General features: G+C 42.9%; 2 protein-coding genes across 5 annotated transcripts in view; both read right to left on the reverse strand.

Annotated features, from left to right (window-relative positions):
* LOC137369403 (amyloid-beta A4 precursor protein-binding family A member 1-like) overlaps positions 1–19125 on the reverse strand; it is a 208684-nt gene extending 189559 nt beyond the window's left edge. For 3 of the 4 annotated variants that reach the window (XM_068030578.1, XM_068030574.1, XM_068030575.1), the window contains exon 1: positions 18963–19125. The gene's annotated coding sequence lies outside the window, so the exon portion shown is untranslated. Of the gene's footprint in view, positions 1–18331; positions 18351–18962 lie in introns of those variants that run through there. The other variant, XM_068030577.1, reaches the window with a different exon arrangement.
* An 11384-nt stretch (positions 19126–30509) lies between these two features.
* Positions 30510–57580, reverse strand: ptar1 (protein prenyltransferase alpha subunit repeat containing 1). Its single transcript, XM_068030579.1, has 7 exons — positions 57461–57580; positions 56190–56359; positions 51839–51905; positions 49005–49109; positions 44263–44476; positions 41212–41531; positions 30510–37007 (listed from the first exon to the last, which is right to left on the reverse strand). The coding sequence occupies exons 1-7, from the start codon at positions 57553–57555 to the stop codon at positions 36668–36670; spliced, it is 1311 nt and encodes a 436-aa protein (XP_067886680.1). The 5' UTR covers positions 57556–57580; the 3' UTR covers positions 30510–36667.
* Between the last annotated feature and the right edge of the window lie 3368 nt (positions 57581–60948).

Genomic DNA, 60948 nt, shown 5'->3' on the forward strand with positions numbered 1-60948 from the left:
GTGAAGTACAGCATCGATGGGCTCTCATGTTCGATATGAATAGGCATCATCACCAAAGTATTACTCCTAAACCAAGTGAGAGAAATCCAATATTTGCAATCGTGTCTAATGAGAGACATATAGGACTTGGCTAGCAAACATTTCAGTTCAAAATAAAATATTAAGAGAGAGTTTCAAAACACTTGTAAATGTTTATCTAGCTTCCCCTAAAAAGCATCGATGCTATGGACCTCTATTACTCCATATGGTAGTAAATTCCACATTCTCCCCACTCTCTGGGTAAAGAAGTTTCTCCTGAATTCTCTATTTGAATTATTAGTGACTATCTTATAGTTATGGCCCCCTAGTTTTGGTCTCTCCTACAAGTGGAAACTTCTTCTCGATGATAAAAATAAAAACAGAAAATGCTGGAAATAGTCATCAGATCTGGCAGGATCTGTGAAGAGAGAAACAGCGTTAACATTTCAGGTCTGTGACCTTTCATCAAAACTGTTCTGATGAAAGGTCACTGACCTGAAACATTAACTCGGTTTCTCTCTCCACAGATGCTGCCAGACCTGCTGAGCATGTCCAGCATTTTTTGTTTTAGATTTCCAGCATCCGCAGTATTTTGTTTTCATGTTCTCTGCATCTACCCTATCAAAACCCTTCATAATCTTAGACCTCAGCAGGTCATCCCATAGCCTTCTGCTTCCTAGAGACAATTTTCCCTGACACAATCAGATAAACATACAGCAATTGATACCACAAATCTAAAAATGACTGCTGAGCTGACTTAAAATCACCCCCACCACCTCCACCAATTAGTTTGTGAGATAAAGTAAGGCAAACAAATCCATTGCTATTCATAGAAGTGACCAAGCAATTTCAGTTCTGTTTTGCTGTTTTTTGCACAGAAGCGTTTTTCAGCACAAGTGCTGAGCTAGTTAGTTTGTATTTTCAGGATCTGTGATACAATAAAACAGGGATTGAAATTCAAATCACACACAGCACACTCCTCAATGCATCCTTACTCTGCACAGCACACTGCTTCAGTGCTCCACAAGGTCATATCTAATCAACACTGCTCTGGCCCTTTCCAGTTTTGCACAAAAAGACTTGCATTTCTGTAGCGCCTTTCATAACCTTAGGATATCCCAAAGCGCTTCACAGCCAGTGAAGTACTTTTGAGGTGTAGTCACTATTGTAATGTAGGGAACGTGACAGTCAATTTGCACACAGCAAGATTCCACAAACAGCAACGTGACAATGACCAGACAACCTGTTTTAGTGATGTTGGTTGAGGGATAAATACTGACCAGGACACCGGACAGCCCTGCCCTGTTTTTCGTCAAAGTGGGCATGGCATCTTGTACATCCACCCGAGCAGATGGAGCTCAGTTTAACGTCTCATCTGAAAGACAGCACTTTTGGCAGTCTGGCACTCCCTCAGTACTGAGTGCCAGCCTGGATTTTGTGCTCAAGTCCCTGAAGTGGGGGTTGAACCCACAATCTTCTGACTCAGAGGTGAAGTAGGGTACAGAATGATGCAGCTGGTCAAAATAAAGTGAGAGGAATAACAGCAAGTATTGATGATCCAGCAGTGCAAAAGGTGCATCCCCAATAGTAGATCCAGCAACTTTCATTGTGTACTCTGTGGAAGGGAGAGGTGGAAGGTTCTAAATCAACATGTAAGCACTGGAGAAGGTGCAAAGAAGATTTACAAGGATGATCGATCTAACCTCCCAGGTCTGCTATCAGGACAGGTTGAACAGGCTGGGGCTATTTTTCTCTACAAAAGAGAACGTTGAGGAGTGTGACCTGATAGAAGTCTTTACAATTATGAAGGTTTTTGATAGGTTAGACGCAGAGAAGATGTTTCCACTTGTGGGGGAGACCAGAACTAGGGGTCCATAAATATAAGATAGTCACTAATCAATCCAATAGGGGTGGGGGAGGAAACTTCTTTACCCAGAGAATGGTGAGAATGTGGTACTCACTACCACATGTGGTGGTTAAGGTGAATGACATAGATGCATTTAAGGGGAAGCTAGATAGGAACATGAGGGAGAAAGGAATAAAAGAATATGCTGATGGGGTGAGATGAAGAGGGGTGGGAGGAGGCTTGTGTGAAGATTGTGGAATGGACCAGTTGGGCCAAATGGCCTGTGCTCGCCCTTTAAATCCTACTATGCAAGTCCTGTTGCTGTCCAGTGTTCCACAAGGCAATACATACATTAGACACACAGTCTCAGGACAGAGGCTCTCCACAGATGGCTAATAGGACAATACTCATTGTCTATGCTCATACTTGACAATCGCCAGAGCAACAATTTTCATTTGTATAGTGCCTTTAATGTAGCAAAACGTCCAAAGGTGCTTCACAGGAGTGTTATCAAGCATAATTTGACACCGAGCCACATAGGGAGATATTCCGACAACAGCCCGTACGTTGCTCAGTGTGATCGTACAACCTGCCCTCTGCTGCTCGGTGTAGTGTTCATAACTTTTGTTTTGTCATACAGCAAGTTAAAGGAGCATTTAACGGAGGTTTACAACAAAGAACAAAGAATAGTACAGCACAGGAACAGGCCATTCGGCCCTCCAAGCCTGCGCCGATCTTGATGCCTGCCTAAACTAAAACCTTCTGCACTTCCGGGGCCCGTATCCCTCTATTCCCATCCTATTCATGTATTTGTCAAGATGCCTCTTAAACGTCGCTATTGTACCTGCTTCCACCACCTCCCCCGGCAACAAGTTCCAGGCACTCACCACCCTGTGTAAAGAACTTGCCTCGCACATCCCCTCTAAACTTTGCCCCTCTCACCTTAAACCTATGTCCCCTAGTAACTGACTCTTCCACCCTGGGAAAAAGCTACTGACTATCCACTCTGTCCATGCTGCTTATAACTTTGTAAACCTCTATCATGTCGCCCCTCCACCTCCATCGTTCCAGTGAAAACAATCTGAGTTTATCCAACCTCTCCTCATAGCTAATGCCCTCCAGACCAGGCAACATCCTGGTAAACCTCTTCTGTACCCTCTCCAAAGCCTCCACGTCCTTCTGGTAGTGTGGCGACCAGAATTGCACGCAATATTCTAAGTGTGGCCTAACTAAAGTTCTGTACAGCTGCAGCATGACTTGCCAATTTTTATACTCTATGCCCCGACCGATGAAGGCAAGCATGCCGTATGCCTTCTTGTCTACCTTATCCACCTGCGTTGCCACTTTCAGTGACCTGTGGACCTGTACGCCCAGATCTCTCTGCCTGTCAATACTCCTAAGGGTTCTGCCATTTACTGTATACTTCCCACCTGCATTAGACCTTCCAAAATGCATTACCTCACATTTGTCCGGATTAAACTCCATCTGCCATTTCTCCGCCCAAGTCTCCAACCGATCTATATCCTGCTGTATCCTCTGACAATCCTCATCACTGTCCGCAACTCCACCAACCTTTGTGTCGTCCGCAAACTTACTAATCAGACCAGCTACATTTTCCTCCAAATCATTTATATATACTACAAATAGCACTGATCCCTGCGGAATACCACTAGTCACATCCCTCCATTCAGAAAAGCACCCTTCCACTGCTACCCTCTGTCTTCTATGACAGAGCCAGTTCTGTATCCATCTTGCCAGCTCCGCTCTGATCCCGTGTGACTTCACCTTTTGTATCAGTCTGCCATGAGGGACCTTGTCAAAGGCTGTTGTGATGAAAGTTTCTGAGTATGCAAGTTATGACATGTGGCTTTCATTGTTACCAATGCACCAACGACCCAGAGTTAGGGTTACAACTTGGAAAATTTCAGGGGGAGGTTGGAAAAAAATTGTTCAGATTTATTAGAACACGGAATGCTTCACCACAAGTGGCATTGAGAAACAGACGAAATCACTTCAAGAGAAACTGCATTACTAATTGGAAAGAAAAGTATAAAAGGACACAGGAAAGACTAAGAGAAGTTAAGGAGCTGGCATCAGCAAAAGTGCAATGAGCTAAATTGCCTCCCACTGTGTCATGGCTTGTGAACTGTGCCCAATTAAAACAAAGACCTAGAGTTTCTGCTAATTTTATCAGCTCAATACAACAGAATCATAGAATGGTTACAGCACAGAAGGAGGACATTCAGTCCAGCGTATCCATGCCAGCTCTCTGGAAGAGCTCGTCCCACCTCCCCACCCTTCCCCCGTAGCCCTGCAAACTCTCTCTCTTCAGGTGCTTACCCAGTTCCATTTTGAAAGCCATGATGAAACCTGCCTCCAACACACTCTCAGGCAGTGCATTCCAGATCCTAACAACTCACTGTGTGAAAACATTTTCCCTCATGTCGCTTTTCGCTCTTTTGCCAATCACATTAAATCAGTGTCCTCTGGTTCTCAACCCTTCCGCCATTGGAAACAGTTTCTCTCTATCTATAATAAAAGCAAAATACTGCGGATGCTGGAAATCTGAAATAAAAACAAGAAATGCTGGAACCACTCAGCAGGTCTGGCAGTATCTGTGGAAAGAGAAGCAGAGTTAACGTTTCGGGTCAGTGACCCTTCTTCGGAACTTCTCTCTATCTACTCTGTCCAGACCCCTCGTGATTTTGAACACCTTTGTCAAATCTCCTCTCAAATGTCTCTTCTCCAAGAAGAGATTCTCCAATTTATCCCTGTAACTGAAATCTGAAAAATGGGCCGAACCAGCGCTGACGATTGTGGAATTTTAAACTTTTTTATTATTTGTTCACAGGATGTAGGTCAGCATTAATTACCCATCCCTAATTGTCCTTGAGAAGGTGGTGGTGAACTGCCTTCTTGAATATAACTGAGCGGCTTGCCAGGCCATTTCAGAGGGCAGTTAAGAGTCAACCACATTGCTGTGAGTCTGGAGTCACATGTAGGCCAGACCAGGTAAGAACGGCAGATTTCCTTCCCTAAAGGACATTAGTGAACCAGATGGGTTTTTGCTGACAATTCAGTAGTTTCATGGTTGCCATGACTAAGGCTAGCTTTTTATTCCAGATTTATTTAACTAACTATGTTTAAATTCACCAGCTGCGGTGATGGGATTTCAACTCATGTCTCTCGATCATTAGTCCAGTAACATAACCACTATGTTACCATTTCCAATGATGGCGAGTTACGTCAGCCTAAATTGAGTTTCGGCGATCTTTTGTGCTTGTTTAAAATACATTGTTCTTGAAGCTGGCCCTGCCCACAAATTTGGCCGAGCCCCCAGATTGAAACAACATTTTTTGGAAGACATTTTCAGTGATTTTTAATCAGGTTATTCACAGGTGGGAGAACTGGACACAAAATTAAATGTTGCTTACATTTTGCTGATAAACCCATTTTCAGCTGCATTAATAAACCTGCACCAGGTTACCGTCCGAAAATACATCAAGGACTATCAAAATCATCAGGGGTCTGGAGAGAGTAGATAGGGAGAAACTGTTCCCATTGGCCAAAGGATCCAAAACCAGTGGACACCGATTTAAGGCGATTGGCAAAAGAACCAAGGAGGCATGAGAGAAAACCTATTTAATGCAGTGAGTAGTTAGGATCTGGAATGCATTGCCCGCGTGTATGGTGGAGTCAGATTCCATCAAGGCTTTCAAAAAGGAATTGGATAATTGTCTGAAGAGAAAAAATTTGCAGGATGGCAGGGAAGTGGGACCAGCTTAGAGAGAGCATGGCTACAACAGGCAAAATGGTCTCCTTCTGTGCTGTAACCATTCTATGGTTCTGTTTTTTAAATGCAAAGAAAAGAAACTATTTTGTTGTGTGACACTGCCAGACTATGCTGGTTCACGGAAGAACTTGCATTAGTGATTATACAAATGAGATTGAGCAGAATTTTGAAGTATAACTTTACTTCGGAGAAACAGCACAATTTGAAGTGCAGTTTGTGCTCAGTTTCCCCAATTGCACCCAAAGCAGAAACTCTAATCCCTGAATATATGGAATGACTGAGTCATCATCGCTAGGGTCAACAGACAAAATCTTGGACATAAAACTGCAACCTTTGTGAACGGAATGTAATGGCTAAAATCAAGAGGTTCAAACGAGAACCAGTTCCCATTCTGGCAGAATGCTACGGTTATAAACATAAATGTACAGGAAACTGTACGCTCAATATATATTTAGATACGCTGACATAAATGCAATGAATTACATTTGTCACCTGCCTACACAGTTCCTATGTTCTCCTGAAATCTTTACAGTCACCTGGGTATTTGCCAAACTCCGTCAGTAGATTTCAATATTCACCTTATTCCATAATTCACTTCTATATATCTATCGCTGCATCCCAATTTTAAATCGCTCCACCACTGGCAGCCGTGCTTTCAGCCGCCTAGGCCCTAAACTCTGGAATTCTCTCCTAAGCCGCCTCGCCTCTGTCTTTCACTCCTACTTTAAGATGCTCCTTAAAACCTACCTATTTGACCAAGCGTTTGGTCACCTGTTCTAATACCTCCTTATTTGGCTTGGTGTCAGATTTTGTTGGATAATCACTCCTGTGAAGCCCCTTCAGACATTGTACTACATCAAAGACGCCATACAAATGCAAATTGATCTTGCTGTTGTATGTGTGCAGGTTACACACACAGATGTGTGTGTGTGTGTGTGTGTGTATATATACACAGACCCAACACTTCTTCATGCCACGCCATTAATGTTAACATTATATTTTCTCACCATCAACCAATTTTCCGTCCATGTTGCTATGTTTTCTTAGACCATGCACCCGAGTTTTCTTAACAAGCCTCCTGTGATGAACCTCATTGAACGTCTTCTGAAAATCCATATACATGCATGTACTTTCCTTTTAGGTAGCCCAGCACTTCCCAAACTGTGGCACGCATGCCCCTGGGGGTTTGCAAGACATCTCTGGGGAGTACGCAGATGAAATGGTGTAGTGAATTCCCTCCTCTCTTCATTCTCAGTGGGCGATTTCTCAGTAAAATGAAGTGCCTCTGGTGATCTCGTGAGAGGGCTCTGAAGTCCCAGGATGTACCAAAAACATGGGTCAGATTGAAGTGACATCAGCATCATCATGCTCTCGTGCTGCTTTCTGAAGTAACCCAGTCACAGTGGGAGCTTCCAAGAGTCTACTTAAGTGTTGGCTATATGTACAATGCCAAACACTGAGCACAAGTGAGATACTACAGCCTGCATCCAAAAGCAGGTCCTAACAGGGACCGGGGGAGCAGTTGGTATTTGGTTGAACTGGGGACAGCTGATATTTGTTGTGGGCCTGCGGGTTTTTACTGCAATTATATACACCGCACTGTAACTATATCTAACATTGGAAAATGGACAGATGGCTAAAGACAGGTAGTGTTAAGAAGAACACACAAAGTATTAGTGATGAGAGGCAAAGTGCTGAAATCCATTTTGCTAGTACCAGTTCACTTGCTGAAATCGCTAGCGAGACAATGAATACTGATTCAGCATGCGAATCTCAGCATGTGAAGCAAAACCTTGACACGATGCACAAAACAGGGTCTATATCAGAGCGATATCAATGTGACAAAAACGACACTGAAATGGGAATTACTTGTTCTGGAGCCGCTGAATACCCTCAGCTGCAGTATGTGATATGTAGTGAAGTCCTGTTGAACAACAGCCTGAAACCACCTCTTCTATTTAGACACTTGGGAATAGAACACGAACAACACAAGGACAAACCGCAAGAATTTTTCAAGTGGACGTGGGCGCTGCCAGTGGTGAGCAAGACAGTTTTGCGCTTAAATGCTGCTGCTGACAATGTTAAGGCCCTTGAAGCCTCATACTTCATGAGATACAGAGTTGCAAAGGCAGGACAACCTGATACCACAGCACAGGAACGAACACTACCTGTGGTTGCAGACATGGTAAGCACTGTGCTTGGAGAAAAGGCGCAAAAATTAATTCAGTTAATGCAATTATCAAACAGCACAATGTCCCATCGAATTAATGACATGGCCAAGGATGTCCTAACTCAATGAACCGTGTCGTTAGCGGCCAATACTTTGTTCTGCAGATGGATGAATCCACAAAAGTGGCAGGACTAGCTCACCTTCTGCTGTACGTGAGGTATATTTACAAAGGTACAATACAGGAGCACATTTTGTTTTGCCAGACGCTGCCAACCAGAACAGGTGAGGAGATTTTCCAGTTGCTCGACGGCTTCTTAAATCATCATAATATTGTCTGGTCAGTGTATTGGCATCTGCACTAATGAAGCAAAGTCAAAGAGTGGTAGGAACAGTGGAGTACTGAGGATTAACAGAGCAGTCACTCCCAATGCAAAGTAGGTGCATTGCAGTATACATAGAGAAGCATTCGTTGCCAAAAGCATGTCTATCAAGTTTAAGGAGCTCCTGGACAATGCTATGAGATGGTAAGCTTTATAAAATCTCAACCTTTGAATTCCAGAATATTTTGAACTCTATGTAATGAGATGGGAAGTGAGAACATCAATCTATTATTTCACACAGAGGTTGAAGGCTGTCATGTGGCAAGGTCTTGGCATGTTTCTTTAAACTTCCCTCTGAGGTCAAGTTATTCTTTACAGATCACCCATTCCCAGTCTCTCTCTGCCTGCATGACACAGCCTGGCTCTCATGGCTGGGCTACTTGTCAGATATATTGTCTCTCCTGAATGAGCAACATCTAGGACTTCAAGGGCTGAGCGCAGCCATCTTCAAAGCTCAGGACAAAATTGAGTCAACGAGAAAAAAGCTGCCCACTTTGTGTAGGAAAGCAACAGTGAAATTTTCCCAAACGTGCATGAATTCCTGACAATGAATGAAATGCAGTTGCAGGACAGTGTTCAAGATGACATCAAGCAACATCTCACTAAATTGGCGAGGCAATGGCGTGATTAGTTTCCCTCAATGGGAACGGCAAACAGTTGGGTCTGAGACCCTTTGACAAATGCTTCTGCAGTAACTATGCTGCAAGTCTTGTCAATAAAAGGACAAGAGAACCTGCTGGACTTTTCAACTGATGGCGGACTCAAGACTGAGTTCCAACAGAAGCAGTTGGTTGAGTGTTGGGTTGAAATGTGAACAGATTTCCCTGCTGTCAAGGGTTTGTTACAAATTACCTGTGTGAAAGTGGATTTTCACCACTCATTGGAATGATATCAAAGTATCGTCAGCACCTATGTGTAGAAACAACTTACGACTCAAACTATCACTCTAAACATTACGTGCCTATGCTCGAACAGACAAGCCCTTCCATCACATTAATGGTGAGAAAGGGGTTAAAATACTAAGCCAGAATGCTGGTAGGGGTATGTGGGAAGCTGGTAGATCTGGAAAGGGGGTATGCAATGACTGGGAACCATTCACGATCTTTCCAGTCACTTCTTCAAAAATCCATGGTGACTGGCCTTGCTTAGCCAATTGATTTTAACTCAAATTTAAAAGACTTAAGAGTTTACAACTGACATTAGTCTAACTAATCTACAGTTACCCAGTTTATCCTTCTCTCCCGCCTTGGGTACAGCTGTTAAACTGACTACCATCTAGTTCCTTGGGTCAGTTTGCATATTTAAGGAGGGCTGTGAGATTGTGGTTACAGCCTCTTGTACCTCCTCCCCGAGAGTTCATGTCATCGAGGCCCAGTGAACGATCCAACTGAAGTTCTGATTATTCTTTCCAGGAATTACTTGTTTCTCCTCTCGCACATCTATGACCTCAATGCCACCATCATTTTTCGAACATCATTGTAAAATATTTAATATATCCTCCAAATAGTCATGCTCTTATTTTGCTGTTTATATGCTTCCAAAAGCTCTGTCTATTTCCTTTTGTAAGAACATAAGAAATAGGAGCTGGAGTAGGACATTCGGTCCTTCGACCCTGCTCTGCCATTCAATAAGCTCATGGCTGATCTTCTATCTCAACTCCACCTTCCCGCACAACCCCCATATCCCTTAATTCCCTTAGTACCCAAAAATCTGTCAATGTCTGTTTTGAATATACTCAATGAATGAGGTAGAGAGGTTGAGATCCCTAGGTCTAGACTCTCCAGCCAGGGTACACATCCTCCCAGCATCTCCCCTGTCAAGCCGCTTAAGAACTTTATATGTTTCAATGAGATCACCTCTCATTCTTCTAAACTCTAGGGAATGTAGGTATTATCTGCATGATGATCTTTGTTTTCTAAAATCTAGGCTGACGCTCCCAGTGCAATACTGAGGGAATGCCACACTGTGAGAGGTGCCGTCTTTTGGATGAGGCGATAAATGGAGGCCCTGTCTGCCCTCTCAGGTGGACGTCAAAGATCCCACGGCCACTATTTTAAAGAAGAACCGGGGAGTTCTCTTCAGTGTCCTAGCCAAAATGTATCCCTCAAACAACATTCGTTAAAAAATAAAATTATCTGGTCATTTATTGCAGTTTATGGGATCTTGCTGTGCACAAATTGGTTGTAAAGCATTTTGGGACACCTTGAAGTCATGAAAGGTGCTATATACAATCTTAGAATGATACAGCAAAGGACCAAGCCTTTCTGCCCATCATGCCTGTGCTGGGATATAAATGCAAGTTCTTTCTTGCTTTCCTTTCTAAACTCCTTCACACTCCTCACTACAGTTTCTTTATTCCTTAAATAAAAGAAATATATGATGAAAGGTCATAGACCTGAAACGTTAACTCTGCTTCTCTCTCCACAGATACTGCCAGACCTGCTGAGTCTTTCCAGCACTTTCTGTTTTCGTTTCTGAATTGCTTATGATTTTTTTTTGTAGCATTGTTAACTTTAGTGTCATTATGTAACATTTAGTCTAACTTGAGAAAACAGCTAGGCTTAATTTATCATTACACAGTGGCTAACAACTCATTTATTTTAAAACTGCAATTAGGATAAAGAATTGAAAATAGGTTGGGGTCCACTCTAATAGTTGTAAAGCTTCAGAAAAGGTCAATGGGACCTCCAACAGTTATCAGACAGTTTGTAAAGGTCACTGGTACCACCAATGCAGTTACTATTACAGAACAGGCAATGTAAATACAGTGTGAGCTTTCTGCTTCTTCCTTGAACAAAGACCACACCAGTCCACATCCACCACTCTCCTCCGCCTGGCTGAACTTGTTCTCACGTTGAACAACTTCTCCTTTCACTCCACTCACTTCCTCCAAATAAAATATGTTGCATGAGAACTATGAGTTCCAGCTATGTCTGCCTTTTTGTTGGATATGCGGGACATTTCTTGTTCCAGTCCTACTCAGGTTCCCTCCCTCACCTCTTTTTCCAGTACACGGATGGCTGTATCGATGTTGCTTCCTGCTCTCACCCCAAACTGGAAAATTTCATACACTTTGCTTCCCATTTCTACCCTTCTCTGGTCCATCTGTGACTCTTCCCTTACATTCCTCAATTTTTCAAACCCAATCTCTGGGAATAGGCTATCAACAAATATTCACTATAAGCCCACTGACTCCCACAGCTACCTTGACTACACTTCCTCACATCCCGTTTCCTGTAAGAACTCCATTCCATTCTCCATCCTTTTCCGTCTCCATCGCATCTGTTCTAATGACGCAACCTTCCATACCAGCACTTGATAACTCTTCCTTTTTCCTCAACCAAGGATTCCCTCCACTCTGACGGGGCCCTCGACTGTGTTCATCCCATTTCCTTCTCTTCTGTTCTCACCCCTTCCCCTCCATAACAGACCCATGATAGGGTTCCCCTTGTCATCACCTTCCACCCCACCATCCTCTTCCATTTCCGCCATCTCCAGTGTGATGCCACCACCAAACAAATCTTCCCCTCCCCTTTCAGCATTCCGAAGGGATCGTTCCCTCTGTGACACGCTGCTCTGCTCTTCATTTACCCCCGACACCACGTCCCCTTGCCATGGCGCCTTTCCATACAATCGCAGGAGGTGTGATACCTGCCCTTTTACCTTCTCTCTCCTCACCGTCCAAGGCCCCAAATACTCCTTCAAGGTGAAACAGCAATTTACAGGTACTTCTTTCAACTCAGTACACTGTATTCGCTGTTCACAATGTGGTGTTCTCTACACTGGGGAGACCAAACACAGATTGGGTGATCGCTTAGCAGAACACCTCCGTTGTTCAGTCCGCAAGTGTGACCCTGAGCTTCCAGTCGCCTGTCATTTTATTCCCCAACAAACTCTCACTTTGTCCTCAGCCTCCAACACCGATCCTGACAAACTTCATGCAAGCTTGAGGAACAGCAACTCATCTCTCAATTTGACACTTTTCAGCTTTCCAACTGAACAGAATTCATACCTCTGCCACCATTTACCAATTGTTGGTGATTCTACTGTTCCCATTTACACATCCTCCAGACCCATCTTTTGTTTCTTTACTTATCACATCACCAACCCCTCCCTTTGGCGTTACATTATCATCCCTTTTGTCATTTAATCTCTCCTGCATTCTACCCTATCACAGACCTTCCCCTTTGTTCTCCCCTCCCTCCCCCTTTTCCCTGCCTCTGTACTTTCTTAAAACTGCTACATTTCTAACTTTTCCCCGACTAAAGGTCATCGGCCTGAAACATTAACTCTGTTTCTCTCCACAGATGCTGACAGACCTGCTGAATATTTCTGTTTTTATTTGCTGATTTGCAGCATCCACAGTATTCTGCTTTTGTTTTGATGTAAATACAGTTGCCTGGTAGGATCATTCCAGGCAGAGTAAAGGAAGCAAAATATCACACATAGTCCTACATATAGAATGCAATCTCTCACAGGAAATTAACAACATTTCCTAACTGTGGATTCAAACTTCAATATAAAGTTAAAGAACAAATGTGCTAGCCATGCACTGAAGAATAACAAATGGACACAGTAACACAAAGGGATAAGTCACTAAAATGCCAAACGAGTTTTTGTAGGCAAGTCACATCTCAATGGGTGGTTTTGAATGAGTTACAATCTCGCCCCAAATTATAGAAAAGATATACAGGCAGTGGACAGGGTCCAAAAATAGACTTACTAGAATGATAGCAAAGCTGAGAGGAAGGACCGAACAGGCTGGGGCTCTTTTCTCCAGAAAAGCAATGGCCGAGGTCTTTAAAATTATGAAAGGGTTGGATAGGGTAGATCGAGAGAAGATGTTTCCACTTCTGGACGAGTCCAAAACCAGCAGCCAAAATATGAGACAGTCACTATTAAATCCAATAGGGAATTCAGGAGAAACCTCTTTACCCAGAGAGTGGTGAGAATGTGGAACTCACTACCACATGGAGTGGTTGAAGCGAATAGCATAGATACATTTGAGGGAAAGCTAGATAAATACACTAGAAAGAAGTAGATGGATATGTTGATACGGTGAGATGAAGAAGGGCGAGAGGAAGCTCGTGTGGAGCATAAACACTGGCACAGACCAGTTGGGTTGAATTGCTGGTTTCTGTGCTGTAAATTCTATGTAATTTCCTTCAGTTGTCACAGCCTATCCCAGTGAGCGATAGTACAATCGATCAGAAAAGAGTACCACACAATTACCTCTGCAGGGCTAGCTTCAAGGGTTGTCAGGACACTGCCTGGAACTTTCCAGAGCAGATAGTCCAGCCTCTTCATCAAAAGAATATGGATTTACAAATTAGATTTATAGACTAAACATCCCAGCCAACAGCAGAGTATGATTAATATCTTTACAGATCAGGCTGTCTAGATAACTAACAGAGCAGTTAGGAGGCCACAAGTGTTTGTTAAGTCCATAGCATGTTTCCCATTGAAAAATGTACACTTTAGTGTCAGCAAAGATTAGACAGTTGGGCAAGAGAGGAAACCAGTAGGGAAAACATTAAAATGCATTTTTTATTTTTAAAGGGACTCTTGCTGAAATCTATTTTGAATTTTGTTTTCCTTCTCACGTGCAAACTTTGTGATTGGGGTTGCCAAATTCCCAGACTGGGACAAATCTGAACATTCACACATTTTTACTGTCCAACACAGGGCAGTTTTCCAGCAAAAACAAAAATAGGCCCAAATTTTCCTGCAACAGCAAGATTATCAATACAAACCACAAACCTGGCCGTCTAACTCCCCAATCTTACCGTGAGGTGGTCAATGTTCAAGAACAGTTGGATTATGGCATTTGACTGAATTATGAAGGGTTGGAGAGGACAAACGCAAGTTACAGAAACATAACAAAAAGCATGCAGGGGAAATGAATGCACCTGTTCTTCACCACAACAACACCTGCATTTGTATAGCAGCTTTAATGTGTTAAACGTCCCACAGCATCTGACAGAAGTGTTATCACACAAAATTTGACACCCAGCCACTTAGGGAGAGATGACCAAAAGCTTGGTCAAAGAGGTAGTTTTAAAGGAGGAGTGAGAGGGGTGGAGAGGTTTAGGGAGGCAGTTCTCAAGCTTAGGGGTTAGGCAGCTGAAGGCACAGACATCCATGGGAAAGCAATGAATATTGGGGACACACACGAGGCCAGAATTGCAGGAGCACAGAGATCTCAGAGGGTTGTGGGGCTGGTGGAGATTACAGAAACAGAATTAAAAGGAGAAACTTAAAAAAAAGATCTGCTGCAGAGGGCAGCTAGAATGTGCATTTCTCCATCACAAGCCACTCGACGTAAAGTCCAATTGATTCTTTAGACAGGAGCTGGACAAGTAATGAAAGGTAGAGAGAGCAGGCAGGACAGTGGTATTGGATTAGGTGGCTCACATGGAGAATAACACTTGAGCAAACTCGATGGGCCAAATGGTCTGCTTCAGTGCTGCAACATTCTACATATTCCACAATGTCACACTGAGAAAATAATTTGGCATCCCAAACAACACATTGGCATTAGAGTTTCCGGACATGACTGACATGACATAAGTGAGAGTGATGAATAGAATTCCATCTAGAACACAAAAGCCAAATAATTTTAAAGCTTCTCTAATTATCTGCTTGTTGATAAATTGTAATTCATAACATCTTCATTTTCATTCAACCTTTAGTACCTTTAATGGAGTAAAACGTCCCAAGGCACTTCACGAGAGCATTAACAAAATTTGAAACTGAGCCTGTAAGGAGTTGTTGAGGGCAGATGACCAAAAGCCCGACCAAAGAGATTTTTCTTTATTCAAACATAAAGTGTGGCATCACCGACAAGGCCAGCAACTATTGCCCATTCCTACTTGCCCTCACAAAGGTGGTGGTGAGCCACCATCTTGAACCGCTGCAGTCTGTGTGGTAATGGTACGTCAACAGTGCTGTTAGGGAGGGAGTTCCAGGATATTGACCCAGCGACGGTAAAGGAATGGTGATTTAATCAGGATGGTATGTGATTTCGAGGGAACTTGCAGCTGGTGGTGACCCCATGTCGCTGCTGCCCTTGTCCTTCTAGGTGGTAGAGGTCATGGATTTGGATGTTGCTGTTGAAGAAACCTTGGCGAGTTGCTGCAGTGTATTTTGTAGATGGTACACACTTCTGCCACTGTGCGCTGGTGGTGGAGGGAGTGAATGTTTGTGGATGGAGTGAATGTTTGTGAATGGTGTGCCAATCAAGCTGGTTGCTTTGTCTTGGATGGTGTTGAGCTTCTTGAGTGTTGTTGGAGCTGCACCCATCCAGGCAAGTGGAGAGTATTCCATCACATTCTTGATTTGTGCCTTGTAGATGGAGGACAGGCTTTGGGGAGTCAGGAGATGAGTTACTGGCTGCAGAACTCTCAGCCTCTGACCTGCTCTTGTAGCCACAATATTTCTGTGATAACCCCCTCCACCACCCAGGATGTTGATGGTGGGGAATTTGATGATAGTAATACCATTGAACGTCAAAGGGAGATGGTTAGACTGTGTCTTGTTGGAGATGGTCATTGCCTGGCACTTGTGTGCTATGAATGTTACTTGCCACTTACCAGCTCAAGCATGAATGTTATCCAGGTCTTGTTGGATGTGGGCACAGGCTGCTTCATTATCTAAGGAGTTGTGAATGGTACTAAACACTGTGCAATCATCAGCGAACATCCCCACTTTTAACCTTATGATGGAGGGTAGGACATTGATGAAGCAGCTAAAATGGTTGGGCCTAGAACACTGCCTTGAGGAACTCCTATAGTGATGTCCTGAGGCTGAGATGATTGGCCTCCAACAACCATTAGCATCTTCCTTTGTGGTAGGTATGACACCAAACAGCGGAGAGTTTTCCCCCTGATTCTCATTAACTTCAATTCTGCTCAGGTTCCTTGATGCCATACTTGGTCAAATGCTGCCTTGATATCAAGGGCAGTCACTCTCACCTCTGGAGTTCAGCTCTTTTGTCCAGTTTGGACAAAGGCTGTAATGAGGTCAGGAGCTAAGTGGCCCAGACGGAACCCAAATTGAGCGTCACTGAGCAGGTTATTGCTGAGTAACAGTCACTTGATAGCACCGTCAATGACATCTTCTAACACTTTTCTGATGATTAAGAGGAGGCTGTTGGGGTGGTAATTGACCAGATTGGATTTGTCCTGCTTTTTGTGGACAGGATATACCTGTGCAATTTTCCATATTGTTGGGTTGATGCCAGCATTGTAACTGTACTGGAACAGCTAGGCTAGTGACGTGACAAATTTGGAGCACAAACCTTCAGCATTACAGCCAGAATGGTATCAGCGCCCATAGACTTTGCTGTATCCAGTGCACTCATCCATTTCTTGATATCACATAGAGTGAGTCAAACTGGTTAAAGACTGGCATATGTGATGGTGGGGTTCTCAGGAGGAGGCCAGGTTGGATCATCCATTCAGCACCTCTGACTGAAGATGGTTGCAAATGCTGATAGGTTTTAAGGAGTATCGTGAAGGAAAAAAGGGAGGTAGAGAGGTGGCGAGGTTTAAGGAGGGAATTCCAGAACTTAGGGCTAGGCAGCTGAAGTCATGGTCGCTAAGGATAGGGAGGAGTGAGGCCACGGAGAGATTTGAAAACAAGGTTGAGAATTTAAAAATCAAAGCATTGTTTATACCATGAACGATTGGGTACTAAAGGAATTAAGGGATATGGGGATAGTGCAGGAAGGTGGAGTTGAGGTAGATGATCAGCCATAATCTTGTTGAATGGTGGAGGAGGCTCAAAGGGCCAAATAGCCTCCTCCAGCTCCTATCTTTTATGTTATTATGAGCCAATGTAGGTCAGAAAGGACAGGGGTGATGGGTGAACGGGACTTGGTGTGAGTTAGGGCATGAGCAGCCGAGGGCTGTAAGGCTGGCAGAGGTTACAGATACGGAGTGGGGGGTGCAAGGGCATGAAGCAATTTAAACACGGAGATGAGAATTTTAAATTTGAAGCTTTGGAGGACTGGGAGCCAATGTAGGTCAGCAAGCAGATGGGCGAGGGACATTTGATGTGAGTTAGGATATGGGCAGCAGGGTTTTGGATGAGCTGACATTTATGCAAGGTGTAGAATGGGAAGTTGTCCAGGAGAGCAATGGAACAGTTGAATCTGAAGGTGGCAAAGGTATGGATGAGGGTTCCAGCAGCAGATGGACTGAGCCAGGGGCTGAGACAGGTCATGCTGTGGAGGTAGAAGCAGGCTTTCTTTGAAATGGAAATTCAGCTCAAGTTCAAATATGAGGGCAAGGTTGCAAATGGTTTGGTTCAACCCGAGGCCCTGAAAGGGGAGGGGGATGGAAGGACAGAGGCAGAGGAGTTCATGGTGGCTTCAGTCTTCCCAGCATTAAATTGGAGGAAATTGTGGCTCATACAAGACTGGAAACTGAACAAAGAGCCTGACAGCACAGAGACAATGAAGGGGTCAAGACAGGTGGTGGAGAGGTAGAGCAGGACATTGTGAATGTGCATCTGGAAGCTGACCCCACCTCTGTAGATCATGTTATTGAAGAAGCCATTTCTGAAGATCAAACAGTCACTGAATGAATGGAATCTGTTATTACCAAATGGGTGGGCATAAGTCTTACGGTTGACAATTTTGCTCTGTACTTTTCCTCCCACAGATCAGTTATCACTTTTCAAGCTGTGTATCGGCACAGACCATATAATTCATATAACGTAGTGTGGATTTTACTCAGACTTTTAATCAAATCCTTTTACTTTATGGACCTATTGAAGTTATCATTGGGGATTACAAAGAACTCCAAAATATGAACTTTGATGAATGAGAAATCCTCTAACTACTTCTACAAAAAATTCAATAGGACACTGATGATGAGTACAAGCTGCAGAATTTAAATACACTCTCTCTTCTGAACTGTATTCAGTATTACATTTCTCAACCTGCACAGAAATATGGAAAACGGCAACATTGAAATCCTAACAACACTGGCCATTACATTTTCAAAAAATTTATAGTCATGTTTTTAGATTGCCTTCTATATTATTGATGGAGTCATTGCCAATGAATTATTACAGTTAAACTCATTAGTTTGCAAGCCAAATATTGTAACCCTCTTCACCTTTAAATATAGAAGAATTCCTCCACCCTGATCTTGAAAGAATTGGTGGGGGTGCTTACAGGTTGACATTGATAGGAGCATGGGTAAAACCTGATTGCTACTCTGAGATAGCATCACCAGCCTGTGGGTTAAGACAATGCAACGTAGGTTGTTTCCCCGCCGTATCATACACTTGTAAACACACTAACAAATGAAATGCACACACAAGATCTTAAGAAGCTTTCCCCTTGCAGCCTGCCATAAGCCTACAACCTCAGGAAGATGCCACAGCGACACAACAAAGCATTACTGCAGCAGGATCCTCAATAAACTGATCGGCGAGATCAGCATCTTCACAATAAGATAAACCACCTCTTGGATGTTCCGGTCAATGCACAATTCATAAGAAGAAAATTACTGGAGGAACATATACAACATCCAGGTCCAAACAAAAAACATCTGAATTGTGCATTATGCTATTTCTTTCAATGCGGTGTTATTCTAACATGGTTATTCTTTCTTACATTAAAGGTTTTTTTACATCTTCTCCACCCCCCCCACACACACACCTTTTTGCATCTGTCGCAAATCTGTCTGCAAATGAATTCTGCAAAAAAAAAGGGAATTGGAACAGAACCTTGCTTCCACATACCTGTGATTCCTAAAGCCCCCCAAGATCTGAAGGCGATTGCATCGCGTGCACTTTGCACGGCTCCTTGCAATTGTTTAAAGCCCCCTTACTGCCTGCTGCTTCTCTCTCCGATGCTTGCAGACACACACACTGATTTGCAGAATGACTGAGCCCCTATCTCTCTCTCTCTCCAGCAGGAAGTGGTCCTGGTGCGCGCGGACGCTGCAGGGTGAGGCGCGCCTGCGCCGGGCGGTCGGTGGCCGGCGGCGCACCCGGGGACCGCGCTCACCGCGCAGGTGCGGCGGCCGGGCCCGGGAGTCCGCGCTCACCCCGTTCACCGCGCAGGTGCTACGGCCGGGCCTGGAAAACCGTGCTCAAGGCGCAGACGCGGAGCAGAGGCCGGAGTCAACCTAACAGAGGGACCTCAGTCTGGTTTCATTCCCCGATGGTAACTCTCACACCCATTGGTCACCCCATTCTCTATGGTCACTCTCACACCCATTGGTCACCCCATTCTCTATGGTCACTCTCACACCCATTGGTCACCCCATTACCCATGGTCACTCTCATACCCATTGGTCACCCCATTCTCTATGGTCACTCTCACACCCATTGGTCACCCCATTACCCATGGTCACTCTCATACCCATTGGTCACCCCATTCTCTATGGTCACTCTCACACCCATTGGTCACCCCATTACCCATGGTCACTCTCATACCCATTCTCTATGGTCACTCTCATACCCATTGGTCACTCCCCATTCTCCATGGTCACTCTCATACCCATTGGTCACCCCATTACCCATGGTCACTCTCACACCCATTGGTCACCCCATTCTCTATGGTCACTCTCACACCCATTGGTCACCCCATTACCCATGGTCACTCTCATACCCATTCTCTATGGTCACTCTCATACCCATTGGTCACTCCCCATTCTCCATGGTCACTCTCATACCCATTGGTCACCCCATTACCCATGGTCACTCTCACACCCATTGGTCACCCCATTCTCTATGGTCACTCTCACACCCATTGGTCACCCCATTACCCATGGTCACTCTCATACCCATTGGTCATTCCCCATGGTCACTCTCACGCCCATTGGTCACTCCCCATTCTCCATGGTCACTCTCACACCCATTGGTCACCCCATTCCCCATGGTCACTCTCATACCCATTGGTCATTCCCCTTTCTCCATGGTCACTCTCACACCCATTGGTCACTCCCCATTCTCCATGGTCACTCTCACACCCATTGGTCACCCCATTCCCCATAGTCACTCTCATACCCATTGGTCATTCCCCTTTCCCCATGGTCACTCTCACACCCATTGGTCACTCTCATACCCATTGGTCATTCCCCTTTCCCCATGGTCACTCTCACACCCATTGGTCACTCCCCATTCCCCACGGTCACTCTCACACCCATTGGTCACTCCCATGCCCATTGGTCACCCTATTCCCCATGGTCACTCTCACACCCATTGGTCACCCTCATACCCATTGGTCACTCCCCGTTCCCCATGGTCACTCTCACACCCATTGGTCACTCCCCATTCCCACTCTCACACTCAGGGGTCACTCCCCATTCCCCAGGGGTCACTCCCACATCCAGGATCACTCCATCCCCCTGGGGTCACTTCCAGACCCAGGGATCAATCACCATCCCCAGAGGTCAATCCCACTGCACTCCATCCCCCAGCTGAGGAACACAGAGTCTCTATCCAACTGCAGGGACTCCCCCACCCCCCCACCTCCAAACCCCACAGCCCAGTCCAGCCCCACCTAGGATCAACGAGTGGAATCAAACCCCAGGGATCTTCCCAATCTCACCTGATCCCTCCCCAAGAGTCAGACAAGTCTCACTCCTAACCCAGGGATAATCTAGGCTGAATATCTCCATTGATCTACTTGGGTTCCAATTCAGTCCCACCCAACAAGCGCCTGAGTACAATCCGATCCCATGGAATATACCAGATCCTACCTTATACCAGGAATCTCACCAGGTGAGATCAAGTCCAGCCCCAAGGATCACAACAGATTCTCCTGCACCCTAGAATCTCATTGGTTCTAGTCCAGCCGCATCCCAGGAAATACACTGGGCTCAATGCAATCCAACCCTGTGGAACTCCCCAATCCAAATCTACAGCAAGAATCTCACAAACACAATCCAACCATATACCGGAGATCACACCGAGCTCAACCCAGGGGATCATACGAGGCCCAACTCCAGCCCAACAATCACACCATCCTGAGCTCTTCAACTTCAAAGATCAGACAGGGACCAAGTCGTCACTGGGGGTCAGAGTGCAGGCTGGCCCTACCCTCTGATTAAGTGAAAGGCATAGGGCTGCTCTAATTTTGTTAACGTGATTTTCTATGGAAGGTGAATAGCACACAAGGGAAGCATTGAATGACAGATGTTGCATCAACACTCACCTGTGCGTGTGTCGTTGTCTGTGTATATGTATTAGCGTGCATGGCCTGTATATGCGTCATTTTCAGTATGCACCTTCTATGATTCTAATTATACTGTATACAAGGAACTCAAAGCGTTTCGCTCACTATTTACAGGTAAGGCAAGCCAATTTTTACTGGCCCCTCAAGGTCGTATTCAGTCTGTGATGCTGAAGTCAGTTTTCAGCTCTTGCTTCTGATGTCAGGGGTTAACATCTCAGTGCTATGTGTTAAAGTGTCAGAAAGGGGCCCAAGACTGCATTTCATGTCGCACAAAGACATTTCTGCTTGTGTTGTGGTACCCCCTTGAGAGAGGTTTGCAGCTCTCTCTCTTCCTCCCTCCCTCCCATCTGCAGTCCCTCGCTTCTCAGGGGAGTTTTCTGATCTCTGAAACATTTCCTGTGGGATAAACCGAGATATCTATAGATCATAGAGATCCTGCGGGAGACAGAGGACGTGGAGACGAGATAGAAAAAGACCATGGAGATTTTGTTTGAATTGAACAATAAATCCACTTTCTATAGCGCCTGTCAAAACCTCAGGATGTTGCAAAGTGCTTTACAGTCAATGAATTAGTTTCATAAGTAGAGCAGGAGACAGACTATAAAGATCTTAAAAGACAGAGAATATTTATCAGCTGGACAAAGGGTATTAACCTGGGTGGCAGGATTCACTAAAGAGTATCCTCAGGTCTGTGCTGAGTGGGGAATGTTGTCTATCTTTAGAAATCATTTAGTTTACAATGTTGGTGCAATAAGAAGTGTAATACTTTGGCCCTTTCATACTAAATAGAATTTTACAGCAAAGAAACATTCAACCGAACTGATCCATGCAGGTGCTTATTCTCCAATATGACCTTCCTCTCACCCCACTCCACTCCATCTCACCCTATCAACATATCCACCTATTCCTTTCCCCCTCATGTGTTTTTCTAGCTTCCCCTTAAATAGTATGTGCTATTCACCTCAACCACTTCACGTGGTAACTAGTTACTCCACATTCTGGAAAATTCCACAAAATGCAAACGTATATAACTTTTGACAAAAAAAAGGTAGGAAAATAACCAGGGTGAATTTGTCTCACAGCAGGCAGGCTCTCAGTTATAATGTGCAAGTTTCAAGGGTACAAAATGTAAGGAATCTTGCTCCTTTGCACCGTCCTGATAAATCAAAGTAAATGTTTGATTGCAGCCGCTTAACTGTTCTCCATCTCCCCGAGTTAATGTCTGTTTACAGTGAGTGATGTCTCGCAGGTCTGCAGCAGCAGCTGCAGTTTCACCATCCTTCAGCACCACAACACACCCTGACGTCAGGGATACTGAGAAGAAACTACTTCTTGTGTCCACAGGGAAATATTGCTGCAGAACCGCCATCAAAGTAATGTCATTTAGTTAGGTTACTGCATTATGTTAATTTTAACCTTTTGATGAATGGAATTGCTTTGCAATCTGTGACACATGTGCACATCTCTCTCTTACTTAAATGTCCAAAAATCATTTGCTTCTGATACTGAACATCCTAGATTGTGCCCAGAGCAGAGAACAAGTACATTTGTTTAATGCACAGTAGTTCGTGACGAAAGTAAAAATGCATAGTTTTGAGATCTCTCGCTCTTTGTGTCAATCTCTGTCTCTCTCTTCAAATGGTTTTGATTTTAAAATTCTATTATGATCTTGAAAGTGTTAACTAACACGAGTGGAAACTATAAGTGATGATTAAATGGAAAAATAGCAGTGGAGGGAAGCTGTTAAGGCAACTTTTTAATTTACATTACAGTAACAATATATGCTTTATATTTATCTTTGGTGGCTGCACTTTCAGTTGCCTAGGACCTAAACTCCAGAATTCCCTCCCCAAACTTCTCCACCTCTCTTTCCTCCTTTAAAACCTAACTCTTGGACCAAGCTTTCGATCACCTGTCCTAATAACTCCTTATGTGGCTCAATATCAAATTTTGGCCAGTAACACTCCTGTGAAGTGCCTCAGGACATTTTACTATGTTAAAGACACCATATAAATTATTATAATACATAAACAAACTCTTGTCAATTCAATCTGTAGTCCATATAAGTAACACCAACTTCTATCAATTTTCTTTTGTGCATGACGCCTAGCTTTAGTTAATACAGCACCTGTTAAATGATAGATACATACTGGGGTTGAGATATAGTGCAATGAAACAGTGGCAGTTTGCCACAGCATTAATTGGGATTGACATGGTTAAGCAGCCTACTTCATGGCAAAATCCTACAACCAGATTGAGCTAGAGAATTTGCACATATAATCTGTAATTCCAAACACATCTGGCTTTTCAGCTACTGTGCATTCAGCAGATCCCGAACATAGAAAAAAAAAGTATTTCAATATCTCAAATATTTCCTTCAACACTACAAACTCACTCCCCAATTTAAAAACTATATAAGATAGAGGTTCCTCTGAAATGTTTCAGCCTGTGCAGGAGTCCAATTCATAAATATAAGATATTCACTGATAAATCCAATAGGGAATTCAGGAGAAACAACTTTACTGAAAGTGGTGAGAATGTGGAACTTGCTACCACATAAGAACATAAAAAATAGGAGCAGGAGTTGGCCATATGGCCCCTCGACTCTCCTCTGCCATTCAATAAGATCACGGATGATCTTGGACCTCAACTCCATTTACCCACCTGCTCCCCATATCCCGTGACACCCCGAGAGTCCAAAAATCTATCGATCTCAGCCTTGAACCACATGGAATAGATGAGGCAAATATCATAGCACAGATGCATTTCAAGAGAAGCTAGATATGTAAATGAGGAAGAAAGGAATAGAAGGATATGCTGATAGGCTGAGATAAAGTAGGGTGGGAGGAGGCTCGAGTGGAGTATAAACACTGGCATAGACCAATCACACCGAATGACTTGTTTCTATGCAGTACATACAGCATAAAAAGCTCAGAACACTGATTTGTCACAAAACCTATTTGTTTTATAACATGGGACTCCTCTTACACAGTTCAGAAATCCCAACAATAGTTTATATTGTATTGCCCTCCTCACTCTCTTTGGAACAGTTAAAATAAAGAGTAAGTATCCCCCTGAAGGCCATTGGAACACCTCCTGACCCAATCAAGTATTTTTCAACAAGTCCACCTGTGTACTCCTAGCCCCTCCCCCTTCCCTGCACAGGTACAGTCCTTGTCTATGTTCTTCCTCTGGGACTGCATGGACTAATGCATGATGGGAACAAGAGTTCTTCTCTGCAATACATTTTACTCATGCTCAACTATAAATCTCCATCCAATGGCAAGCACGTGCTGTCTCTGAACTGAAATTGTATAAAATTTATAGCACAGAAACAGGCCATTTGGCCCAACTAGTCTGTGCCAATGTTTATGCTTCACATGAAACTCCTCCCACCCCTCTTCATCTCACTCTATCAACATATACTTCTATTCCTTTCTCCCTCGTGTACTTATCTTGCTTCCACTTAAATGCATCGACACTGCTCAACGCAACCACTCCCTGTGGTAGTGAGTTCCACATTCTCATCACTCTCTGGGTAAAGAAGTTTCTCCTGACTTCCTTATTGGAGTTATTAGTGGCTATCCTATATTTATGGCCACTAGTTTTGGTCTCCCCAACAAGTGGAAACATCTTCCCCACATCTACCCCATGAAACCCCTTGATAATTTTAATGACCTCTACATGGAGGCCTGCTGCAGTGTTCCAGTGGACATCAACACAAGCTCGAGGAATAGCACCTCATTTTCTGATTAGGCACTCTACAGCCTTCTGGACTCAATATTGAGTTCAATTATTTCAGACCATGAGCCCCATTAGTTTTTGTCTATTTATTATTTTTATTTTATTTATTTATATTCTTTTGAAATTTATTTATTTTTTAACCATGTGCTAGTCTCCTAATTATTTTTCATGTTTTTGCTTTCGTACAGACCTGTTAATTATTCTGCCATCAGCACTCTCTTTGGACCCGTGCTTAGTCTTTCACTACAACTATTTAGCACTCCATTTGCATTCTGCCCAATGACATCTGCTATTTAACCTCTCCCCGCTCCATCCTATCACAGTCCTTCCTTCTTGTTCTTCTTCTCCCCTCCCCCCCTCACTTGCTCAAAGACTGTTACATTTCTGACTTTTGCCAGTTCTGATGGTCGCAGATCTGAAACGTTAACTCTGTTTCTCTCTCCACAGATGCTGGCGAGTAACACTTTCTGTTCTCATTACATGGAGTCTGGACCAGCTACAGAAAGTGATCCCATAATTGGGAGACATAGTAAGTTGCATATTTATTGTGTTTCATAAAGTTTTGTATAGGCACATATATTCTCACTGTGAAAACTGTATGTTTCCATTCATGTATTTTATATAAATAATCAGCTATTGATCTAAAGTTTTTGCCTTTCCTCAGTAATTCTGTCTAGTAATGCTGATTCTATCTGCTGGCACTAAGAATAAGAGAATTCAAGCACGACACGAACTACTTTGCCTGTGCTGGGACGAGGGGGCAGTAGCTCAGGACATGCGCGATGCCAATATCATCACCCTCTATAAAAACAAAGGTGACCGCAGTGACTGCAACAACTACCATGGAATCTCCCTGCTCAGCATAGTGGGGAAAGTCTTTGCTCGAGTCGCTTTAAACAGGCTCCAGAAGCTGGCCGAGCGCGTCTACCCTGAGGCACAGTGTGGCTTTCGTGCAGAGAGATTGACCATTGACATGCTGTTCTCCCTTCGTCAGATACAGGAGAAATGCCGCGAACAACAGATGCCCCTCTACATTGCTTTCATTGATCTCACCAAAGCCTTTGACCTCGTCAGCAGACGTGGTCTCTTCAAACTACTAGAAAAGATTGGATGTCCACCAAAGCTACTAAGTATCATCACCTCATTCCATGACAATATGAAAGGCACAATTCAACATAGCGGCACCTCATCAGACCCCTTTCCTATCCTGAGTGGCGTGAAACAGGGCTGTGTTTTCGCACCCACACTGTTTGGGATTTTCTTCTCCCTGCTGCTCTCACATGCGTTCAAGTCTTCAGAAGAAGGAATTTTCCTCCACACAAGATCAGGGGGCAGGTTGTTCAACCTTGCCCGTCTAAGAGTGAAGACCAAAGTACGGAAAGTCCTCATCAGGGAACTCCTCTTTGCTGACGATGCTGCTTTAAGATCTCACACTGAAGAGTGTCTGCAGAGTCTCATCGACAGGTTTGCGGCTGCCTGCAATGAATTTGGCCTAACCATCAGCCTCAAGAAAACGAACATCATGGGGCAGGACGTCAGAAATACTCCATCCATCAATATCGGCGACCACGCTCTGGAAGTGGTTCAAGAGTTCACCTACCTAGGCTCAACTATCACCAGTAACCTGTCTCTAGATGCAGAAATCAACAAGCGCATGGGAAAGGCTTCCACTGCTATGTTCAGACTGGCCAAGAGAGTGTGGGAAAATGGCACACTGACACGGAACACAAAAGTCCGAGTGTATCAAGCCTGTGTCCTCAGTACCTTGCTCTATGGCAGCGAGGCCTGTACAACGTATGTCAGCCAAGAGCAACGTCTCAATTCATTCCATCATCGCTGCCTCTGGAGAATACTTGGCATCAGGTGGCAGGACCATATCTCCAACACACAAGCCCTCGAGGCGGCCAACATCCCCAGCTTATACACACTACTGAGTCAGCGGCGCTTGAGATGGCTTGGCCATGTGAGCCGCATGGAAGATGGCAGGATCCCCAAAGACACATTGTACAGCGAGCTCGCCACTGCTATCAGACCCACCTGCCATCCATGTCTCCGCTTTAAAGACGTCTGCAAACACGACATGAAGTCCTGTGACATTGATCACAAGTCGTGGGAGTCAGTTGCCAGCGATCGCCAGAGCTGGCGGCCAGCCATAAAGGCGGGGCTAAAGTGTGGCGAGTCGAAGAGACTTAGCAGTTGGCAGGAAAAAAGACAGAAGTGCAAGGGGAGAGCCAACTGTGTAACAGCCCCGACAAACAAATTTTTCTGCAGTACCTGTGGAAGAGCCTTTCACTCTAGAATTGGCCTTTATAGCCACTCCACTGTTTCCTCACTGGCTCCTAGTATAGTTTAACTAGATGCAGCGCAGAAAAGGGTTCAGATCATATGGCATGCAAGGTCTACTTATGGGAGTGATCAGCGTGCAGAATCCAAGAGAATGTCCTGCACAAAAATTGTGACAGCCCAGTAGCCTTTGATGCCAATCAAATGATAGTTTCTTTGAAAGACAGAAGATATTCAGATAGACTGATCCTATTTCAACCACAGAGCCTGGGTTGTGTTTTCCAACTGATGCCAGGTATCAAACAAAAACAAAAACTACCAATAATCCTCAATTGACACCTTTTGTGTCTAATTGTTAAAAATGGCTAATATTTGGAGACTTTTCGTCAGAACACAAGACTGATAAGTTGAGCTGTTGATCTATTCTTCCTCTTTCCAGAGCTGATGAACCCCATTGTGCTGTCAGAATCTTCTGTAACAGTTTGAAAACTGGACCTCACATTTTCTGTATTTTCCATCTTTCCCTCTTTTCCTTTGGCCCCCTACTGTATCAACTGATCATGTATCCTTTGGCTTTTGAAATGTTTCTTTCCATTTATTTGACCAAGATGATCTGTTGCATCATCCAATGATCACTCAACTAACAATTCCTCACGTGTGATCCTGTGAATCCACTTGTTCGTCTCCTAGTTTTCACTTCAGAAGAAGGGCATGTGCTATCTGCCCTAACCAGAGGTACTGACTGATGTGTATTTCCAGCACTTTCTGTATTAGTTTAGCATTATGATTCCAACTATGAGAAGAAAAGGTATTGTAGCATGCTGAGTTTTATCAATACAGAATAGAAAATCTTTTGTATTTATAATTCTAACATATTAAATGCAGAATTTTTTACTTTGATAGAATGGGTTTCATTCAATGTACCAGGCAGGAGTTTTAGCTAAATGGAAGCTCAGATGCTGCTGGCTACTATTTCTGGGAGAGGCATTTTGATTATAAGATTCTGATTCGCACCTTTAAAGAGTGTTATTTGGGCTTGGGTACATTGGATATCCTTGAAACAACTCCCCACATGAAGTAATTGAGGCAAATAGCATAGATGCACTTTAGAGGAAGCTAGATGAGCATATCAAGAGAAAGGAATGATAGTGAAATGGAGGGGTGGGAGGAGGCTCATGTGGAGCATAAACACCAGCACAGACCAGTTGCGCTGAATGGCCTATGTCTGTACTGCACATTCTGTGTTATGGCCTGGTTAGGAACATTAGACTGGGATACTAATCAGGCATGCATGTTTATGTATTATTTGTCCAGACCTAAAAACTGATATGGAAATGGAGTTTTGTAGCAACATCTAACACATTTTGTCTCACATTAGCATTTAGTCTTGCACACAAGGGCAACAAGACAAATGATCGCATCAGTCCTGATCAATGATTTATGAAGAGCAAGGTATTTATGAAGAGCAAGGTATTTAATCCCCTACGGATCTTCCTTCTCTTACTACAGTATTTATTTTAATTAGAAAAGCAGACATTTATAATAGTTCTATAGTGGATTCTGTCATTGCAGTGGATGGAGATCCTAACATTTTCACAAACAAAAGAATGCATTTCTGCCTGTGTTGTGTTGAGATTTGACTTGTGATGTTGCTTGTAACTCAAGCAGTTGTTAATTGTTGCATGCTGAGGCAGCAAAAGGATTTCTAAGTTTCAGTCTTTTCAGAAATGTTTGTGAAACTTGGGAGCTTTAGAGCAACACCTCCATGGTTTGGTTTGGCAGCAGTAAAATTCTTCAGTAAGTGGTACTAGAATTAAAGAATAAGGTTTACAGAAAGGGCTTTAAAATACTTTGGCAGGGTCTAGCCAAAGTTGAAGAAAAAGAAACATACAGGCAAAGTTTTCAATGAGAGATCGCTGACCCCCGCAAGCAGGTTTATGGCTTCAGCCTGACCAGCAAAATATTACAACAGACATTGCAGAATCAATAAAGTAGCAATGCGCAAGGGTACAGTTCTGTAATAGTCAAATACAATTAGGTATGAGGAAACCAATGCAAAAAGCTTTTAACAGATTACATATTAAAGCACTTACATAATTACAACAAAGCCATTATTTACAAGTACGTAAATTGTACAGAGAACATTTTTATTAAAAGCATCTCCACTACAGAATAAATAGAAAGTTAATTTACAATCCAGCATAATAACTACATCACTTACTAAATATGGATTTTAAATCTGTGTACAGGTATAAAACACACCTAACAATAAATAATAAATGCCACTACCATATAATACTAATTTTGATGGAGCATCACGAGAGCATTCTGTGCCATTCAATGGCACAAACACAGAGATAGCTACAAGGAAACCTCTTGCATAGGACTATTGTATTTTGAGGCTCTTTCTACAGAACTTCCTGTCTTCCCAGTACTGGACCAAGGCTAGCATGCAGAATTATTAAAACATTGAAAAGAGGTTACTAGGACCCTCATAAAGGCAGTTGGTAAAACTAAGCAGATCTGACTGGAAGCCTTTGCTCCAACGGATAATTTATTGGATTAAATATCCCATTTACTCATCTACAGACTGAAAACTGCCAAAATAAGTTCTAAAACTGTCTTTCAACTCTCCTAAAGACTTTTCACATGAATCTTTTTTCTACAAACTTATTTATCATGTTGTTAAGAACCAACAGAATCTGGAGGTGGTTTCAGTGAAAGTTACATTTTGGTACCCTTCTAGCTTAGGAAATCCTTTTTTGTTTGGTCCCCCACCTTTCAAATTGGCACTTAGCCTTCTGATTCAACATCAAGTTCAATTTCAAATCATAATCACTGCTGAGACAGCAGTTCCTGTAAACCCATCTTTTGGTTCTTTACTTGTCACATTACCAGCCCCTTTTACCGGGCACCAACAACCCTTTTGTCATTTAATTTCTCCTGCCTTCCACTTTAACAGACCTTGACAAATACAACCCAAAAATCAAGAATGCAAAACCTTTTGTTCTTTCCTCCCCTTCACTCCCACCAACACCCCACCCCATCCCACTCCCCCCCCCCTCCACCCGCCCCAACACAAACTTACCCAGCCTCTGAACTTGCTTAAAACCTGTTACATCCAACCTCTTTCAGTTCTTACGGAAGATCATCGACTTGAAATGTTAACTCTGTTTCTCCACAGATGGTGCCAGACCTGCTGAGTGTTTCCAGCATTTCCTCTTGTTACTCCCCAGAGTTTAGGATTGGGCCCTAGGATATCTGCTCCAAAACAGCCTGGGGTAATTCAACTAGTAACATTCCCCTTCCTCCCTACAGAGAAGTACCTGAACTATACTTGTCCCCTTTTCCTTCCCGTCCCTGAACGGCAGGCATTCACTGTGTAGATAAGTGTGTCGTTACTATATCGCAAGACTTAAGACAGCCATGATGTCCCTGCATTTTACAGGTTTGTAGAAAATGTTAAGAGTTTATATTTGAAGGGAAAAAAAGTAACTTTGAAAGTTAGCAAATGTTAAAAGCACAATTAGGTTCACGAAAAGACATCAACTTTAGGGTGAACTTTTCAATATAATTAACACTATGGGGGCAAAAAACTCCCAAACATGAGTTCCAGCAAAGGTAACCCTGCTGCTTTTCGACAAGCAGCAAAAAAAAAAGGTGCCCCGTTTTCCAGCAGTACCACACAGCACAAATATATTATGCATGGTTTAATGCCATAAAGCTGCCAAGATCTATTAATTTCTAATTTCTTTACAGTACTAGTGAGGCTTCTTTCAATATTGCTTATTATTTTAATAAATAATCTTAACATTTTAGTATGTCTTGAGAAATTGTATGATGTTGCTCACATTACCCAAAGGAAGTTTATGAAAGTCAAATGGAAAGGTGACTTTCAAAAGATATTCCTGTAGATGCTAAGAATGGATATTTGTAAGAAAAATTCCTTTGAAAACCAGTGTTAGGAGTGTTGGGGGAGGGGGGAATAGTTCACATATAGTCTTATTTTGTGTAGCAATCCTATGGAACTGATAGCAACTCACACACACACACAAACTATATTTGTTTGAAGTGTATAAAGGAAATATTGGGCCTGTACTGAAAATATGCTCATTCTATAGAAGATGCAAAAATTGGTGCAGTTCTGACGTGTACCATTAAGTGTTGTGAACAATACCGATCCACCAAGTTGTGTTTTGTAATACGCTGATGCAAACACTTGATTTTGTCATTTCACCAGCACTTTCTACACGTGCACCTTGCAATACTGTACAATTTTATCCCTGCTACTTTGAGGAGACATAGGAACAGTAGGTCATTCATACAGAGTCTGTTCCACATTTGCTTTTTATTTTAATATAATTTATAGCCAGCTTCAAATTTTGCATTTGTTTTGACTGTAAAATATGAACTTAGTCATACAATGATAATTTAAACAAAGCAAGTTTCCAAGTCAGACTGACTTTAAAGTGGGCCTTACTAATTTAGCCTACACGTTCAGTTTAGCATACCCAGCCTGTTCTGGTTAAATTTTACTCCGGAAACCAAAAAATAAATCTGGACGCAATGGGTGGTGGGGAAGAGACGGTTGCCCACCTCCTTCTGGAATGTGCCTTTGCAAAGCAGGTGTGGAAAGAGATGCAGTGGTTTTTGTCGAGGTTCATCCCAAGCAGCTGTGTAACACAGGAGTCTGTGCTCTACGGGCTGTTCCCAGGGACGTACACGGAGATAAACATCAACTGGAGGACTATCAATTCGATGAAAGACGCTCTTTGGTCTGCCCGAAACATGCTGGTCTTCCAGTGTAAAAAGTTGTCTATGACTGAGTGTCGCAATCTGGCACATTCCAAGGTTCAAGGACTACGTGCTGTGGGACGCACTAAAGCTTGGGGCAGCAGCCGCAAAGGTTCAATGGGGAAAGACCACTGTGTAAGGTCCTCCCGCCATGGTGAACTGAGGGGCTGGACCCATGGAAAACCCCTCGAGCTGTGTACACCGAATATGGTTTAGCTGTAAAATGTACATGGCATGTAAAATGGAATGGAAGTGTTGTGAGGCAACTCACTCCTATATAGAAGAAAACTGATTTTCTTTGCACTTTTTGGAATGTCAACTTGGTGCTGTTTTGAACAGTTTTGTAATTTTTTTTTTACAGCTTTTTATGAGTAAAGTATATTTTTGGGAAAATAAAACATCTGGACGCAATGGGAAAAGGCTACTGTCTAAGGCCCTCCTGCCATAGTATACTGAGGGACTGAAAACAGTGTAAAACTCCTCAGGCTGTATGCACCAGAGAATGTTTGACATGAAATGTATATTTACGTTGCAAGTATAACCTGTAACGGCAAGTGTAGTGATGCACCTCATGTACTGTACTAACAGAAACTGACGTGTATTGCAATGTGTATTGTTTATGTAATGTCAAATTTGAATTATGTAATGTAACACATTTTATGAATAAAGTATATTTTTGGGGGGAAAATCTAGATGCAGATTGTCCAGCAAAGAGATAAGAACAATAACAATAACTCTAGCATTTTAAGCATCAAATCAGTTTGGCTGTTATTGGAACTACTCCGTATGGTATATTCCTTGCACAGGCCAGAGGAAGCAAAGCTAGAAACAATCTGGCAAGCACAGTCATGAAAAGCAAATGCAAGTTCTCAGGTTATGTTTAAAATAAAATTGCACTTCTTTACTTGGAAATGACCGTTTTATAATCATAAGGAAAATCACGACTGAGGATTGAAGTCCATTTTGAAGTGTCAACTATATTTCTACAGTTAGAGTACATACTTAAAATGGTGCAAAATAATACCTGCGTTGTTGAAAAATTCTTTCAAAGGAGAGGTGTTCTGAAATTCAAGTTTTTTTAAGCTCTCTTTGGGGGAATGAGAGTTCTGTCTTTCTGTTCATATGTTGAAATAACAAAGTGCATTACTTGTTCAAAGTATATAACTTTTCCAAGACCAGTGAGCTTATTTAGGATTAGTGATGCAAATATTAGTGTTCAAATTATCTAAATTTAAGGCAAATGTCAAAAAAAAAGAGAGCAATGAGGAAATGTTTCATGTATGATATAAATAATTAAGCGCAGAGTTATGATCTGGAAAGCACTGCCAGAAAGGGCAGTGGAATCAGATTCAATAGTAATTTTCAAAAAGGGAACTGGATAAATTCTTGAAGAAAAATTGGCAGTGCTATGAGGAAAGGGTAGAGGGGAGAGGTACAGTGGAACCAATGGAATTGCTCTTTCAAAGGAGTTGATGCAGGTACGATAGAACGAGTGGCAACCTCCTCTTCTGTAAGATTCTATGAATCTTCCATGTCACAATTTACTGCATTTAGATTTTATGGGCGTGGGGAAGGAAAAGAGTGCAGATAACACCATTCCTCATCATTTACCAGTTTGAAATTTTCATTTAAACTGTTTAAATATACAAGTGATCACTGGCATCAGTGCATATCTTAGCATCTTGTAAGTTCTAGGTTCCCCACTTGATTGGCTAGAATTCATGTTACTTGAAGTACGATGCTAATCAAGACCACACCTTAATGTAACAGCATCCCTTTATTCAATAATATTTTTCTTTTAAACTTTTATTTAACCTTTGCTCAAGTCTCGCTTGAAACAAGTTATACCAGCCTTAAGGCCAGTAGCAAAAATGTGTCCCCTAGGAGGAAAAAAAGTGAAATTGGAGACAACACTAGCACCACGCTGTTCTAGAAAGAAGCACTTGCTATTCATTGTGCTGCTGTAACAGATTACCTGAAAAAATAACTTTAAAGTTATGTTGTGAGATTTGTACAGTCAACAGGGAGATGCCAATTAAGGAAAGTCACATTTAGATTGTTTTCAATTTCTTCACTTTGATCCAAAGATACTCCACACCAACAGGGAGATAATCAGTGACTTTGCAGATATTTGCACACACTTATAGGGATGGATATTGTTGTCCCCCCACCGTGTCGGGTTCCATGGCAGGGCAAGGGGGGACTGGGGCGGGGGGAGGTAGAGGGCCTGAAGATGGTTCTGGATGAGGCCTGCCACGGGCCTCAATGCCAGGAAGGCCAGGCCTGATCCTCCCAACAGTGACGAGGCTGCACGGCAGCAACTCCCCCCACCCCCCACACCGGGAACCTCAATTACAATATTCAAATGAATAAAATGAATGAATTAACATAACTTACCTGCAATCTTAACAACCGTGGAAAGGTGACGCGACACTGGTGGGGACGGGGGAGGAGGTAAGATTTTCAGTGTGGGGGGTGGGGGAAAAGGGGTCAAATGCACGTAATGGGTGTTGGGGATGGTTGAACTTCAAACTTTGTGCAGTTTGGGGGTGGGGGGGGTAAAAGGTAAGTGTTTTGGGGGAAGGGCAAATAGTTAATGTAATCGTTTTGGGGGGTGGAAAAGGGGCATAAGAAATTTACTCATTTAATTTTGGATGGTATGTGTTTAAAAATTTAAATTAGGCAGCAGCCCGCCTCCTCTTTGGCGTGCGGGCCGCCATTTTTTGAGCTCAATCCAGTCCATAGTCTTTACCATGGAGCTTTTTTCAATTAATGCTACATCAGATTTAGGAGGAGTAGGCCACATGCCCCTCAAACCTGCTCGGCCATTCAATAAGAACATGACTGATCTGAGTATGGCCTCAACTCCACTTTCCTGCCTGTTCCCCATAACCCTTGACGCCCTTACAGTTCTAAAATCTGTCTTTCTCAGCCTTGAATATATTCAATAACACAGCCTCCATTGCTCTCTGGGGTAGAGAATTCATGACCCTCAGAAGAAATTCCTTCTCACTTCCATCTTAAATTGGCAACCCCCTATTCTGAAATTATGCCCTCGAGTTCTAGATTACCCTATGAAGGGAAATATCCTCTCAACAGCTACCCTGTCAAACCCCCTCAGAATATATGTTTCAATAAGATCACCACTCATTCTTCTAAACTCCAAAGAGTATCGGTCCAACCTGCTCAACCTTTTCTCATAAGACAACCCCTATCATCCCAGGAATGAGCTAAGTGAAACTTTGAACTGACTCCAATGCAAGTATATCCCTCTTTAAATAAGGAGACCAAAACTGTACACAGTACTCTAGGTGTGGTCTCACCAATGCCTTGTGCAGTTGTAAAAAGGCTTCCCTACTCCACCCCCCTTGAAATAAAGGCCAACATTCCATTTGCCATCCTATTTACGAGCATGCTAACTTTTTGTGATTCATGTACGAGGACACCCAGATCCCTCTGTACCACAGCATTCTGTAGTCTCTCTCTCCCCCATTTAAATCATATTTTGCTTTTCTATTCTTCCTATCAAAGGGGATAACCTAATTTTCCCACATTATATTGCCAAATTTTTGCTCACTTATCTATATCCCTTTGCAGACTTGCGTCATCCTCACAGCTTGCATTCCCACCCATCTTTTTATTGTCAGCAAATTTTGTTATAATACACACAGGTCCTTTATCCAATTCATTAATGTAGACTGTAAATAGTTGAGGTCCCAGCACTGATCCCTATGGAACCCCACTAATTACAGTTTGCTAACCTCAAAATGACCCATTTATCCCAACTTTGTTAGCCAATCTATTATCCATGCTAATATATTACCCCAACACCAAATTATACACAAGGCAAATTAGGTTATGAATTCAGCAAGCAAGTTGGGTTTGCAGTTGCATCTTGCATGACTACTTATTTAATCTGTCTGACTAACTCCTGAATGATAACCATTGCAAATTGCACAGTGATAAGTTAAACTAAATGTGGGCAGAACTAGCAGGGAGTAAACTGAAAATTTAAAATTGTCAAATCTAGTTTCCTGGAGGGTAGTTAGAAAAAACAAGATGTAGACATTTATGCAGCTTCGATTGGATTTTTTTTGTAAATACATTTGTTGATAATTTACGCAGAGATAAAATTGATAATGCACAAGGTTAGGTGTATATTCATATTTAAAATGATGAGTCCCCCTCTAACACTGACATTTCAAAATAAGCTGGAGTTTGTAACATTTCAGTTTGCAGATTTTTTTCTTCAAGTTTGTTTCTGTATAATAAGCCTCCACAAAATGGAGCTTTTAAAAAAAAAGTTCCAGTAAATATCCCCTTTAAATTGAACTCAAGGTTCCCCTATAAAAAGGTGCCATGCAACATTGCTGCTCAAAACAGAATATTGTGTTAGGGAACTGGATTAAGACCAACTTAAATACATTGAACTAGACTCAAACTACTGACCTATAACCGTGTCTAACCATTTCCTGTAAGCAACAGCAAATCTGGCTTGCTCAGAGTTAGTGCAACCTGCTAGGATTGCATCAATGAATCGGTGTTCTTCTAGCAAACTGTGCAAGTCTAGCGAAGGGCCACGTTTCAAACGTTTGGTCTCCTGCGTGTAGCCTTGCTTGGCGGTGTCTGCCAAACCATCGACGTCCATGCCTTGTGAGGAGTAACCGCCTGCAGCGGCCATTTGTAAACTGTTCACCGTTCCATCGTTCCTGTTGCTGGAGTCAGACAGGACCTGGAGACACTCTCTGCTCCAGCAATGCCAAAGGTAAAATACAGACCTCCTGCAAAAACAAGGCAGAGAATCTGATGCTCATAGCTGCTTACATCCAATAGGAAATTAATCAATTATTAAAGCATCAGCACTTGGCAATAGATATAATTAATGACAACTGCTTTCATTTATATAGCACCTTTAACATAGCTAAAGGTCTCAAGGCACTTCAAAGGAGTGATTATCAAACAAAATTTAACACCAAGCCATGTGAGATAAATCAGACGTGGCCAAAAGCTTGGTCAAGGAGGTAGGTTTTAAGAAGTGTTTTAAGGGGTGGGGAAAGAGAGAGAAAAAGAGAGACATGGTGAAATTTAGAGAGGGTGGGTTCCAGAGTCTAGGGTCTAGACAACTGAAGGCACGACTGATAATGGTGACGCAATGGAAATCGGTGGTGCATAAGTGGGCACAATTTAAAACTGGATTGACTTTACATTATTAAATATCTTTGCTAAATGACTGGAAAACATCAAATTCAAATTACCACATGAAATACAAACAATGCTCAAGTTTAAAGGCCAAACCATAATAGATTATATCCTCTGGTAGAAATTGAACAGCATTACTATTAGGGGATGAGACTCCAAATCACTTTTTAAAAAAAAACAGTTCAGACGTTAAACTGAATTCCAAATACAACAAAACCAACATTAAATTGATTCCATTTAATTCCATCATTGTCCCATTACTGTTTCCTTTTGCTTTGCACCATCATTCTTTTGTCATTTAATTTCTCTTGCCTTCCGCCCTATCAGACCTTCCTTTTTGTTCTTTCCCCCTCCCCCCTTTCTCTGCCTCTGTACTTGCTTAAAACCTATTACATTTCTAACTTCTTCCAGTTCTGATAGACATTAACTCTTTCTCTCTCCACAGATGCTGCCTGACCTGCTGAGCATTTCCAGCATTTTCTGTTTTTGTTTCAGATTTCCAGCATCTGCAGTATTTTGCTTCTGATAAAATGGATTCCTTTTTGGGATTGAAAATGGCTACAAACAAATTAGTACCAACACTACCCTATCAAAAACTGCAGCAACCCAAGATAGTCTGCTTCATCCATGCCAAATTCTCCACTTACTTTCAAATACAACACTAGCAACTTCATGTAAAAGCAAGTGAGTTACTGTTTCATCCACATGGAGGACCCATTTAATTTAGCTCAAAATTCTTCTGGTTCAGAATACAGTCCAAGAGTTTAAACGGAGCAGGAGATGGGTGGTTCTTTTGCCAGTCAGTAATGAGCTCTGGAATGTGTTGCTGGCTGGTGCGGTGGGAGCTAACTCTTTGCCTTCAAGGAGGAACTGAACCGGTTCCTGACTTGGGCACAGATGATCACAGCATGTCGAAGGTCAGTCAGTGTCTTTATAGAGAACACTTGGTCCATGTGATCTCCTGGACTGTTTTTGATTGCCTGAAGGGGTCAAAGAGGAATTTGAGAGAGTAGATTTTTCCCTTATTGGCCCTGGGTTTTTCCTTTTCCTTTTGCCTTTAAAGAGATCACATGGCTGCAGGGGTGGGAGTGAGGGAAGTGAAAATATGAAGTGTTTAGGCAGGATTGTCTAGTCATCGTGGTGTGGGGCAGGGTTGATGGACCAGCTGATCTTTTCCTACTGGTCAATTTCATATGTTAGTACAACACCAATTATGGCCCCTTCTCTAGGTATGCATTTTGAGAAGCTGAGCATCTCAGGTGTCTCAGGAAAGGGGCAGGGGTTCCATGTGGGGTGTTAGGTAGTAGGGTTACCACAGTCTCTACAAAAACACATGAATAGTATTTCAAACCTCCTGTCAGTTTCCCCTCTTTCCCCCCAGCCCCCACAAAGCCCTTACTTGGCAATTGTACAGGATTGCCAATACCACATCTAGAACATGCCATGCAGTGAACTGCAGGAAGAGTAGTGTATTTTTTCCCTTTATTCTTTCATGGAATGTGAGCATCAGCGGAAAGGGCAGCGTTTACTACCCATCCCTAACTGCCCTTGAGAAGGTGGTGGTGAGCTGCCTTCTTGAACCACCGCAGTTCTTGGGGTGTAGGTACACCAACAGTGCTGATAGGGAGGTAGTTCCAGGATCTTGACCCAACGACAGTGAAGGAATGGCAATACAATTCCAAGTCAGGATGGTGTGTGGCTTGGAGGGGAACTTGCAGGTTGTGGCGTTCCCATGCACCTGCTGCCCTTGTTCTTTTAGGCGTTAGAGATCACAGAGTTTGGGCAGTGCTGTGAACAAGGCACACATTAACTGTAAACCTGTACTTTCAATACACACTTAAAGGTGCAAAATATTGTTGACCGAACCTCTCTCCTTTCAAAAGAATCTGAAATTCAAGTTTAAGCTCTTCGGGGAATGAGAGTTCTGTGCTTTTTCTCAAGTTGAAATAACAATGCATTACTGGATCCAAACAATATAACTTTACAGAGACCTACGGGCTCGTTCAGGATTAGCGATACAAATGGTTGTGTTTAAATTGTGTAAATTTAAGGTAATTGGCAAAAGGACCAAAAGGGAGGGGAGGGAAATGTATACACACAGCAAATTATGATGATTTGGAATGCGCTGCTTGAGAGGGCAGTGGAAGCAGATTCAACAGTAACTTTCAAAAGGGAATTGGCTAAATACTTGAAGGGGAAAAATTTGCAGGGCTGCAGGGAAAGGGTGAGGGGAGAGGCACTAATTGGATAGCTCTTTCAAAAAGAGCCAGCACAGACATGATGGGCCAAATGGCCTTCTTATAGGCTTTATGATTCTACGAGACCAGGGATACACCATTCTGTGGTGCAGCATGTTGGGACTGTTTAATGTGACTTTCAAAAGTTAATTAAAAAAAAGAGTTAAGGTAATAGTTTGTTAGTTTGGCACCATCTAGTGGCATTGCTCAAAGCTACAATTCTGATCAGATCTGAAATATTGTTCCGAAGCAAACAAAAATAAAAAGATAAACTTACATTAATATAGCACCTTTCATAACCACTGGGCGTCTCAAAGCACTTTACAGCAAATGTAGTCACTGTTGCACTGTAGGCAACGCAACAGTCAATTGGCGCTTGAGATGTTGATTGAGGGTTAAATATTAGCCAGGACACTGGGGAGAACTCCCCTACTCTTCTTTGAAGTAATACTTTTACGTCCACCCGATCAAGGAGATGGGGCCTCAGCTCAACGTCTCATCTGAAAGACATCCGCAATCAGGACACCAGGGAGAACTCCCCTGCTCTTCTTCAAAAAAGTGTCCATGGGACCTTTTACATCCACAGGGCCTCAGTTTAACGTCTCATCTGAAAGAAGTTATCTCTGACAGTGTGCTACTGAGGGAATGCTGCACTGGGAATATCAGCCTAGATTTTCTGCTCTGGAGTGGGACTTGAACCCACAATCTTCTGATTCAGAGGTGAGAATGCTACCCACTGTGAATTCAGCCACAGCTCAGTTGAGCACAAAAATCTAGGCTGACACTCCAGTACAGTACTGAGGGAATGCTGATCTGTCATAGAATGGTTACAGCACAGAAGGTGGTCATTTGGCCCATCATGTCTGTGCCAGCTCTCTACAGGACTAGCTCACCTAGTCCCACTCCCCTGCCTTCTCCCCAAAGCCCTGCAAGTTGTCTCTTCAGATAATTGTCCAAATCTCTTTTGAAAGCCTCGACTGAATCTGCCTCCACCACACAGAGGCAGAGCATTCCAATTCCAAACCACTCACTGCCAGAGGTGCCATCATTCAGATGAAACGTTAAACCAAGGCCCATCTGCCCTCAGGTGGACGTAAAAGATCCCATGGCCATTATTCCAAAGAAGAGCAGGGAAGTTCTCCTCAGTATCCTGGCCAATATCTATCGCCCATCAGAATAAGAGATTAACTGATCATTATCACATTGCCATTTGTGGGAGCTTACTGTGCAGAAACTGGATGCCATGTTTCATACATTACGTCAGTGACTATGGTTCTGAAGTACTTCATTGGCTGTAAAGCCCTTTGGGATGTCCTGAGGTAAGGCTGCTATAGATATGTAAGTTTTTTTTATCCTAAGCCACGGCTGACACCTAAAAACACATCGCTACCGAAAAGGGCAAACAACAAACCAGAAACAAAATAGAAGCCTGCTTTTCTCACCTCTGTGTCCCCTCTCTGCTTCCACCAGAAGATTCACTATTACCACAACCACTGAAAGAACTAAAACTGATTAAAAATAATTGGTTAATTCATGGTGATCAGTTTACCTGTGACACCAGAGAGCCTCGTGGCCTGGGTACGACTCAATGAGGTCGGTACAAAGCTCCATTTCCTCTTCAATCATTAGCGGCACGTCAGCAGTGTGTGCCTCTACAGATGTACTTTCCTCCTTCATGTATGCAGGAAGACAGGTGCGATGGTCCTTGTTTGAAGACTTCCTCACAAAGGCCCCAGTGTTTGCGAAGGCTGCGCTTCTAGAATTGCCCGCCACAGACTTCAGCAGGAACTGACGGTAGTGAAAACCACTGTGATCGGAGACGTGGGTGGACACCCAGTACCTAGTGTTGGACAATTCATCAAGAAGGATCTGGAGAAATGTGAAGCAAGTATTACAAAAATGGAGCAGGCCGGAGCTCCTTTCTCTAGGAAAGAGATGGCAGAGGGGTGAGGTCTTTAAAAATTATGAAGGGGATCGATAGGATAGACAAAGATATTTCCACTTGTGAGGGAAAACAAAAATACATGTCAAGGCAGTCACCACTAAACCCAGTAGGAAAATTTAGGAGAACACGAAACACTCCGGATGCTGGAAATCTGAAAGAAGACGACAGTACTGGAAATACTCAGCAGGTCTGGCAGTATCTGTAGAGAGAGAGAAACAGTTAACATTTCAGGTCGATGACCTTTTGTCAGAATACAGCGGCACATCTGCAGGGTGATGTAAGGTCACTGACCTGAATCATTAACCCTGTTTCTCTCTCCACAGATGCTGCCCAACCTGCTTAGTATTTCCCTTACTTTCTGTTCTTATTTCAGATTAGGGAATTTATAGAGTCATAGAGTTATACATCAACGAAACAGGCCCTTTGGCCCATCATGTCCGTGACGGCCATCAAGCATCTATCTATTCTAATCCCATTTTCCAGCACTTGGCCCGTAGCCTTGTATGCTATGCCGTTTCAAGTGCTCATCTAAATATTTCTTAAATATTGTGAGGGTTCCTGCTGCTACCACCACTTCTGGCAGTGCGCTCCAGGTTCACCTCTGGGTGGAGAAGTTTTTCCTCAAATCACCTCTAAACCTCCGGCCCCTTACCTTAAATCTATGCTCCCTGGTTATTGACCCCTCTGCTAAGGGAAAAAGTTTCTTCCATCTACCCTATCTATGCCCCTCATAATTTTGTATACCTCAATCAGGTGCCCCCTCAGCCTTCTCTGCTCTAAGGAAAACGACCCTAGCCTATCCAGTCTCTCTTCATAGCTGAAATGCTCCAGCCCAGGCAACATCCTGGAGAATCCCCTCTGCACCCTTTCCAGTGCAATCACATCCTTCCTAGAGTGTGGTGACCAAAACTGTACACAGTACTTCAGCTGTGGCCTAACTAGCGTTTTATACAGCTTCATCATAACCTCCCTGCTCTGATGTTCTATGCCTCGGCTAATAAAGGCGAGTATCCCATATGCTTTCCTAACTAACTTATCTACCTGTGCTGCTGCCTTCAGTGATCTATGGACAAGTACACCAATGTCCCTCAGACCCTCTGTACTTCCTAGGGTCCTACCATCCATTGTATATTCCCTTGCCTTGTTAGTCCTCCCAAAATGCATCACCTCACACTTCATAAGAACATAAGAACTAGGAGCAGGAGTAGGCAATTCAGCCCCTCGAGCCTGCCCCGTCGTCCAATACGATCATGGCTGATCTCATCTCAGCCTCAACTCCACTTTCCTGCCCGTTCTCCATAACCCTTCGACCCTTTATTAATTAAAAATCTGTCTATCTCCTCTTCAAATTTACTCAATGTCCTGGCATCCACTGCACTCTGGGGTAGTGAATTCCACAGATTCACGCCCCTTTGAGAGAAGTAATTTCTCCTCATCTCGGTTTTAAATCTGCTACCCCTTTTATCCTAAAACTATAACCTCTCATTCGAGATTGCCCCACAAGAGGAAACATCCTCTCTATATCTACTTTGTCAATCCCCTTAATCATCTTATATACCTCAATTAGATCTCCTCTCATTCTTCTAAACTCTAGAGAGTAAAGGCCTAAACTGCTCAATCTCTCTTCATAAGACAAACCCCTCATCTCTGGAATCAATCTAGTGAACCTCCTCTGAACTGCCTCCAATGCAACTACATCCTTTCTCAAGTAAGGGGACCAAAACTGTACGCAGTACTCCAGGTGCAGTCTCACTAATGCCTTGTACAGTTGCAGCAACACTTCCCTACTTTTATACTCTATTCCTTTAGCAATAAATGCCAAAATTCAATTTGCCTTCCTTATTACCTGCTGTACCTGCATACTAGCTGTCTGCGATTCATGCACAAGGACACCCAGATCCCTCTGCACTGAAGCACTCTGAAGTTTCTCTCTATTTAGATAATAATTTGCCGTTCTACTCTTCCGACCAAAATGGATAACCTCACACTTATCCACATCAAACTCCATCTGCCAAATTTTGGCCCATTCACCTAACCTATCTCATATCCATTTGTAAGGACTTCTCAGGATTAAATTTCATTTGCCACTGCTCCGCCCATCTTACCAGCCAATCTATATCGTCCTGTAATCTAAGGCTTTCCTCCTCACCATTTACGACACCACCAATTTTCATGTCATCTGTGAACTTACTGATCATACCTCCTATATTCATGTCTAAATCATTAATGTACACTACAAACAGCAAGGGTCCCAGCACCAATCCCTGCGGTACACCACTGGTCACAGGCTTCCAATTGCAAAAACAACCCTCGACCATCACCCTCTGCCTCCTGCCACTAAGTCAATTTTGGATCCAATTTGCCAAATTGCCCTGGATCCCATGGGCTCTTACCTTCTTAACCAATCTCCCATGCGGGACCTTATCAAAAATTAAGGAAAAACTTCTTTACCCAGAGAGTATAAATGCATCTAAAGGGAAGTTAGATGAGCACTTGAGGGAGAAAGGAATAGAGGGATATGCTGATAGGGTGACCGATAAGAGGGGTGAAAGGAGGCTCATGTGCAGCATAAACTCCAGCACAGACCCGTTGCCAAATAGCCTGTTTCTGTGCTGCAAATACTTTATGCCTTGGTACAAGGATTAACGAGCGTACCTTAAGATTGTACTTTGCCACATGCTGCAGGATCCAGATGCGATGGGACCAGGCATTGTAATTGCTTGGATACCTTCCAGCAGCTGCAGAGCAGACGGCCATTTCATCCTGGATTATTCGATGCATTTGCTCAGTTGATACCATTCCTGAGTTACCGCTATTCCTCGGATTTGGATGGCAGATTTCCTGAATGACCTTCTGAAATACCCAGCGTCTTTTAGGAAATCAAATGGCACACACATGTCCATTAGGGATCAGACAGACACAGTGCTAACTTATTCTCAAAAAAAGATAATGAACGCCACATGCACCAGAAGGATGGCTACTCCCCTGTTAAAAATTAGGTGATTCATTCTTCTGACCAAAATGTAAGAGTACAAGCTGAATAGTACAATTTTACAGGTGGTGCAAGGAAAGAGACCTGGGGCTGTTTGTGCACAAATCGTTGAAAGTGGCAGGACAGGTTAACAAACCATTTAATACGGCATACAGGATCCTGGGCTTTCTGAGTAGAGTCGAAGTGTACAAAAAACAGGAAGTTAAAGCTTTATAAAAACACTGTTCAGTCCCAACGCGAGTAGTGTGTCTAATTCTGGGCACCATACTTTAGAAAGAATTGAAGAGAGCGTGGAAGTGATTTAAGAAAATGGTTCCAGGGATGTGGGGTTACAGTTGCCTGGATAGGCTGGAGAAGCCTGGATTATTCCGATTAGTGCAGACAAGGCCAAGAGGAGATTTGATAGAGGTGTTTAAAATCATGAAGGGTCTAGATAGAGTAAATAAAGAGAAACTGTTTCCAATGACTGATGGGTTGATAACCAGAGGGCACAGATTTAAGGTAATTGGTGAAAGGGCCAGAGGCGACATGAGGAAAACCTAATTTTGGGAATGCAGCAAGTGGCTAGCGTGGTGGATACAGATTCAATATTAGCCTTCAAAAGCGAATTGGACAAATACTTGAAAGAGAAAAACTGCATGGATATGGGGGAAGTGCAGGGGAGTGGGACTAACTGGATTGCTCTTCAAAAGAGCTGGTGCAGACTCGATGGGCCGAATGGTCTCCTTCTATGTTGTACCATCCCATGATTCTATATACTCAATTTTGGTGCTGTAATTACGCTAATTTTAAAAATGCCAGTGCTAAACATTTAAAAAAAATAACTAACTTAAAAATCTTGCATCTGCATCTTCCAGACATTTTCCATTATAACTTCCCATGTCCACATTTAGAATGGACACTACCATGTAAACTTACCACACTATAGTTACAGTCGACCCAAACTACCCCTGCTCCTGCAGAGAGAGGATGCAACTACAATTGAGAAGTTTACATAAGCAGTTTCTATTGTAAATGAGGACATGGGAATTCATAATGAAAGCATAAAAATGACAATGTCTGATAATAAAAATCAGGGACTGAATTATATCTGCACACTGGTTCAAAACAGCTCTCAGCCTTTAATTTCGCTTTATCTGAAGATAACACTCGGGTTAAGCAACACCCTGGGAGACTGCTGAATTATAGAGAAGGCAGACCCTTCAAAATGTGGACAACAACTTACGTACATGCCAAAAGAACAGTGCTGTAGGACTGCACAAGTCAGGCAACATCTTTATTTACTAAATAATAAACAATTAGACAAACAACCAAAAAAAGTTACATTTATTTAGAGATACAGCACCGAGTCTGTGCCGACCAACAACCACCCATTTATACTTTCTTTCTTTCTTTGGCCTCCTTATCTCGAGAGACAATGGGTAAGCGCCTGGAGGTAGTCAGTGGACCCTACAGTAATCCCATATGCCCTACCACCTACCTACACTAGGGGCAATTTATAACAGCCAATTTACCTATCACCTGCAAGTCTTTGGCGGTGGGAGGAAACCGGAGCACCCGGAGAAAACCCACGCAGACACAGGGAGAATTTACAAACTCCACACAGACAGTACCCAGAATTGAACCCGGGTCCCTGGAGCAGTGAGGCTGCGGTGCTAACCACTGCGCCACTGTGCCGCCCAATTCTTCACAAAAAACTAATTGACGTAAGGTGGTGGTTTATGATCCAATGGATTGTAAAGAACTATCTTGCCTATTACACATCTTTCAAAATAGACATTAACTTGGGTCATCCATTTTTACAGGTTCAATGCAGAGAAGTGTGAAGTAATTAATTTTGGTAGGAAGAACATGGAGAGACAATATAAAATAAAGGGTACAATTCTAAAGGGGGGTGCAGGAGCAGAGGGATCTGGGTGTATATGTGCATAAGTCACTGAAGGTGGCAGGACAGGTTGAGAGCGTGGTTAACAAAGCATATAGTATGCTGAGCTTTATTAACAGGGGCATAGAGTACAAGAGTAAGGAAGTTATGTTGAACTTGTATAAGACACTAGTTTGGCCTCAGCTGGAGTACTGCATCTAGTTCTGGGCACTGCACTTCAGTAAAGATGTCAGGATATTGGAAAGAGTGCAGAAAAGATTCACGAGAATGGTTCCGGGGATGAGGAATTTCAGTTATGAAGACAGACTGGAGAAGTTAGGACTGTTTTCCTCGAAGAGAAGACAGAGAGGAGATTTGATGGAGATATTCAAAATCATGAGGGGTCTGGACAGAGTAGATAGAGAGAAACTGTTCCCACTCATGAAAGGATCGAGAAATAGAGGGCGCAGATTTAAAGTAATTTGGTCAAAGAAACAAAAGTGACATGAGGAAAAACTTTTTCACACAGCGAATGGTTAAGGTCTGGAATGCACTGCCTGAGAGTGTGGTGGAGGCAGGTTCAATTGAAGTATTCAAAAGGGAATTAGGTTGTTATCTGAAAAGGAAGAATGTGCAGGGTTACAGGAGAAGGCAGGGGAATGGAAATGAGTGAACTGCTCATTCAGCGAGCCGGTGCGAACACGATGGGCTGAATGGCCTCCTTCCACGCTGTAACGAGTCTGTGATTCTGTAGTAGAGACAACTAGCTCAGTGTCGCAAGCAACAGGATCTTAACTGTCAAGCCCCAGCCATAGATAGCCACAAGTTATAAAGGAAAAAGGTTAGTCAGTTTGTAAATTCAGTTAAGCCTTTGATACAAAGGGGAATGAGCTAATATTTGGTCCCTCCCCCAAATAACAAACATTAGTAAAGTGCCAAAACATTTATCTAGGGGAGAGTTCTAGCCAGAGTCTTCATTTAAAACTGATTTAAATGAGGAGTTTTAGTTATCAGGAATTAGAAGGGCCAGAATGGTGATATGGATTAGAGTCAGAGTCAATCACCTTGAGACAAAGAGAGGAATCTACCAGATTTCTCATCTCCCACCTCTTCCCCAATTTGGCCCAGGGTTTCCAATCTCCCTGTTCAGAGGATCAAATGGTTTTGGGGGTGGGGAGTTTATACATCGTGATACACAAGGTATCACAGTTGTGTGGAACAGGCTGGACGGACCAGTCCGTCATTGCTCATATCCATTGGATTATTCCCATTTACCCCACAGTGGGTAAACATTTACAAACAGGATTCTCTGAACACTTCAACTAACTCATAATATTATTGGGGGGCAAAAAAGGGTCCGTTTGAAGTCAAGGATGACAAAGGAAATTAGAGGAGCCTAGCACCTGTGCAGGAGTTGATCTTTAGGAGATGATCTTTAGAAGGCTATGATGCTGTGTCAATCCCAGTTATATGGAGTTAGGTCAGAGATCAACCATGATCTCACTGAATGGCAGTACCGACTCAAGGGGCTGAATGCCTTCCTCTTGTGCTTAACTGAAGCAAATAAATATCCATAACTTAAAGAATGAGGTGGTTTTTTCAGGTTGTATGTGAAAGAATATTACTTGAATGCATGGTTACAGACTTAACTTAATCAGTTATGTTAGTCAGGGGAAAGAAAGGAATTAGTTAACATTTTCTTCCTGCCCATATTGGTTAAAATCTTTAGTGAAGAACAAACAAAATCTAAAATGAGTCAAGAGAGTTTTTTCTCCCTAAAGTAAAAAGGATTAATGTGCAATAGAACGTGACTGCAAAACATTCCAGCAATGACCCGTCATCCACACAGAAGAGGGTCACAATGACACTGAGCCTTGCAGCTTAAAGTCTGATTGTGCCAGAGTGGGGAAATATTGCCCATTCAATTCACACTCGGCTCAGTTCCCAATTTAAACTGTGCAAGCGCTGGATTGTAGAATCCCTCTGCAGAGGGCAGGGGGGAAAAAAACCAGAAAAATCTACAGAGGAGTCACATGTGGGCAGTAGCCAATTCCACCTAGTAGAAACACTTCTCCACACAAAGGGTGCTAGAAGTGTGAAACACTCTCCCACAAAAAGTAGATGCTAGGACAAATAATTTTAAAATCAGAGATTGATAGATTTTTGCTAGCCAAGGGTATTAAGTGATATGTAGCCAATGCGGTAAGTGAATTTAGGATACACATCAGCCATGATCCAACTGACTGGCGGATTATGCTTGAGGGGCTGACGGGCCTCCTCCTGTTCCTATAATTACAATAGATAGTTGCAGCAATCTAATAGGAGATGGCACACTTGGTAGCAGAGATATGAAATCAGGTAGTTCTGGATGAGGCTTACAAGAACATGTGGTACCTGAGAAAGTTCCATTAGCAATCGCTAAAATAGTCGCAGTGATGCATCAAAACAGTCACGAATTAAGACAAAGTTAATTTAATTTGACCTGTAACAAATTAAGCATCGTTTCACAAAAGCATTGCACAAGGAGTAAAATTTACAAACCTGTGAATCCAAGTTTCTGGGCTTTTAGGAAACTTTGTTAAGGCCAATTTTCCGAGATACAAATCCTTAAATGGATCTAAAGCTCCCAACTGTACCAGTTCCTTTCTGGAAAATATTTCAGTATCATTCTCTCATGTTATCAAGTGAAAACGATTCCAGTTATTAACCAGGCAAAGCAAAAAAAATGGTACACAATCGTCGAGTCTATTTTAGATGAATTAAGCACTCAAATACCAATTTCAGCATCAGCAAAACCATTTTAATTAACAATATTAACCATGTGCATCAGTATCTTAATTGTTTTTCGAAGACAAAAGTTAATCGGTCTTTTTAGCCTTAAATGCTTGCAATAGTAACCCAGAGGCCTGGATTAATAATTCAGAGAACAAGAGTTCAAATCCCACCAATGCAGCTTCAACATTTGTGTTTTTTTTTAAAAAACTAATTCAATCTGGCAACTAAAAGCTGGGATCAGTAAGTGACCATGATGCAATTGGACTGTCACAAAAAGCCAACTGATTCACTAAATGTCTTTTAGGGAAGGAAAACTCCCGTCTTACTGTGTCTGGGCCTATGAGTGACTCCAGTGCAACACCAATGTGGTTGACTCTTAATTGCACTCTGAAGTGGGCCTAGTGAGAAGTAAGGCATGGGCCTTGCACATACTCCCAGAATTAATTCAAAAATAATGCAGGAAATAGGCACCCTTTTCTATAAACACACACACAATCATAGCAATCTGGTCAGATTCGGAGTTAGGCCAGAGTGTCTATAGTCCAAGTGCACAACTCCCATTCTTATGCAGAGTTTATGATATTGAACTATGGTTAGGTTATACAGGCTCCAAACCACCCGTAGTATCACCTTATGCACTCAAGGCAACAGTGACACTTTATTGAGTTACACGGATCCTAGAATGTGGCTCTCTTATTTCCTGTCAAACCCTTGCATCCATGTGCATGCAGTGACCGTTTAAGCAGGAGCCAGTGACTGATAAGTGCCAACTTCACTACCCAAAATCTATTGATTGGAGTCGGACGTTCTAGGATATAGCTGGTTAATCAGAGAAGGTGGTCTCAATGCTTGCCACGACTGTCTGTCTTTTAGGTTTGTTCCAGCCATTAAACTGAAACTGACCCAAGAATGACCTGCAGTATCAATAACTCGTGGGAGCTAGAGCTCAGAGCAGCTGAATCAGAGCAGGTTCCAAGTCACAGAATCTTACAGCACAAAAGGAGACCATTCAGCCCATCGTGCCTGTGCCAGCTCTTTGAAAGAGCTATACAATTATAGTACCAAGTGTTCTGAAGTACAAAGATTTCGCACTGAAGTTTGCTCATTCTGCCATCAATTGTGTTACTTACTGCCTTGCAACTCCTGGTCAGCTGCTCATTATCCTGTATTAGCCCTTTACCTACACTAAAAAAAAAACTTACAAAAAAATCGGAGTCAACTGCAATGAAAAGTCCTGAAATTGAGCAAAAAGGGTTAAAAGTTACTCTAAAGTAAACAGACTGATACACATGAAACTCCCTCATGTTCGATGCCCTGTTTGTGTTTGTTTAGTTGTTCGTAACCAGAGAGACACTACCGCAGGTTTTAAGAAAGGGAAAATGTTGTTCACAGATTTTTTTTTTTTAAAGCAGCAATCGTTAGGCTATCCAACTCCTGAATTCTTGCCAGCAATCCAGGCTGGGAGCACATGAGGATTAGGAGTTTGGACAGGAGCAGTTTTTATGAGAATTCCTCCTGGATTAAACAGCCACCAGACAATTACTGTCTAATCTCAGGGAAGGTGGGGCGGGAAAAAGGTAAACTGACGATAAACAGAAAGGAGATTTTTTTAAAAATATAAGCAGTCTTCTGAAACTGGCATGGTTACACAATATCTGGTATTTGTGTCTGTACTTTCTCATTTACAAGCCACACATGTATGCCTATAATTTAAATACTTCATAACATTTAAAAAAGCAAGCAATTTAATGAACAATGTTTGGAAGGAAAACGACAAGAGGAAGCCACACAGATAAAAGCACATTGAAGCTACTGAGTACACTCAAGATACACCAACAATCCACAATTTCCTGGAAGATCAAATCCAAACACTTCCAAGTTTCCAAATTCCTCCATGGACTTGCCCTCCCTATCTCTAATTTCCTCCAGCCCTCTAATATCACTGCGCTCCTCCAATTCAGCCCTCTTGTACCTCCCTAATTTTCATCACTCCACCATTGGCGGCCGTGCCTTCAGCTGCCCGGGCCCTAAGCTCTGGAATTTCCTCCCTATCCCTCTCCTCCTTACGACCTGTCTTTTTGATGGAGCTTTTGGTCACCTGTCCTAATATTTTATGTGGCTTGGTGTCAGATTTGTTTGATAAATTGCTCCTGTGAAGTGCCTTGGGACGTTTTACCATATTGAACATGCTATATAAATGCAAGTCGGTGTTGTAGCAATCAGCGACCAGCCGCTTGCAGAGAAAAGCACGTGTGTGCCACAAAGTCACCCAATCATCCAAACATGTCTACTGTTCCCCCATTCTACTCTTTTTTTCCCCCCCAAACACTCCCCAATACCTCGTACCATCACCACTGCCTTCCGTTTAACCCATTTCAGTTGAAGTTGACTAGATAATTGAAGGGCTTTGGGACGTTCGGAAAGATGCTATATAAATGCAAATTATTTATTTCCTTTGATTTCAAAAAGCAACTCCGGCTATGAGCAAACAACGCAACAGCTTTAGAAAGACACATTAAATTAGTCAGAAAGCCCATGGTCGAGTCAGGTTTCGGCCCTGAGCCAGTCACGGATATTGACATTTGCTGACTGTGACATACCTGACATTCCAGGCGGTTGTGAAGTCTGGATTTAGCAGCAGGAGAGTACAAGTGAGATCAGTCAGCGCTGAAGAGGAGGGAGAGATGGGGGACAAAAATGTATTAAGTCATCTAATTTAAGAGGCATTTACATAATATTTTAACAAAAAAAACCCAATGTTGTCACAAATTAAACATGTTTTCATTAAATCCATTGGAATTGCATACACTAGCAAATAATCAAGCTGCAAATACTCATGTTGAAAGTCAAACTAATTTTCCACAAGAATATAGGGACTATTAAATGTTATATTTGAGAAAATAAGTCATGGGTATAAAAACAGAATTTAGAACTGCTTACAACACACAAGAATACGTTTACATTGATATGCAGATTAGCAATTGAAATGATGAGGATGTATATAGTGCAAGATGATTCTCTAACGAAATATAGGATTACACATCCAGTCGCAGCACAGCAGCAATTAACACATCAGACTGAATTCTAACAATAACTAAAATGGCAGACTCGACTATTTCAATGTTTTCCTGGCTGGCCTCCCATTCTTCCAAAACTCTGCTGCCTGTATCCTAACTTGCACCGAATCCATCACCGTTCATCACCGCCTGCACTGGCTCCCGGTTCAGCAATGCCTTGATTTTAAAATTCTCATCTTTGTATTCAAATCTCTCCATGGCCCCATCTCCCTATCTCTGTCACCTCCTCCAGCCCTGTAACCCTCTAGCATCTCTGCACTCCTCCGATTCTGGCCTCTTGCGCATCCCCGATTTTTAATCGCTCCTCCACTGGCGGCCATGCCTTCAACTGCCCAGGCCCTAAGCTCTGGAATTCCCTCCCTAAACCTCTCTCCTTATAAGACGCTCCTTAAATCCTAGATCTTTGACCAAAGCTTTTGATACATGTCCCAAGATCTCCTTCGGTTGCAGGGTGTTAAATTTTGTCTGATAATTGCTCCTGTTAAGCACCTTGGAACATTTTAGTATATTTAAGATACTATATAAATACAAGTTGTCATTTTAGTCCAAGTCAGAGGAAGTCTTGCTTAAATTAAATTGCAGTGATCAAAAAAAGAAAATGCAGATGCTGGAAATCAACAAAACCTGAAAAGATTCAGCATTTGACTGAAACTGTTTTGGTGCCCTGGTCAGACCAGAACTATTCTCAGGCTTGAATGTCTCCCTTAGTAAGCCAAAAGAGTTCAGAAAAGAGTTACAAAACTGGTGCCTAGGAAATATTGAAGACACTTGTACTTTTGTGCCTTATAAAGAAGTGACCTCGAGAGAATAAAAATGATGCTGAGAAAGCTGTATCTGGAACGTTACTAATTAAACTGGGTGTCATTAGGACAGTGGATACATGTTAAAACGAGTGAAATTAAATATAGTACTGATGTCAGGAAGGGCTTCAGATTAATCAATGGAATGGTCTTCCATGTAGGGTTGTGGAGGCAAAAGGGCCTGAAATTGTTTAAGAAATAATTGGATGCCGTTAAGGGCAGGACAAAACTTAAACTGTCAACGCAGGAGCTAATTTCTTTCAAATTTTATGGTTTTGTAAAAATGAACTTGGCTTTTGTCAGTTTCAAAACTATCACTGTGAATCTGGACAAAACCACTGCAAAATGTATTGGATTAATGATGGTGTTGGAGTGAAGACTTAAATTCTAATTAACGGATCGTTGATCTGAAACGTCAACTCTGTTTCTCTCTCCACAGAGGCTGCCAGACATGCTGAGTATTTCCAGCATTTTCTGTTTTATTTCAAACATTGAGCAGTATTTTGCCTTTGTGTTAATTCTAATACTGTACAAAATAAGCAGAAAATCTGAATACAAATATTATAGAAACTAATCTACACGTGTGTCAGGTACCCCAGGTTTTATGCTTTATAAATATTATATTACAGTGCAAATGCCTAGCTGGCAGAGATCCCATGTTACTGTCTTGGGTCATTAAGTGCTACTGCTGAGTGCTTCAAGCTTAACTGGCTTCCTTAGGCACAAGGCAGCAGGAGGGAGGTTAACAAGACCAAGACTCAAGGCCGGGGGGCACAGCTCCGGTGCTGGAGGAAGGGATTTTGGCCGGACGGTCTCGGGAGACAGTAACGATTTGCATTTATATAGTGCCTTTCATGACTTTAGCAGGCTCCAAAGAGCAGAAGTACTTTAAAGTGCTGTCACTGTTGTAACCTAGAAAACGTGGGAGCCAATTTGCTGACAGCAAGACTCCACAAACAGCAATGAGATAACGACCAGATAATTTTCTTTTTTCAAAAGCACCATGTTGGTCGAGGGACAAAGGTTGACCCAGGACATGAGGCAGCCCTCTCCTGCTCTTCTGAAAATAGTGCAATGGGATCTTTTACATCCATCTGAGAGCGCAGACTGAAAGACAGCACCTCCAACAGCGTGGCACTCCCTCAGCACAGTGGGCATGTCAGCTTGGATTTTATGCTCAAGACTCTGAAGTGGGGCTTGAACCCATAACCTTCTGACTCAGAGGAGAGAGTGCTACCCACTGAGCCACAGCTGGCAACATACAGCAGAAAGAGCAGATGGAAAGAGAGACAGGGGCAAAAACAGGTACAGTACCTGGCAGGCAGAGAAGCAAAAACAGAGCGACAGAGGAACCTTGACCTCACTGTGAAGCTCCACCACCTACAGTCTTGCTAAGTACTGAATGGTCAATTCACCAGGGAATGAAGCACTCATCAGAACTACAAGTTCTGGGGTTGAGCAAGAACAAAATTCACTTATTTTAAGTGGTTTCCCCAATGATGTCAAATAAAATCACAGACACTGGAGAACCAAAATGAAAACAGGACTGCCTGTGGATAAAGATTTCATGAACTTTTTTTTTTACAAACTCCATTATCAAAAAAAGAGGGGGGTCATCCAATTTAATACAAGGCAATCATTCTGGAAAGCTTTCTGTAAAATTGCTACTCATTAAACTACAGACCAAAAGAAAAATCACGTTAACAATGTACTTCTACCAGCCTAAAATATCTGCTCCTTCACAAGCGACACCACTTAATTAACCCTGCCACTTCCCAAAATCAGGAGGGGAACTTAAACTGCATGTGCCAATTTTGTATGCATGTAGCTGTTAACTAAAGCTACATAAAAAAAAAAAGAAAGCAGTGACATAGTCACTGGTTACTAGGGACAGGGGAGACCCATAAACACAGACAGAATTTGCAGTGGATGTACAATTTAGTCAGCAAATTTCTGCTGTTCCATTCAAGAATAAATACCGACCGCTCATGAATGTTGTCACTAGCATTAAATAAAAATTAGCAGACAAAATTCAATGTGGATCTGGGCCCATTTTGGAAAGAAAAAAAAAAAAATCAGTTCTCTCAAAACTTCTGTCTGCAGGATTTTGAAGCTTTTTGATTAAAAAGAGCAAACTTTTCTAAGAAATATGATTGACCAATCTTCCAGAATCATTTCCGAAAATAATAGATGTAATCAAATGAAAGAGCGGACATGTTTTATATAGTTTTTCCAAAATGTATGTGGCAGATACCCACATGAGGTATTTATTGGTGAGAAATAAAATCAAGGGGAATGTGACCTTATGGGGGAGGGGGTGGAAAGAGAGTGAGAGAGAGAGGGAGAGAAAGAAAGAAAGAGAGAGAAGGAGCATGCACAAGGCTAGATGGGCTTCTTTGCAGAGAAATTTGAAATAATACAGAAAAGGACAGACACCAACCTCAGAAACAGCGTTAAGAATTATCTTTTCATGTCTATAAAGCACAATTCAGACATTTTGGCAACATTGCAAATAGGTCTAGGGGAAGGAGGTATCTCAATGTACAAGTGCTCACATCCATTTACAGCTAGTCATTTCTGAGTGGTCACAGTTACATCTCCGTATCTCCACTAACCTGCACTCACTGACTGGCATTGGATCCTGGTTCAACACCACCTCAACTTTAAAAATTCTCATCCTCATTTTCAACCCCCTTCCTATCTTTAACCTCCTCCAGCCCTACAACCCTCCGAGATCCCTGTGCTCCTCCAATTCTGACCTCTTGCACATCCCTGATTTTCATCGCTCCACCATTGGTGGTCGTACCTCCAGCTGCCAAGGTTCTAAACTCTGGAAATCCCTCTCTAAACCTCTTTGACCAAGCTTTCGATCACCACTCCTGGTGGCTCAGTGTCTAATTTTGTTTGACAATGCTCCAGTGAAGCACTTTGGGATGTTTTACCACATTAAAAGGTGCTATATAAGTGCAAGTTGCTGTTATCCTGCACGACTCAAAATTGGATATTGTTCCTTAAAAACAGACTTATTCCTCAAAGTCTAGTTGAAAGGCTAGTGCAAAATGTCTGCCACTTACCATCCCTGTCTAGCCACAGCTTTCTTTGCCTGTAGAGAACAAGCTTGCTATGGACGCAGGGCAAAAGCAGTTTAACACACCAGCTTTCTACACCAAGCTTATTTTCCACCAAAACTATGGGACTCCGGTTGTACTTGGCTTCAAGACAAGGAATCAATCCAATTTCATCACTGCAAAAACAAATAAAGCGAGAGAAAATAAAAAGTTCACGTCGGAGGCAAAGAACAAATAAAATATTACTTTTATGGGTAAACATTATTGGATTTGTTCGTCAGGTTGACCTTTTGGGAGTCCAGCCAACGTTCCCACTGGTGGAGGGGTCGAGATCCAGAGATCACGGATTGAAAGTGATTGGCAAAAGAACCAAAGGCGACAGAAGGAAAAACTTTAAAAAAAATGCAGTGAGTGGTTAGGATCTGGAATGCACTGCCTGAGAGTGTGGTGGAGGTAGAATCAATTGCAGCCTTCAAAAGGGAATTTGATAAGCATTTGAAGAGAAATAATTTGCAGGGTGACAGGGTGGGCGTGCGGAACAAGCTAGACTGTTCTTGCAGAGAGGCGGCATGAGCTCAACAGGCCAAATGGCCTACTTCTGTGCTGTAACCTTTCTCTGATTCTATGTTGGTACCCATGACAAATCAAATAAAATCGACAAACACCAACATAAGCTGTGCCCATTGCAAAATAATTGGCAAATACCAACATAATCTCCATACAGAAACAACAGATGCAGAGAGGAGGCAGCAGTCACGTTTGTAACGATGCTTTTCAATGTGAATTACAGGAATCCCACCTTTTTTGTTTCTAAAATGACATCAAAACACTTTAAACAGGAGATACGACACTGGTACAACAACACTGCAGAGCCTTTCCCCCTTTCAATAGCTTCACAAGTGATATAGAGTAATTGCATTTGTGCACGGACGATCTAAAATTTACATTCGCATTTACATCAGAGACCTGCAGATTGCAACCACCTCGTTGCATTTTAAACGCAATGTTTTTGCATTATCCATTTTAACCTGATGCTATTAAAAAATTGGAGTCTTTTCAATCAAAGCATCTTCGTTTCCCCTTTGGATATTCCCTTTCCTTTATTCTAAACCTCAATGTCTTCCTTTGCCCCACTCTTTCGCTGTTTAAAAGCCCCACTGGCAGGAGGAGCTTTAAATTGCTCCACTATTGTTTTGACCTTACTTCCCGAGATCGGGCGCTTACTGCGCCCGCGGGGGTGGCGGAGATGAGGCGCGGCGGCCGCTGCTTCAACTTACATGTTGGGGTTCCTCCTGAAGGCGTTGGCAATGTCTTTGACAACCCTCTGAACCAAAACGTCCACCTCCTCTTCCGACTCTGCCATCTTCCTCATTCAACTCGCCGGCTGCAACACTTCCGGGGCAAGACAAATATGTCATTTTTTTTAAGGAAAGCACACACAAGAGAAAAAAAGTTGACACCATTGAACAAACAAACACAACGAAAGGGCAACCGGGCGGCCCAGAGTTTGCTGGTGCAACTCCTCTACCCACCCAATTGCAACCCCCTCCCTGGGGAATTCTGCAGTAGGGGTCGGGGGTGGGAAATAAGAAACTCTTTTTAAAAATTGACCCGCCCCCCCCCCCCCCACGCACATATATTAAGACACTACTTTTTTGGGTAGAAAATAAATCTAGTTTCTAAATTTACTGCTTAACGAAATGCAAAATCCACACAAGTGGAAATTTAGAAGGTGACATAATTTTAAAATCTTTGATTTTTTTTATATTGTCCACCAAATGGCAGCCCCCCCCCATTACAAATAAGTTACTAGTATAAAGAAATCCATTGCATTTATATAACAACTTTAATGTCTTCCATAACATCTTAAAGTGTTTCACAGCCAATTAAGTATTTTAGAAAAATTGCTAACTCTGGCCTGATGCTGGGTGACTGCAATTTGCCTTTGTGAGAGAGACAACTTAGTTTATAAAGGCTACCTGTAGCGAGTGAAACTGAGTTGTCACAGTGCCACTACCACAACAACTTGGAATTATATAGCACCTTTAACAACATAAACAACCCAAGGTTCTTCACAGGAGCATTATCAGACAAAATTTGACATTCAGCCACATAAGACAACACTGGAACAGATGACCAAAAGCTTGGTTGAAGAAGTAGAGTCATAAAGAGATACAGCACTGAAACAGTCCCTTTGGCCCACCATCAACCACCCATTTAAACTAATCCTATATTCCCTACCACATCCCCTCTTACATTAATCCCATATTCCCTACCACCTACCTACACTAGGGGCAATTTACAATGGCCAATTTACCTATCAACCTGCAAGTCTTTGGCAGTGGGAGGAAACCAGGGTACCAGGTGGAAACCCATGTGGTCACAGGGAGAACTTGCAAACTCCACACAGACAGTACCCAGAACTGAACCTGGGCCGCTGGAGCTGTGAGGCTGTGGTGCTAACCACTGCGCCACCCACAAGTAGGTTTCAAGGAGTGTCTTAAAGGATGAGAAAGAAGCAGAGAGGGTTAGGGAGGGAATTCTTGGAATGCCCTCTTTGGCATCCCCGATTTTAATCACTACCCTACTCTATTGGCGGCCGTGCCTTCAGCTGCCAGGGCCCTAGGCTCTGAAATTCCCTTCCTAAAACTCTGCCTCTTCCTCCTCCTTAAAGATGCTCCATTAAGATGCTCCTTAAAACCTACCTCTTTGACCAAGCTTTTGGTCACATGTCCTTTTATCGCTTCATGTGGCTCATTGTCAAATTTCTTTTTGGTAATGCTCCTGCTGAAGGTAAGCATGCAAGTGTGACAGGTGGTAAAAAAGGCAAATGGTATATTGGCCGTCATAGCGAGAGGATTCGCGTACAGGAGCAGGGATGTCTTGCTGCAATTATACAGGGCCTTGGTGAGGCCACACCTGGAATATTGTGTGCAGTTTTGGTCTTCTTATCTGAGGAAGGATGTTCTTGCTATAGAGGGAGTGCAGTGAAGATTTACCAGACTTATTCCTGGGTTGGTGGGACTGACGTTTGAGGAGAGATTGAGTCGGTTAGGATTATATTCGCTGGAGTTCAGAAGAGTGAGCGGGATCTCATAGAAACCTATAAAATTCTAACAGGACTTGACAGGGTAGATGCAGGAAGGATGTTCCCGATGGTGGGGGAGTCCAGAACCAGGGGTCATAGTCTAAGGATACGGGGTAAACCTTTCAGGACTGAGATGAGGAGAAATTTCTTCACCCAGAGAGTGGTGAGCCTGTGGAATTCGTTATCACAGAAAGCAGTTGAGGCCAAAACATTGTATGTTTTCAAGAAGGAGTTAGATATAGCTCTTGGGGCGAGAGGGATCAAAGGGTATGGGGCGAAAGCGGGAACAGGTAACTGAGTTGGATGATCAGCCATGATCATAATGAATGGTGGAGCAGGCTCAAAGGGCTGAATGGCCTACTCCTGCTCCTATTTTCTATGTTCTATGTGACGCATCTTGTGATGTTTTACAACATTAAAGATGCTATACAAATGCAAATTGTTGTATGGTAATAGCCACTGACTTGTATAGAATCATAGAATGGCTACAGTGCAGAAGGAGGCCATTTGGCCTGTCGAGACCATGCTAGCTCTCTGCAAGACCTACTCCCCTGCCCTATCCCCATAGCCTGCAAATTATTTTTTTTCAGGTGTTTATCCAATTCCTTTTTGAAAGCTACAATTGAATCTGCTTCCAACACACTCTCAGGCAGTGCATTCCAGATCCCAACCACTCTCTGTACAAAAAAGCTTTTCCTCAAGTTTGGTTCTTCTGCCAATCACTTTGGGCAGAATTTATAGGCCCCAATGGGGGCAGTCATGGAGAGAGGCAGGCACAGAATTTCTTACTGCCAGTCAGCACGCCAGTTCCCTGGCTCTATCCCGCCCCCGGGCCATTTTCCCAGAGGCAGGATGGGGGCATAGAACAGCTACCTGCATGCAAGCAGGTCCCTGGAAGCATTGGGGAACAGGGCTGCTGCCTGGAGGTGGACTCCCGGTGGCAGACTTGGGGGGGTGGGGGTCAGCACTCCAGGCAGGCTTAGATGCCCTTCTTACCTGCCCGGATTCAGCTGCAGCCACAGGCCACCCTGTGGAAGAGTTCCCCCTCCACAATGGTGGTCTAGTGGAAAAGGGCTTTTTTTGTTTTAAAGTTAAAAAGGTTGGAGAGAGGGCACTTGAAAATGGTGGCGCCCCCCCCCCTCTCTCTTACCTCGAAAGGCATCCTGCTATTCCTTCAGGGCTGGAGGGTCTCCTATTGATCCTCCAGCTTAAAGAGACCACCCGCCATCCTTAATTGGACAACAAGTCCATCATCTGGTCACTAATTGGCCAATTCGGGGAAATCACAGGTGAGTGACTGTTCCCCACCGTGGGGCTTTTACCTCCATTTAAACCTGACGGTGGGGTCCTGAAGCTCACAGGAAATTCCTGTCCTTTAAGTCTGTATTCAACATTAGATAGGGGAGGGTCGTATTAAGGCACAATACATGGATGTTCTCGGCCTTGTCACAGTTGATGGCCTGGGACTCAGTGCTGAACCAACCAGCAAGATTGAATAAACAGCAAGTCAATGTTGTTTACCTCTGGGTTATAGGCATAAGGTGAAGGCTTATACCCCAAGTCAAGATCCCTTAACCCTCAGAGTCACCCACATACGAGTCTTCCCTTCCCAGCATACATGCCCCTCATAAGCAAAAACCTGTAAGCTATCCACATTTAAATTCCCACTAGTATCGA

Source organism: Heterodontus francisci, chromosome 4, assembly GCF_036365525.1.
Source record: "Heterodontus francisci isolate sHetFra1 chromosome 4, sHetFra1.hap1, whole genome shotgun sequence".
In the NCBI taxonomy this organism is placed as follows: Eukaryota; Metazoa; Chordata; class Chondrichthyes; order Heterodontiformes; family Heterodontidae; genus Heterodontus; species Heterodontus francisci.

Excerpts from the sequence above, each read along its gene's own strand:
- ptar1 (XM_068030579.1), bottom strand. The coding sequence starts at position 57,555 with ATGAGGAAGATGGCAGAGTCGGAAGAGGAGGTGGACGTTTTGGTTCAG. Across the intron at positions 49,110-51,838 it reads ACAACCGCCTGGAATGTCAG|AAAGGAACTGGTACAGTTGG; the intron begins GTATGTCACAGT and ends AATATTTTCCAG. Across the intron at positions 41,532-44,262 it reads TGGCAAAGTACAATCTTAAG|ATCCTTCTTGATGAATTGTC; the intron begins GTACGCTCGTTA and ends ACATTTCTCCAG.